This window comes from Dendrobates tinctorius, unplaced genomic scaffold (assembly GCF_039654945.1).
Source record: "Dendrobates tinctorius isolate UK_male_01 unplaced genomic scaffold, ASM3965494v1 ptg000010l, whole genome shotgun sequence".
NCBI classification, from domain to species: domain Eukaryota; kingdom Metazoa; phylum Chordata; class Amphibia; order Anura; family Dendrobatidae; genus Dendrobates; species Dendrobates tinctorius.
The window spans coordinates 5,087,288-5,159,376 of NW_027361678.1; the positions used below are offsets into that span (position 1 = coordinate 5,087,288).

Sequence of the window (72,089 nt, forward strand, 5' to 3'; positions counted from 1 at the left end):
AAATCTCAGGAAACTTCTTTCCCAGTCTTGTAATTAGAGGGCTGCTGGGGTTGATCCTGATGACTACGCCATATGTAACAAGGTGGCACGGGGTGGTAGTCATGACCAAGTCTATTAAAGCAACAGTCCATGAGCACCCCAGCCCCTTGAATATGAAAAGGACAGGTACGGTACCAATTCTACAACACAGTCAGTTACCTTCTTTCCACGCTCACTGCAGCCACTGGGGATGATGTTCCAGGAAAACACTACAGGCACAGTTCTGATCCAACAGGGAAAACTTTACTGCACATGAAACAATGCTTCCTGCTCTGTCCCTGAAGCTCCTTGAGGCCAGTCAGTATCAGTCTTTCTGATGATGGTCCCATGGTCCCAGAGTGTGTCTACACTGCCCAGCAGACTGTAGCAGCAGTCTGTGGCAGCTTAATCCTCTCGAGCAGGACACCTTCTGCTCCTGACTGTGGAGCGCGTCCTGCTACAGGAAAGCCTGCCCGGGCACTGACTGGGAAAGAGGAACTTAGTGTTCCTTTGAGGCTGCTGATCCAGCCTCCTCAGTTAACCTCTTACTAGCCCTAACCTAACATAGGCATCTTGTATATTACAATGCACAATAGTATACATTAAGACAATACCAGACATACAAACACAGCACATGAGTAACAGTAATACATCATATTAGCAGAGTAAAGCCCCCGTTACACACAGTGAGATCGCTAGCGATATTGCTAAAGTGACAACGATTTTGTGATGCAACAGCGGCATCGTTAGCGATCTCGCTAAATGTGACACGCGGCAACAACCGGCGCCCTGCTGCGATGTCGCTGATCGTGCTCGAATGTCCAGGATCATCTTTTGATCACTGGCGTCCCGCTGACCAGCATGCATCGCTGTGTTTGACGCCTTTTATCAACGACGAGCGACCTCGTTGGCGACTCAGGTAGCGCTGAAGGACGCCTATTCAAATTCTGAATCGTTAAAATAGACAGTGTGTGACAAGGTCCCAACGATCGCCGTGGTCGTTAGTAACATCGCTGATCGCTGATGCGTCGTTATGGAGATCGGCCTGTATGACTGCTTACTAGCGATGCACAAACGATCTTAGCCAAATCGTATCGTTGTCGGGATCGTTGGTGCTTTGCTATGTGTAACAGTACTCTAGTTTATAGCCAAACAGTCAGGGCACCACATGGGGCACACATGCCCGGCATATGGGAGAGAGGGAGCAACTGAGGGACACTGCCGTCTTCTTACAGTTGAAGCAATGATAAGTTCACCCCTGGGATCAGCACTGATCTGCAAAACAGGGAACTTTTATTCATGTTCAAATGGAGCAGCAATGCGCATGTCCAACCTGCACTATATTGATACCCTATAGGGCTGCTGAGCACTTGTTCTTCCTTTTCTGGCAGCCCCATAGGGAATGAATGGAGTGGCAGCTGGCATTCGACCTACGGCAAATCTTGTAGAAGGTTGCCCAGTTTGCCAATCGGAGCGGCTCCCAGCAGCGAGACACCAAAAATCAGCAAGCTACCACCTATCCTGTTGGTAGATGATAACTAGTTTTAAAAAAACAACCTCAAAAAGGAGCCAAAGAAGGTAAAAAAAATGCATGAACTCAATGTTGTAGAAGTGCCCTAATAAACCCATTTTCCTATATTTGGTTACCTGGAAAATAGATGCAAGGTGTATCCAAAAATGGACATGCTTTGTGAAAAAAATCTTACGTTTTGTACTTTCGAACATGAGCTCTTATTTTTTTTACTGATTTTTGGGCGCAATTGTGTGGAAGGGCAATTATTTCACACATTTGTTAATTCACTGGAAGCTTCCACAATATAAAAGAGAAAAAGAGCGGAAATTACAGCCTCTTTCACAATCATGCAGAAATTTGCCCATTCATTACTCCACAGACCTACTTCAAACCCAAGGTTCCAGCTCTCAGTTATTTCTTTTCTATTCACAACTCCGCACCATCAGTTTTATTTCTACATGAATATGCAGATTTTAGCTCGTGTTATGTCCTCTAATGAGCTTTCACTTAATCAATTTGACAGACGCCTTTCTTTCCTTTTCCATCTACAAACCAGACATCAAGAGGAATGCGAAAAATACTTCAAGAGCCCTCACCAGAATTAAATCACTGCACAGGAAAATTAACTTTCTACTCTACAAGAGGAGTTTGCAGAAAAACCTGGGCTCACATATAGGGCGTGATTAATATTTATGACCTCACCATATATCATACACTTGAATTGTATATCTAGATGTTCACACTAAGAAAATATTTATATTAAATATATAGAAAGACTTTTTTGAAGCCCTATTCTACGTCTGCAACACTAGACATTTCCATAGACTTCAAAATGGGACCAATGAAGGGGGTACAAGGTTGTAAATTCCTTTTTCTAGCCATGACTTGTTGCTAAGCTTTGCTTCACCTGGAGGAAAGATTTATCCATCTTCCTAAGCCCTGGGTATTGAACAGATTAGCCCTCCAATTACATTTTTTACCTATAAACAGGAAGGAGGATAAATGCATGACTGGTAGGGTCCAACTTCTGAGGATCAAGAGAATGGAGTACCTTGTCCAGTGTATAAATGAAACAATAGTGATCAAACATGATCACTGCTCCATTCAGTATGGGAGCAGAGGTCAAACATGTACGCTACCAATCCCATAGAAGAGAACGGAATGGTGGTCACACATTACATGCGCCCTGCCAAGCCATTCACATAGTGGTAGAGTGAATAAGTGATAGCTATTAGTGGAGATCCCCATACACATAAGTGGCCTGTCTACACATTCATCACTGACTTCTGATAAGTTCAATTTTGTGACATCCATGCCAACGCCTGTCCTCTCTATGATCACTTCAGACGTTGGATAACGCAGGGCAGTTTTATGGTAGCCCTGCTTTACTACTGGGACTTGTGATTCTGCCCATCCTGCTTGGAGGTTAATTCTTGGATAGGTAGTATTGCTTTGTAGGGTTACTTTCTATTTAAACTCCTGAGAGTCGATTTCCTGTGCCAGTTATAATGAATACTATTTCTGGTTAACTGCAGTATTAGCCCTTGTTCAGCCTGGATTATTCCTATTTTGACCTTGACTCATTTCCTAACCATTCTTCTATCTTTATATTTTGTACCTTGCATGCCCTGTATGGTTCTGACTCTGCGACCAGTCCATTCCTGCCAGCCTGCACTAACCGGTCAGCAAATATTCAGAGAACTCCAGGGCCATTATTTAAGTCCACATCATTGTACAGGGATCAAAGGGTAAAGGCCCGAGTTCCCTGGGACCTGATAGTCATTGCAGCCAGCGCAAAACCGATCCTTGATAGCCTTTCTTAAAGCTGCAGGTGACTATTGACAGAGCCCAGTAGCAAATATGAGGAAATATACTTGGCTCATGGGTTAACTATTTATTTCTGTTTTGGTTAGAAGTGTGCTTTGTCTTTCGCTCATTCAAAATTGCTATATAGTCGGTCTACGAGCTTTGGGTGATGATCTACATGTGATCAAAAATGCGCTGGTCTACATGAAATTATTATAAATGCCCAATAAGTTTTGGACTTGAAGGTTAATTTTTAATCATTATCCGTTGACTATCCAATTGGTGCATCATCTGAAACCTGGCTTAACGTTCTTTCTTTCCCTGCACCACATCTGAATTACTCTACCTCATCGGAGGACAAATGTTTGGAGCTGGACAGTGTGATGAGCTAATCTCCAAATTTTATGCCTTTTTTTTTGCTGCATGCATACTCGATCTCTACTTGTTTTTACAAATGAATCGTCTGTAAAAGACCCTTACAATCTAATTTCCTTTTCTTACACATACAAACAAGGACAATTTCATAGGATAATATTCTGGGAAATATCTCAATTGTTCTTTTCGTTTAAAGAAATCAGTTTATCCCCAATCCATAACATAGGGAATAATTTCTTGATCGCTAGGAGTCTGAACACTAGGACCCCCACTGATCTTGAGATAGGGGCGCTGTAGCCCCATCCTAAATGTAGTGGAGGTACGCAAGCTCGGTCTCCATTACATTCATTGTCTATAGCACAGCGCTCTGCTATTGCCCGTAGTTCCCATACACAGCAAATGGAACAGAAAAGGAGCATGCACATTGCCACTATATTCAGGATATGACTGAAATGAAGAGGAGGAATGTATAATTTAGAAAAAAAAGGAAAATCTGGCAGAAAACAGGAGTCTACAACAGGGGTGGTCTTCTCAAAGAGGTTTTTCTGATGTCCATTCACATCGAAAGAGGATGGATGGATGTACAAAAAAAGAAGGCTTGGTAGTTGCTTTGGAGGTCTGGCACCCATGCACATGGAGCTTGTCATTTCTAGTTTTTCTTTTGTGTATCAATGATTGGATGGATAGATAAGACGGATAGATAGATAAGATGGATAGATACTGTAGATAAGATGGATAGATAGATAGATAAGATGGATAGATAGATAAGATGGATGGATGGATGGATAGATAGATAGGATGGATAGGATCTCTTTGAGAAGGTCAACAAAAAGAGGTAAAGAAAAACATGGTCTATATTAGAAGTGCCTAAGGGTAAGGACAAAATAAACTAATCTTGTGGGTGGGGGGTGATTGTAGCAGCCCTATTGATTTACCCCTTCCCATTACTTGTTTACCCATTGAAAAGTTTATGAAAGTTTTAAGTATTTAGCTTTTCTTTAAACGTCTGCCGTCACCAATAGAGACCAACCAGACATTCACATTTACCAGTATAGCATGTACTCGGCCGATCCCAGTTAATCCCTTATTGCTTGCCATAGGTTACAGTGCCCTCCTGCCCATTGAATAGGACACTTCTATGGTTTGAAGCCTACATTCTCTGCTACTTAATCCGCAATTAATGAAGTTTTCAGCTCTTAACCCTCACGTTCATCCCTGAATTATCCACTTTTTTAATATATTTTATTTATTTCTCAATACAAGGCACTAAAGCTTCAATCGTAAAATACAATGTTAATATCATTGTCCTTTCTGTTTTCCCTCCTGTCATCAGTGTTTTGGCTATTTTAAGAATGTGGGATGGGGTTAGGGATTAGTGGCGGCATTTTTTATTCTTTCTTGGTATCAGAGCTGCTTAGTAGTAATTAATCAGGACGTTGGGTTTTGTACACTGGGCTCAGGTCATTTGCCTATGAGCACTCTGAGGCTTTCTACTAGACATAATGCATATGTTTTGGGGTACTTTTATACAAGAAGAAATAAATTAGGCAGATGAAAAATAATGGTCTGCTACAAGTGTTTTGCCGTAGGCTACGTTTTTTTTCTCTTCCTTCTACACACGTCCATTGCCTGGAGCTGCCACCCTTGGGCTGGAGGCGAGCGGAGTCACTCTGTCACATGACGGTGATGTAAGAGCAGCCTGTGTGTGTCAGACAAATCTGGATTTAAGGGAATTACAGCAGATGTTGCAAAATGGCAACAGTTTAGTGAGTTCTTTTTATCCCCCTATTGGGAGGCAGGTCCGCTAAGTGTACAAGACAGAAAGGAATGTTTTCTTTGATCCTTTTCACTCCAGGATAGAAAGAGACAGAAACACAGAGACAGAAAGAGAGAGAGCAAGAGAGACACAGAAAGAGAGAGAGCAAGAGAGAGAGACACCGAGAGAGAGGCAGATGTTATATTACCAATCTGCAAACACAATAAGGGGATAGGTGGCACAAACCTCTAGAAACGCTGTACTATCGCTGATCCAGGGGGACCAGCATCTGTCACTGTAAATTACATTGAACTATATACTTTACAACGTGGAGAAGAATCATTGAATTTGGCAAGAAGTAATTGTGGAAATGATTTATTAATGTGTTATACAAAGGATATTCCCTTCAGTTAGAAAATTTTTCACGATGGTGGATTTTTTAATCTATTGCAATAAGTGTCGTACTGCAACTATAATGATTAGGATGATAGAATGGCATCCAATAAATCACAGCTTAATAAAAAGAATTCATAGATTGACAGATAGGTAGGAGATAGATCGACATCTTTAATAAGGAAATAAATAACAGATGAGACAGTGATAGAGAGATAAACAAGATCGATAGATAATAAAAAGATAGATAATCGATAGCTATAGATAGATGAAAGATAAAGATAATAGATAAGATAGATCATAGATAAATAACACATAGAGAGATAATAGATAAATAGAGAGATAATCGATAGATAGTAGATATATACTGTAGATAGAGATAGATTATAGACACATAATAGAGATTAGAGAGACAGAGATATAGATAGATCTCTTTGAGATGATCAACAAAAAGATGTAAATAAAGAAAAATGTGGCTTATATTGGAAATGCCTAGATTGATAAAGACAGATAGAAATAAAAGCAGCACTTTTCTCATGCAAAGTACAAAGACCCCAAGGTTATCACCAAGACTTCTTGCATATAAAAACTCCAGAGATGAGAAAGGCTCTGCCATTTTCAACTGAAACGACACATGGGCTAATCTGTGTTTTTCTTCATCATCTGCCTTTAGAGTCCTGCCCACATTTCTGAGAGGATAGAAGGGAAGGGATCAAGAGGAGGAAACAAGGGGAGGATACAAGGAGAGGAAACAAGGAGAGGAAACAAAGAAACACCACAGCACTAAGGGTCCTTCCCAGCAAGGAATTTTCCAAATATAAAATAATTAAAAAAAAGCAGCACACCAGGCAACTGCAAGTGACAATCAACTTTATTAGTCTACTTACAAAGACAGATAATAATAATAATAATAATAATTTTTATTTATATAGCGCCAACATATTCCGCAGCACTTTACAATTAAGCGGGGACATGTACAGACAATAAATTCAATACAAGTTAAGACAATTCAAACAATGACATTAGGAGTGAGGTCCCTGCTCGCAAGCTTACAATCTACAAGGAAATGGGGGGACACAGTAGGTGAGAAATGCTTGTTAATTCAGGTCTGGCAATTATAATAGGGATTTTCATATAAAGCTGCATGATCCGGTCATCAGCCCGTGTGTTTAAGTGCAATAGACAAGTATCAAGTGCAGTTATGTGCATGAAGGGTGTGGAGACAGATGAATAGTAGGGTGCAGATTCAGAATAATATTTGGAAGGAGGGAACAGGGCAAAGTTAGCTTGCTGAGTAGTTGATGTGATAGGCTTCTTTGAAGAGATGGGTTTTCAAAGCGCGCTTGAATAGGTCAGGGCTAGGTATCAGTCTGATCGTCTGGGGAAGTGCATTCCAGAGAGCTGGAGCAGCACGAGAGAAGTCTTGGAGACGGAGGTGCGAGGTTCGGATTACGGGGGATGTTAGTCTTAGGTCATTTGTAGAACGGAGGGCACGTGTAGGGCGATAGACAGAGATGAGAGAGGAGATATAAGGCGGTGCAGAACAGTGGAGAGCTTTATGGGTGAGAGAGATGAGTTTAGATAGATAGATAGATAGATAGATAGATAGATAGATAGATCCAATGCAGCAGAGATGAAGTTGCATAAAAGTAAATCAGTTAATTAGATGACATATAGTTTACAAAAATATATTAAATTACCTACCATAATATTGGCAGGCAGGTGGACGATCCTAATGAGTGGGTAAAATTGCAAACATCGTTTCTGCACTGATATAATAATCTCACCCCATCTGGAGAAAAACATAGATAGATAGATTTACACTTCAAAATATGCAAATCTATACCTACATGCTAAATTTCATACATGTGTAGTAAATGAAAATTTACAGCAAACATGAGCTGAGAATATTGCAATCTGGAAAGTGGGAGATTTTCATAATTGAGTTCACCCCAAGCATATATCATACAGCATACCATGTACATAACGGAAATCTCTGCACCTTTATTGCCAGGGTAAATAAAGAAACTAGATACTGATTTGTAGAGGAAAATGGAATAATCCTTCCTACAAATAATGCATTCAGCGGGCTACCTCCAAGTGGGCTCCAGATTGCTCCACGTCATGCACCTGCAGAGATGACAATACAACATCCCTTTTTCTACAAGTATTAATACCTTATTTTATTAAACTGTCCTTCAAGCTAGTGTAAATTGTCTGCGCTGTTCCCAGAGCACCGTGTTAGCCAAAGGAAAAAACCTCACTAAATTGTGCCCCCAGGGCTTAAATGATGAAATATTTCCTGCGCTGTGGTCTGCCTCACATTGTCCAAAGTTTTTAATTTTAAGTCGCGCAAAATGACAGGAATTTGATGAAAACTATTTCCTCCGTTGTTTGGGTATAAAAAGCCTGTAAATGTCTCACGTGACCGATTTTCACTCTACGTTCTATTATACTCTTATCTACCCCCCCCCCCATTTATGGTCATATCCTGCTTCCTAAAGACTTGAGGTTATTGGCCCGGTCTCTGAAAAATTGGTACATTTTGTTCTCATAAAATGTTTAGGAATTTTAAGGGTTTTTTGGTTTCAATTTTATTTGCAAATGAAAGTAAAAAAGAAAATTAAAAAAAAAGGAAACAAAAAGTTCAATGCCCTTGAAATTTGCAAATAAAAAAAAATATTAATAGCAACAATAATAATAAATGTTTCACATTCACCTGGATCCTGAAACGATATTGAGAATTAATGGATAATCTTTACAGATAAAGTGATGAATATGTTCCCAACTACGGTGTAAATATTAAGATACCAGACGCAGACATGCGTGCCCAGTGGAATGTAGTCCACATAAGGAGGCAGCAATTTTAGGAATACACTTGGTAGGTGGGCAGCTTTAAGCTAGGCCTTTAGTGCCACCAATCCTTAAGGCCAGTTTATAAAAATAAATATTATTTATCTTACAGAACATTATGGCCATTTTAGAGCTTTTTTACTTTTTATATTAGCAGTGATTGGATCCTGAGAGTAGCAATTTGCACATATACCTTATGGACTGACACGTTAGATCTTCTGCACCTTTTTTATAGACAGCTGCTTTACTTTTTCTTTTCAGTAGGTTTTATAATCAGCTACTAGGGTTTGAGTCATATGTTATATAAAATAAAATCTACATGAGTGAATATTAAAAGGTTTAACTGGGAAAACTAAAAAAAAAATGACCCATTTAACCAAGGAATCAATTTAAAATAATATTTGTTCTAATATAATATTTATAATAAATTCTTCTAGCTGTGGTCATTATATATATCAATAATGTCTGTAAAGCGCTGTGGAATTAATGGCGCTATATAATTGAGTAAGATAAAATAAATCATAAATATATATTACTGATTGATTCCTTGGTTACATTGGTCATTTATTTTTTAGTTTTCCCATTTAACACACATTATTTTGCTTCCTCTCAATATTTTCTCAATCCAACCTATGGCCAGATCGAGAACGGAAATCCCATTGATCATGTATTTGATTAGAAACAATGGCCCATAGGACTTCTATTAATTTAGAATGATTATTACAATCAATGATGAAAAATAATAGAAAGGAGATGAAATTACATCAGTATAGAACAGCCATTGGACTTGTGCTTTGATTTCTAATGTATATTATTAAAATGGAGCCTGTGTGCAATTCCATACATCCTACAAGTGCAAATAATAATTGTATCAATGATAATAACGATAATAGCCATTATTAAAAAAGGTTCCTTTTTAATTATTTTGTTTTATTTATTTCATTTCCACTAAAGTTTGATGATGCAATATCTTAAGCAAGGAGCCATTTCGTACACTGCCAGATGCACATTTGTACAGATTTATTATAAAGCAATCTTTACATATAACCCAACCCAAAAAAAAATCATTGTATTAATTTTAAATGCATTTTTTTCAGTCTGAAGACTCATAGGTCAGTTGTTATTTTTGTTCTAGCAAATACTGTACATATGTGATTATTATATAAATATTCACTTACTGATTCTGCTACTTTTTGTGCAAAACCAATGAAAAAAAAAATAATCCTTAATATAAATATGAGCTTACGTGCAATACAATAGATGCAACCCCCCAAAAAATAGGTTTACACCTGCCGTATTTCCGATAAGAAACCATGTAGGTCACCATTATCCCATACTGGCAGATTATACATTATGACATAACAGCACATAAATGGGACAATACACATCTTATATATTTGCATTAGTTGGTCTCTATTATGATAGCTGAAAAGACCCCAAGGGACAAGAACAATCTAGAAAGAACATTCAAAAATTTATATATCTCATACCATGACCTCACATATACACAATACCATTGATTTCTATTGTCAGAAATATAGTGGACAAATAGTAGCATAAGGAATACCCTACATATCCATCACCTTGAATACAGAATATTATCACATTCCATGACACTTTAGAACTAAAAAATGTATTTTGGAGGCAAATAGAATAGAATGTTCCAATAATGGATTTGAATTGTGAGTGATTAAAAAAAATTATATAACATCGTACTAGTAGTGTTGCACAGTATATGTAATGTTTTTGGGATGGTTTGAATTAGTGAAAAGGGAATTTGCTCGGATAAGGTGCTATCCGTCATGGTTGTTTGCTAATCAAGAGCCTTCGGCGAGCTCGAACAATATATTTGAGTCATCTGCATGTCTCATGGCTGATTGACAGTCGCAACACATGCAGGGGTTGCCTGTTCGTTAGACAATCCCTGCATGTGTTGCGGCTGTGTAACAGCCGCGGGGACTTGAACATGATTTACGAGCACGTTGAAGTCACTCAGTTAGCAGCTGAGCATGCACTGATAGCACTTTATCCCAGCACATTCACTCATCACTAGTGTCTATTATTTGTACATATATTTTTGGAACAACCTTACAATGTTATGTTGCCATAATTGATGTTAGAACGTTGTCATAGACACAAGCCTTGGAATTTTGCAGCGAAATTTGTTGATTCACTTAAAACTACTCAGAGCAAAAATATTATTTTTACCAGTCGTATAATAGCTAGAGTCTCGGGGGCTCCTAGAAAGGAAACATGAGAATCTTGGGCCCATTGATCACTGATGGTCAAAGGCCATTTTTGAGCTGTAGGTAACTACAGCCAAGTTTCTCCGAAGAAATCCAACTGCCACCAAAGTCTTCTCCATATTTCTTAACCTCTTCAACTTTTTGATTTTGTCAATTTTCATTTTTCTGTTCGGTTTATGCAATACATGGAAATACATGTATTAAAATCTTTGGTTTTTGGCATCTTTTAAACAATGTATTAGCCATGGGATTTTCTTCCCTTCCCTCAATTTATCTTGACTTTCTCAACTGTTTACTTTTGTCAACATTCCTTTTTTTGACTTGGTATACGCATATTTTGGAATTATATACAGAGTGTCATGGCATCCAGTGATTTTATATAATGGTTTACATAATTTTTCCATAAAATTTTTGAACCCCAAAAATGTCCATTGACTTTTTTCTCAGGTAACTTAAAGAATAACAGTCATTTTAATTTTTAATTCATAGATCAATAGTACACATTAAAATAAGCATCTTTGTAATATATCTTATCAGAAAAATGTGCTTCTTTCTCCACCAGAACAGATCAGTCATTATCAAAATTCTCAATTCTAGAGGTAAAATCTGTATTAGATGAAGACAGACTCTTCCACTACTGAGATAGAATATGGCAGCTGTTACTGATAAGATTCTATCAAGACAGAAGGGGGGGAAGAGAGAGGAGCTCTGCTTTTAGCTCCTCCCTCTTGCCATCTACAAATAATTGTATTCCTAGCAGCTGCCATCTTCTATCTCAGTAATGGGAAAGTCTGTCTTCACTGAATACAAATTTTACCTCCAGAATTTAAAATTTTGAAAATTACTGATCAATTTTGGCTGAGAAAGAAGCCATTTTTTATAAGATATATTGCAAAAGTCTCTTATTTTCATGTGTACTATTGATTTATGAAGCAAAAAAAATTTTTGTTACGCTTTAGGCTAAGCCACCTAGGAAGTATCCAACAGCTTTCAAAGTCGCTTTTCTAACCTTAGCCCCTTTTTACTCATTCCACTAGTTAATCGCCCACATTTTCCTTCTTTTAAATTTTTATCAACCGTTTCAACTTTTTTTATTGTATCATAGTTCATTTTTGTTAGTCATCTATTACGTTTCATAGTAGCCTTGGGATTCATGTTTTGGTTATTACATTGCTTACAAAAAATTTTTGAAAAAACCGTCCATTGTATCCATTGAAAAGATGTGTTTTTGATACATGTAAGGTTCTTGGTATTCATTTGAACATTGCTGTAGTAATTGGAAATGCAACAATTGCCTAAAAGTTGTATTGTCCATGAAAAGATTTAGTGAGGGATAAAGAAATTTCTTGAACTTAAAGACATAATCTGGTGATCCAATTCTCCCCACTGTGTCCATTACTGTGAAACTTCATTTACTTTCTCCTATCCATCAGTAACTCCCCGCATCCCACCTAACCAATCCTCTAGGTTTCCCACATTGTTCCATCTTTTGTCTTCCCATTCTAAGCTGAAGAACAACAGATAGGGTTCTGAAGGCAGGGAGCATCAGGAGGAGCTGCAAGAGAATAGTTAAGAGATGAGGCTCATACGGCCTCCACCATTGCAAGCAGTTAGTAGGGTTTGTGCTGCCCGGTTGAACACTGTTCAAAGACATTGCGGAGCTTTGTTCCACTGTGTAAGGATTAGGTCTGGCGGTCTGAGAATTTGCCTTCTAATTAAAAAGGATAAAAGATAGAAGTAGCATTAGGCTAAAACGTAGCAGTGACACTTCACAGGCTGCTACTTAGTCACAAGACAACGTAAGATGTTATGTCAGGTTTTCCTACCACAACCACCAGAAATGCCTAAGTACGAGCAAAAATATGCAAACATACTTCTTGGTGGGAAGGGAGATGGAATCAGCCAGACGATAAAAACGAAAAATAATATAGATAGGGAACCTATATCAACATCGGATGATAATAATAATAATAAGTGACAAAATTTACAGTTGGTGGAGAAAGGTTGATAGACCTAGGTCTTTTTTCAACCTATGTAATAATATAATAGTTATTTATTAAAAATGACTGTCCTTATGTACAGCTATGAATACTACACAGATTTTCTTATACATTCCATTTTTAGGAAAAGAGAACCTTTGGATTTTCGTATTCCGAGCTTATAGTGAAGGGTAGAGATGAGCGACTTTGCCTTTTTTATGGTCGAGTCAGGTTTCATGAAACCCGACTTTCTCAAAAGTCGGGTTGAACGAAATCGGCCGAGTATAGGGAAAAGTTGGAGGCCGACTGAAACACGAAACCCAATGCAGGTCAATGGGGAAGCAAAGTCGGCAGGGAGTGGAGGACAGTAAACACACCTACAGTGTCCATTTCAATGCCAAAACCATCAATTCTTATTACTGAAGCTTGTCAAACTTAATCTACTTCATAATAATAGTTTCGCATTGAAAACTGGGGGTTGTTTGGCTAAAGTTGTGGGGGGGTAGGGCTGGCTCCAGGTTTTCATGTGCCCTGGGCCAAAGAGTGTCAGTGCCCCCCTTTATTACATACCACAACTCATGATGCTCTGATATACTGTAGGTATAGTACAGACAGAAATATAGGTATAGTACAATGACAAATACTTCACTGCTTACATGACATGACTGATCTATTTTAAATTGTACAATGGCTCAAAAAAAGGACAGCATATTACTCCATACAGTATTATGGCCACCACATTGTGCGCCATACAGAATAATGAGCCCAATATATTTCTCCATACAGAATAGTTGGCCACATATAATGTTCCATACAGTATATGATGAGCTCCACATAATGCTACAGTATATGATGGTCCCCATGGATGATGCTCCAGTGTGTTATGGGCCCAAATAATGCTCCACATATAATGGGCTCCATTTCTAATGCTCCAGTGTATAATGGGCCCCGTAAATGCTGCTCCAGTGTCTGATGTCCCCAATCTGGAATGCTCCAGTATATGATGGGCCTCATAGATGATGCTCCAGTGTCTTATGGGCCCTAATAATGCTCCATATATAATGGGCCCCATTTCTAATGCTCCAGTGTATCATGTGCCCCATAGATGCTGCTCCAGTGTCTGATCTGCCCCATTTAAAATGCTCCAGTATATGATGGGCCTCATGGATGATGCTCCAGTGTCAGATGTCCCCCATTTTGAACGCTCCAGTATATAAATGGGCCCCATTTTTAATTAACCCAGGCATGGTATGTGACAAGAGATCCATGGAGTAATCTGAAGTGTGTGCTGCCGCATCCTTCACTTTTGGTGTGGGTGGAGGGCACAAGGAAAGTGGTTGCTCCTGACCAGAAGCCCGTGCTTACGACTCAGTGCTTGCATTTTTTTAAACTTCAGAAGAGGAGGCGATAGAGCTGGAGGCTGTTTCAGGAATGTAAGCCAAAAACAGTTCCTGATGCTCCGGCTTTAAAAGCAGTCTACCTACTCCCAGAAAACAGAGCCTTACAGGCCTTCCAGAGCTACACCATGGCTCAACACCTCCAGCCTTAGCTGCTATTGTGTTTTTGGCACTACCAACAGATGCACCACCACCACCATCAGCACCAGGTGGCCCCCCACACTCATGTCCGTGTCCTCTTCCACCATACTTCCTCATGTTTTAGAAAATAGACCCAAAATACCAGCAGATATATGGTACTGTATCAGAAGCGTACAGCTCTATACAGTCTAGGGATAACAGTAAATCTCCGTATATATTTCATGAGTCTTACACAGATGCTCACAGGCTCAGTATGTATTACCCAATAAAGTAAAAAGGTGAAAAAGGGTACAGTATCACCAGATGCAAGGTATATATAGTATAGTGTAAACATTCTGAATCTCCGTATACATTTCAGGAGGCAGACACAAATGCTCTCAGGCCCAGTATGGATTACACAAGAATATGAAAAGCTGTAAATGGGTAATGTAACACAAGCATACAGCTGTATACAGTGTTGGCCAAATTTGAAATCTCGGTATATATTTCCACAGTCACCCTCAGACGCTCACTCAGTCTGGGTTTGACCATAATAAAAAATGTTGAAAAAAGGTACTGGATAGCAAGTATATATATTATAGGGTACAATAGAAATCTCTGTATACATAGTCCCGTTGTCAGTCTCAGACGCTTACTCAGTATGGATTTGACCGTAATACTAAATGTCGAACAAAGGTACTGTATAACAAGATACAAGCTGTATCGAGTATAGGGTAAAAATTGGTGTCTCCGATTCACTGTATATATAGAAGGCGTAAACCACACACGCTCACTCACAATGGATGATACCGTAATACAAAATTTTGAACAAAGGTACTGTATCAGCACATACCAGGTGTATCCAGTCTTGGGGTAATTTTAAATTTCCGTCTATACTTCCGGAGTCAGACACAGACACTCATAGGCTCAGTATGTATTACACCAGAATTTAACAAGTAGAAAAAGGGAAAGGTAGTCGAAGCGTACAAAAGTATAAGGTGTTGTGGTACTTTTAAATCTTCGTATATATTCCAGACTCTCCGCTACTGGAAACTACATGGATAAAAGTACAGACGGAAAGTCGAATGTTAGTAGAAATTTGGAAATTACTCATCTTGGGAAAAAATCCCGGTACATGTTGCAGAGGCGATGCAGACCCTCAATTACTGTGTTTGTGGAGACAGCGAAAACGGTTCTTTGTGAAGAAAGGATTGTTTTATCGCAGGAGCGTGGATCACATCACCGTTACTCGTCTCCATCAAACTGTGATCACAGGGAGAGATGTAGACAATGTCCTCACTGCCTATCATGATGTGTCTGGTCATTTTAGAGTGCAAAAGACAGAAGCCACAGACCGTAGGCGATTCTATTGGATTGGCATGAGAGGAGACATTGAAAAATGGTGGCAGGAATGTCACACGTCTGTGACTATCACAACTCTGAAAGGTGATCATAAAGCACCACTGCATCCGCTTGTAAGTTGACGTCCATTACAAATGGTAGCCATTGATCATCTGAAGGTAGAGGCCAGCAGGAAAGGCCATAGCTACATCTTACCCATCATCGATCAATAAACCAAATTTCTAGTGGCCGTCCCTGTGAAGGATTTAACTGCCCAGACTACACAGCGGTGGAGCAGGGAGAGGTAAGTATTGCAACTTGCAAGTGCTGTGGCCATGACCAAGCAGGGGGGGCACACTCGTGGTCGACGGTACTGGCACAGGGCCCCTCATAGTACGCTGGTGTGTCTGACGGTGAGTGGGCCCCCCCACCGTCAGAGACACTGTATTGTACTATGAGGGGCCCTGTGCCAGTGCCATCGGCCATCTGTGGGCCTATCCGCCTGTTCAGAGCAATGGCACTTGCCCGGGAGCGCCAGGTGTTGATCCGAGCCATTGGGTGGGGTGGGCAGCCCACTTAGGGAGTTTTAGAAAGTGGCATATGTTGATGTTGGACATTCAGCTGATGCAAAAGGCGAAATAGGTGAAGTCCCAGGAAGAGGTGGACCAAAGCAAGCCATTTTTCTGTCACCCTATGTGTCATCAGGGGAAGGTGGGACAAAATCCTTTGAAACCCATGAATGGTTCATTTTAATGAAGGTTAGATCATCAACATTTTGGGTAGACAGACGGGTCCTTTTTTCTGTCAGGATTGATCCAGCAGCACTGAAGACTCTTTCAGATAACACACTAGCAGCAGGACAAGCGCGCTCCTGTAAGGCATATTGTGCCAACTCAGGCCAAGCGTCCAGTTTAGAGGCACAATAGTCAAAGGGGAATGACCTGTGAGGGAGAACATCGATATGGAAGGAGAAGTAGTTTGTAACCATAGTTGACAACTGCTGTCTCCTGTCACTTTTAATCGATGCAGTATTAGCAGTCGTGTGAGCGGTACTTGAGAAATCATTCCACAACATGGTCATTAAACCCCTGTCTCCAATGCCACTTCGGCTGTGTGCAACACGAACACCTCTTCCATTGTGCCCACTACAGCTCATGGGAGAGCCAGCACAGCTGCTGTGTGCTGGGAAAGCCTCAAACAAACTGTTTACCAGAGTTGCTTGTTTGTTTGCCAATATTATCTCTGGGTTCTCCTGTGGCATGATGTTGTGTAATTTGCCTTTGTAGCGTGGATCGAGGATGCTGGCTAGCCAATAGCCGTCATCCCTCATCATTCTGGCAATGTGGGGGTCCCTTTTTAGGATCCGCAAGGCATAATCGCACTTGTGGGCCAATGTTCCAGGTGTCAATGATGCACTGCCAGTGGTGGGTGGAGGAGCACTTTCTGGCAAATCCACATCCCTACAGTCACGCACAAACACTGTATCTGACCTTGGAACGCCAACATTTTCTCTTGCCCCCTGAGAAGCATCCTCCTGCCCAAAATAATCATCCCCCTCATCCTCCTCCTCCTCCTATTCTTCCTCCACCTCGTCCAGGACAGTTCCCTGACCATACAATGGCTGACTATCATCAAGGCTTCCCTCCTCCTCCTCCGCTGCAGACGCCTGATCCTTAATGTGCGTCAAACTTTGCATGAGCAGATGCATAAGTGGGATGCTCATGCTTATGATGGCGTCGCCTGCACTTACCAGTCATGTGCATTCCTCAAAACATTAAAGGACTTTACAGAGGTCTTTCAGCTTTGACCACTGCACACCCGACAATTCCATGTATTCCCTCAAACTGCCTGCCCGTGTATGCTCCCACAAATGCATTACAGCCTGCCTCTGTTCGCACAGCCTCTCAACCATGTGCAGGGTGGAGTTCGACCTTGTTGCAGCGTCTATGATTAGGCGGTGCTTGGGGAGGTGGAGCAATCGCTGCAGCTTCTGCATACGAGTGGAGTGGACGTTTGAGCGACGGATGTGCGAGCATAGTCTTCGCACCTTATGGAGCAGGGATGTTAACTCCGGATAATTATTAAGGAAGCACTGCACCACCAGGTTCAAAGTGTAAGCCAGGCAAGGTATGTGTGTGAGTTTTGCATGGGCTATGGCTGCCACAAAATTACGGCGGTTATCACTGACTACCTTGCCTGGCTCAAAATGTAGACTGCCCAGCCATGACTCAGTTTGTCGCTGCAAGTAGTCGGCCAGTACCTCCGAGGTGTGTCTGTTGTCGCCCAAAGACATCATCTTTAATACAGCCTGCTGACGCTTACCACTAGTTGTTCGATAGTGGGACACCTCGTGTGCAACACTGCCAGCTGCGGATGGAGTACTTGTGCGACTGCGCTCTGTGGACGAGCTTTCGCTGATAGAGGAGGATCAAAAGCTTACAGCCAACTGTTTCCTATACTGTGGGCTAGGCAGCACTGTTCCACCGCCACTGTCCTCAATGGAGCCTGCATCCACCACATTAACCCAGTGCGCAGTGATGGACACGTAACGGCCCTGGCCATGCCTACTGGTCCATGCATCTGTTGTGAGGTGCACCTTTCCACTCACTGACTGTTTTAGTGCATGAGCAATGAGGTCTTTCACATGCCGGTGGAGGGCAGGGATGGCTTTTTGAGAAAAGAAGTGCAGACTGGGAAGGTCATAGCGTGGGACAGCGTAGGCCATGAGGTCGTGGAAAGCTTCGCTTTCAACCAAACGGTAGGGCTTCATCTCTAATGAGATTAGTTTGGCAAAGTAGGTGTTCAAACAAAGTGTACGCGGATGAGAGGATGAGTACTTTCTTGTCCTACTCAGAGTGTCTGGTAGGGTGAGCTGGACTGGAGAGCTGCATATGGGGGAAGTAGCGGTGGATTGGACGGAGTGAGAGGGGGTTGGTGATGGTATTGGTGGTCATGGCCTAGATTCAGTGTTGTTTTGCAAAACCATTGTGATTCCCTGAGTGCTTTGGCCTTGCAACGACACCTCCACATTTAGTGCTGGTGGTGTGCTTAACGGTGGCAGTGGTCTTACATTGGGGGAAGCAATGGAGCGTTGCTGGCTACCTTCAGTCAGAGCAGGTGCACATGTGGTACCTGAGGTTTTGTAGTCCGTCCACGCTTGCAAGTGCATGTTGATTAAATGTCTAAGCATGCAACTGGTATTCAAATTTCTGAGTTATTAACCTCGGCTAAAGGTCCTTCCGCACTTCTTACAGGTAATCTATGCCTCATCAGTAGGATTTTGGATAAAGAAGTGCCACACTGCACTCTTCCTACTATGGTATACGTTTTCTGGCCTTGCACGCTGTGCTAAGTTGACCGTCTGGCCAAGCTGTCCTGCAACTCTTTTAGTTTTTGCTCCACGTTTTTGGACAGCTATGGGCCTGGCAGATAACCGCTGCTGCGATGTCAATGCCTGCTGCGGATCCTTCTCCTTATTTGAACTATTGCCAGCGCCACCCACCTCCTCCAATGGATGCCAATCCGGGTCAAGAACTGGGTCATCCATCACCTCCTCTTCAAAGTCAACTGCACCTTCCTCTTTACCTTCCTCTGTGTCACCGTGTAAGGTGGTATAGTATGCGGGAAGGGGCACCTGAGTTTCATCAGGGTCAGATTCTAACACAGTACACTGCAAGGACAATGTAGTGCTCTGAGTGAATGTACCAGCAGATAAATCTAGCAGTGGCTGTGCATCAGTGCACTCCATGTCAGATTCATCTTGGACTGGGGAATTCTGGATTTGACTGGATAACCCAGGCATGGTATGTGGAAAGAGCTCCATAGAGTATTCTGAAGTGTGGGCTGCCGCATCCTTTACTTTTGGTGGGGATGAAGGACACAAGAAAAGGTGTTTTTCCTGACCAGAACCCTGCAGGTTTCGAACGTTCAGAAGAGTAGGCATAAGAGCTGGTGGCTGTTTCGGCAATGTTCACCAAAACCTGTTCCTGATGCTCCGGCTTTAAAAGCGGTTTTCCTACTCCAAGAAAAGGCAACCTTACAGGCCTTCTTGGGCCAGATGATGGCGCAGGCTCAACACCCTTAGCTGCTATTGTGCTTTTGCCAGAACCAGCCAATACACCACCACCATCAGTACCAGCTGCGCCCCCCTGCCCATGTCCGCGGACTCTTCCACCATACTTCCTCATGTTTGGGAAAATGTACCAAAAATACCAGCAGAGAGATGGTACTGTATGAGGAGTATCCAGCTGTGTAAGGTGTAATAAAAAAATTAAATCTACGTATAAATTTTGTTAGTCACAGACGCTCTCACAGTATGTATTGGACCGTAATCCAACCAGCAGATATACGGAACTGTATCGAAGTGTACAGCTGTATACGTTTTTGTGTAACTAACAATCTCCATATATGTATTTACGGAGTGTCACACACACGCTGACTCTGTATCGATGTGACTGTAATGCGAGCGGCAGATATACAATACTGTTTGAGAATCGGACAGCTCTATACGGTGTCTGTATGGAAAATTGTCAATCTCCGTCTATTTGTATACGGACTGACACATGCTGTCTCTGTCTAGTTTTGACCATAATCAAACAGCAGATATAGAAAACTGTTTGAAAAGCGGACAGCACTCTAAGATGTTGGTCTGGAAAAACGGAAAAACTCCTTGGCTTTTTCTTCCAGAGTCACACCCAGATAGCTTCTATTTGTCCATGATACCAGACGGTACACGGTAGTGTGTGAGGAGCGTACACCGCTATACGGTGTGTGAAAAAATGAATGCTCAGTAACTCACCAGGACAAAATAATAAAAGTTGGAGTCCTTTGAAAAAAGCAGTTTGAACAGCAGTGTGCACACAGCAATGCAGCTAGCAGGTAGCCTTAAAAGGTAGCCTAATCACCACCAGCGCTGCTGCACACAACAAAAATCCTCCCCTTTCACTGCACACTAACTGTACAGTGAAAAGCGCTATCAGCAGAAGCAGTTTTTTTTTCTTCTTCCCTGCCTAACGCTCTCCCTGTTCAGAATCAGCAGCAGCACCGCTCCCTATTCTAAGATTGGCAGAAGTAAGATGGCGGTCACAGCCTTTTATACCCACTGTGATGCCACACAAAGCCAGCCAATCGCTTCAATGCCCTTCTCTAAGATGGTGGTGGCCGCTGCCCATATCATCGCGTTGCCCACAGTGCGCATCCACCTTCATTGGCTGAGAAAAGGCGCTGGAAGCATTATTTGAAACACGACTTTGGCGCTCTGATCGGCGACCTCATGACCGACCTCACGCTATGGCCGGGTTTCGATCGGCGAAACCCGACTTTAGCTAAAGTCGGCTATTTTTGAATTTGACCAACCCGTTTCGCTCAACTCTAGTGAAGGGTAGTCCCATAATATACCTTTATGGCAGATCACCAGGATAGGCTGTAAATGCATAGTAATGAAAATGTTGATCCCATCAATAGGACCTCCTATTTTAAGAATGGGACTCTTTCTGGCACCACAGTCAGTGGAGAGGTGGTCAATTACGCATGGACATGTATGGGAATTCTGAACACCTCGCCACTGAACGTAGTACATAATGGGGCCAAGTTTCCAAAGATAGTTGTGTTATTAGTGGGACCCGAAGCTATCATAAATTTATGGCCTATCCTTTGGATAGGCCAGAAATTAACAAAATTGGAAAACCCCTTTAGGCTAGGACTAAACAGCGATTTTGACCACAACTTTGATCACTCAGCCAACGATCCCTTTGTGCCTCCGATAAGTTACAGCATTAGGCTATTTAATTAGGACACTTTACAACCTGCAAGATACTATGAGAAACAAGTCCTAAATAAAATCCAACTGGTTCTGACTTTTTTCAACTAGCTAGTCATGGTACCAATGGGTTCGCAATGCTAACCTATTAACCTGTATTCTGGGCCGACGTGGCAGCAGCATAGTGTGAACTATAGCCAAGCAACCGTGTAGCTCTAGCCTTAGCCTCATTCAGACATCCAATTTTTGCATACGAGTAATATTCATGGTTTTCACGGATACCACTTGTAGTCTATGGGGCCATTTACATGTCCGATTTTTTTTCTCCAACCAAGTGGTCCATGGAAAATAATCGGAGACATGTCCAATTTTGATCTGAAAGTCGGACCAAACTCCGCAATGCAAGTCAATCGGTCCGTGAAATAATCAGAGTGCACTCGAATGACTTTCAATTGCAGTCTGATTTTCATGGACTGTCAGAATGAAGAAGGTGGAGAAATATTTTTTAAATTATTCATGTACATTAAAAATAGGATGAGACGCATCAGTCTGATTTTCTCTTGCATGAAAATATTCTTTAACCCTGCTGTTCTGTTCCCATGTACTATACACTTGTATTGCTCCTGGGTCACTATGACCCGGTTTATTAAATCTTGATTTTAGATACTCTAACTCAATTATTTTTATACCTTTTGCTTACTAGACTGTATGGGAACATGTTTGGAAATAAAAAAAGAAAAATGAAATTGAAATCTTTATTTTTTTTTTTTTATTCAGAAAAAACTTAATAAGCAAAACGAAAAATAGCAAACTACACATATGTGGCAAAGAAACCAAACCAAAACAAGCAGATCAGACATTTTGTGAAAAAAAATTAAAGATAATAAACACTTCAATTTGAACATATTTACATGGTAATATTACTCTATGTATTCTTGCATGAAGAACAATAAACATGGGCTTTGCATAAGAATTTTTTGCATCCAGAACATGTAATACTTGTTTTATTATCACAAGAATAAGGGCAATAGCTGCACCGTTTTCTTTTTATTCTTGAAGCACCGCTGGTAGAGGCCATGGGGGTAGAAGTTCTTGTGGAGGTCATGGTTTCACTTTCCTGAGCATGTTGCTGGATGCTCTGTACAAGGCCTGCTGCTCCTTCCGTTCTGGGTGTTACCTTTCTTTCTTCAATATACGGCCTAACCAGTGATTTTCCAAGTTCTTCTATAAAGAGTCTTCGTTTATGGAGTTTGTTTGTATTCCAATTCGGGTTGATTTCCCTCCACAACACAAAAGCAATGTATGCCGACAAATCCAGAATGTTGTAAAACAGAATCATAGGCCACCGATTTGTTATTCTTTTGCAGGTATATGTCCTAATGAGCTGATCTAATGTGTCTACACCACCTTTGGTTGCATTAGAGTCCAAGATCATGTTAGGTTTTTTATCTTCCCGGGTACTTACTGCATTATCATGGTGGTTCATACTCATTAGCATTACTTGTTTATTTTTTTTTTGGAACATACGCAACAATTGTTGTATTTGCAGTAAAGTAGAACATGGAACTATGTACATTTCTTTTACTCAAGATACCTTGCGGTAGTTCAGGCTTGTTTTTTCGGATCGTACCCAACATGGTAAGTTGTCGCTTTTGTAACATTTGCCCTAGTTGGTAGGAAGTAAAAAAATTATCACATGTGACATTTTGAGGCCTTTAGAGCTCAGCTTTACAAAATAAGGCCCTCTTAGGCTGGTTTCACATTAGCGCTTTTGTGCGCAGCGCATCGGGCGCACCAGTGCGCATGCGCACTGCGCACCTATATTTTACATGATGTGCGCATGGTCTTGCGCATATTTGCGCTTTCGTGCGCATGCGTTTTTTTGTCTTTTGCGCCAGGCGCGTCAGACGCAACATGTTGCATTTTTGGTTCCGCCCTGTCTCGTTAAAACAACACATGCGCACGGAATGCGCACGGAATGCGCAAAAACACCACATTGGAGCCTATGGGAGCGCAATACTTGCGCATGGTCTTGCGTTTTTATGCGCATGCGTTTTTTACATAAACATGACTGAAATTTGGTCTAGACAGTAAAAAAAAAAAATTGAACCAAGGTGATAAAATGGTGTGGGCACTGGGATTCCACAATACTTTAAGGATTGCTCACTAGTGGACACACAGCACAAGCTGCACCAATGTAAGTATGAAAAACCTAATGTCTGGCTGAAATTTCAATACATTTCTATGTACTTATGTCTCTTTTTTTTTTTATTGCAGCATGTCTTCATCTGGTGAAGAATATGTCCCCGGGACAGGGCAAGAGGCAGAAGAAGTGAGTACTATGCTTCCGTATGGATTTGAAAAAATAAACACATGTGATTAATTTTTTTGGTTTAATTTTCAGAGCTCATCCTCCATCACGCCACCACCACCGGAGGAACGGCAGGAGCAGCAAGGCCAAGTGCGGGCGGGTAGACGTGATGTAAGTACAGACGGACTGTTTTTTTTTTTTTTTTTTACTTATTTTCTAGTCTGGTTTTTTTTTTTTTTTTTTTTTTGGTATTTTTTAATTTTTTTTTTTTAAATTTTCATGGTTGTTTTTTTCGATGTTTGTTGTTTTTTTCCATTTATTTCCATTTAAAACAAATAATTTTTTCATGGATTGTTTATCTAGGGCTCAAAGTGTGTATGTGTGTGTGTGTGTGTGTGTTTGTGTGTGTGTGTGTGTATGTTTGTTTGTTTGGGTATATGGGCACGGGACTATGGGATGGAGGATATATATGATGGGTATATGGGCATGGGATAGAGGATATGTATGATGGTATATGGGCACGGGACTATGGGATGGCGAACATGTATCATGTGTATATGGGCACAGGCATATGAGATGGCGAATATGTATGATGGGTATATGGGCACAGGACTATGGGATGGAGGATATGTATGATGGAATATGGGCACGGGACTATGGGATGGAGGATATATATGATGGGTATATGGGCATGGGATGGAGGATATGTATGATGGTATATGGGCACGGGACTATGGGATGGCGAATATGTATGATGGGTATATGGGCACAGGCATATGGGATGGCGAATATGTATGATGGGTACAGGACTATGGGATGGAGGATATGTATGATGGAATATGGGCACGGGACTATGGGATGGAGGATATATATGATGGGTATATGGGCATGGGATGGAGGATATGTATGATGGTATATGGGCACGGGACTATGGGATGGCGAATATGTATGATGGGTATATGGGCACAGGCATATGGGATGGCGAATATGTATGATGGGTACAGGACTATGGGATGGAGGATATGTATGATGGAATATGGGCACGGGACTATGGGATGGAGGATAATTTTAAATTTATATAACTAACCACAGTTAGTTACTATGCCCGGGCAGCGCCGGGCTCTTCAGCTAGTTATCGATATTTTTTTTTTTTAAATCTTTCAAAGATTAATGTTTGTCTTTCTTTTCTAGGCTCCACAGCGGGAGGAGGACCTCGCCCTGGACAACGACGAGCTCATCCGTCTAGTCCAGGAGCGAGTCCCGTTGTGGGACACCCGTCACCAACTGCACTCGGACAACGTGGTGATCCGGCGGCTCTGGAACGAGGTGGCCGCATCGCTGATGGATGGCTGGGACAATGCCTCTCCCCGGGTCCGCAAGGATTTTCGTAAGTATTTAAATGCAGTGTGATGCAGCAGTGATCTTGGCCGGGATCACCCAACTGTGTGTGATGCTATTAACTCCATGGAGTTTCTATCATCACACACAGTTGGATGATCACAGCCTCCAGTGCATAGTCTTACTTTTTTTCTTTTTTTTTTTTTTCCATCACAGTGAACAAAGTCAGAACCCGTTGGCGCTCGATGAAGGACCGCTTCAACAGGGATATCCGTCAGGAGAATAAGGTTCGCAGTGGTGCTGCGGCAAGGACCGGCACGAAGTACCGATACCATCGTGCCTTGGCATTTTTAAGACCGGTCCTTGCCTCCCGAACGTAAGTATTTTCTAGTTGTATTGTGTTTTATTCTGTGCTTTTCTATTCCACAGGAGTTGGCGATTGTTAATTTATGGTAGTAATTTCTTTCTTTTCTTTTCACAGCACCTGGAGCAGCACCCTGCAACCTGGTCCCGAAGCGGTCCTTCATCAAGCTGCCCCGGACCCCTCCCAGCCATCCATCAGCGAGGAAGCACCTTGCAGGTCTGCACCACAGTCATCTGGAGACCAGGAAGCTGGTCGCTCAGGTGTTCCCCTGTCCCAGGTCTCTGCCACTGGTTTTGCGGGCACTTCCCGCCAGCAGCGGCAGAGGACCTTGGACAGGCCTCTCATGCCCGAGTTCGTTGAATTGAGCTCGGTCTTTCAGAGTAGCCTCAAGGCACTCTCCGATAGACTTGAGAGTGGTTTCCTCCTTTTGGACCAACGCTACAAGTCTATCGAGGGTCGCCTTGAGCGCCTGGAAGTCGACCTCGCCAGACCAGCGCATCATTTTTATACCCAAATAGCTCGGGACACGGCGGAACACCTTACCCCTGACCTCCAGTTGACTGTCATGCAGGCCTGCAACAATGCTTTTATGCAGGCTATGCAGCAGAGTAGGATTATGCAGCAGTCAGTGGTGGCATTTCCACCGGTGCCACCACTGACTCGTTTTACAGCATTACCTACTTCTGCTGCATATCACTGCACAGCCACCACACTTCCAAGCCTCGCCGGACACCAATATACCGCCCCAAGTCCGAGTGCAGCTGGACACTTACCCGCCAACACCATGCCAAGCGCTGCTCCTGCCTGGCCCACCACTGCTGCCGCCACCACCACTGGATGGCCCGTCGTCACCACCCCTGCCTTGAGCGCCGCAACCACCACCACCAGCGGGAGGACCACCCCGGTATGGACCGCCACAGCCACCACGCCTGCATGGACCGCCACCACCACCACCACCACCACCACCTCGGAGCAGCATCAGCTGGGGGACCCGCATTCAATATTTACGGCCCCTGCCAGGACATCCACCACCTCCAGCATGCCACAGCTGGAACAAGATCCTGGCAGGCGGTCAACAAGTGCCAGGCGGTCCCCCAGCTCCAGCCAGTCCCCAGCCTCCAGGCGTTCCAGAGGCTCAAGGCAGTCCAGAGGCTCAAGGCGGTCCAGAGGCTCAAGGCGGTCCCCGGGGTCTAGCCAGTCCTCAGGCTCAAGCGAGGACAGCAGGAAGACGACGGGCCACCGTCCTAAAAAAACAAAGAGGAGGACTCTTACCCTCCCTCCTCCCTCACCTCCCACTTCACAACTTTCCTTGCCTCAGCTCCCTTCCCCCACTTCTTTGGTTCCTCCTTCCCCTAGAACCCCTTACTCCACCCAAAGCCGTTCCTCATCCCTCCACACCCCCCAGTTTCCAGAAACTAAAAAATAATTTAAATAAATGTTATATTTTTTTTTCAAAATAATGTTTGGTTATTGTGTCTTTCGCCGCCTGCACACACTGCGCCCTACACTATGGTTTGTTTTTCTTTACTTTACACCGGATGGTCAGCCATCCAACTCTGAAAGGGATACTATATTTCTTTTTTTTTATATATATATATATATATATATATATATATATATATAAATAAAACAAAAATGAAATATAGTATCCCTTTCAGAGTTGGATGGCTGACCATCCGGTAGAAAGTAAAGAAAGGGAAACCACCAAAAAAAAAAAAAATTTATATATATATATATATATATATATATATATATATATAAAAATAAATATATATATATATATATATATAAATATATATATATATATATATATAAATATATATATATAAATATATATATATATAAATATATATATATAAATATATAAATATATAATATATATTTATATATATATATTTATATAGATATATATTTATATAAATATATATATATATATATATATTTATATATATATATATATATATATATATATATATATATATATATATTTATATATATATAAATATATTTATATATATATATTTATATATATATAAATATATTTATATATATATATATATTTATATATATAAATATATTTATATATATATTTATATATATATATATTTATATATATATATATATATTTATATATATATGTATTTATATATATATATATATATATATAAATATATATATATATATATATATTTATATATATTTATATATATATATATATATATATATATATATATAAATATATATATATATATTTATATATTTTTTTTTTTTATGGTGGTTTCCCTTTCTTCAATTTAACCTGGGCAGATGAGTAGTGGAGTTTATTAAGACACAGTACACTGGGTACAGGTATAAAAGACCATGTATTTTATTTTTAACAAACAACAAAACTATTAAACCATTTGATCCTGCCATGCTACACGACCAACATCGGATAAAAAGTAGTCCGCAAATTGGTCCCTCATTTGGGCAACTTCGACTGAGGACCGAAGAGGGTGCTGAGTAAAATCTGGCAAAGGGTTGGCAGCAGGCTCATCCATGTCAAAGTTCGGCCGCTCCTTTGCCATAACAAAATTGTGGAGAACCACGCATGCCTTCACGACCTCATCAACTGTTTCCATTTTGAGATTGATGGCGGTGCTGAGAATTCGCCATCTGGACACTAGAATGCCAAAGGCGCACTCTACAGTCCTGCGAGCCCTCGTAAGCCTGTAGTTGAAAATTTTCTTGCGGTGGTCCAAGTCACGGCTGGAGTACGGCTTCAGCAGGTTTGGGCACATCTGAAATGCCTCATCCCCAACCACTACAAATGGCAGTGGTGGAGTTTGGGTTTGGGGAAGAGGCCGTGCCAGTGGAAAATTGAAATGGTTGCCGTACAACCTCCAGCCCATATCAGAGTTCTTAAAAGTCTGTGAATCGTTGCCCCGTCCGAATGCCCCTATGTCCACCGCCACAAACCGGCAGTCTGCATCCGCAATGGCCATTAGGACTGTTGAAAAGTACTTCTTGTAGTTGTAGTACTCGGAGCCACTTCTTGCGGGTTTTGTGATGCGGATGTGCTTCCCGTCCACCGCTCCTAGGCAGTTCGGGAAATTGCAGACTGCCCAGAATTTCTCCGATATTTGAAGCCACTTTTCGGCAGTGGGCAATGGCAGAAACTCCGGACACAGAACATCCCACAGAGCCCTGCAGGTGTCGGCAACAATCCCAGATAAAGTAGAGATTCCCAGCCGGTACTGGAAATGCAGGGATGAAAGACTCTCTCCAGTTGCCAGGAACCTGCCAAACATAAAAAGAAAAAATAATTATATTTCTGTCTTGGGTATTACTAAAAACACTGAAAATAAAAAATTACATGGCCTAACTATTTTGCATGTTTTTTTAATACAACATAGCAAAAAAACATTTTATAAAGGCTTGGGATTAGTACATGCCAGAAGAAAAACCATTATGCAAAAAAGCAATTTCACAAAAATAATGTTAAAAATCAATAGCCAAAAAAAACCTAATTTTTTGGACCAAAAAAAAAAAAAAATAAAAAGCCAAAAAAATTATGCAAACATAACAACATACATACCGTAAGGTGACAAGGAGCCTTTCTTCGGGAGGAATGGCACGCCGGAGCTGAGTGTCCCTTCTCCGGATGTTTCCTTCAACCATACCCAGCAAGTCAAGGAAGCTTTCCTGGGACATCCGTGTATAGTCAGCAAATTTCTCCGGGTTTTCCTGTAGCTCGCTGTACAGCGTGTGATATGCTCCACGGCTTGGCCGGAGTTCGATGATTGGATGCCTCCAAAACCTACGCCGCTGCCGTCTCTGCTGTCTCTCCCTCTCCCTTTCTTGCTGGCAACAAAAGACATACGCCTGAGACAGCGCAATGTCAAGATCCAGCTTGAAGCGGAAATTATCCAGACGCAAGTCCATCTTGACACCGGAAACAGCAGCAAAATCTGATGAATTCAGCAGTACAGGGTCTATAAAACATTCCAATGAAACACGCCCACTGGTGACCCATTGGTGGTCAAAGATTTTGCTATTGTGAAATGTCACACCTAAAAACGCATGCGCATAAAAAACGCAACCGCATGCAAAAACGCATGTAAAACGCAAGTAACACTGCGTTATTTTGACGCATCAGCGTGCGCATGAAGAAAAAAAAACGCACATTTGTTTTGCGTTTTTCTTTGCGTTTTTTATGCGCACGATGCGCTGCGCAAAAAAACGCTAATGTGAAACTAGCCTTACACAGCGCGTTCTGCGCAGTCCATTCTGCGCAGAATATACATGTGTAGTGCACACCTAGTGATCTCTCTGGATGCGCTCTACATTTTAGTATAGACTGCGCACCAAAAATAATCAATATAAAGCCATTTTTACGGTGCGCAGATCTCAATGCATACACCCGGCAGAGCGCGTGTACGACCCCATTGAAATAATTTAGGAAATAACTAAATTGATATACAATAGTAGATGCAATAAATAGACCCAACGGAGGTTATAACTCCTTTATTTCACTGAAATTATGGCCTCACAGCTGTAAAAAATGATGTCGGGTCACTATAACCCGAACACGACAAGTGTACAAATAGGCATGTAGCAAAAAGTAAACACAAAAAAAAAAAAAAATACTCATAGATAAGTGCCCCCAAATGAGGAAAAGTCAAGTAACCTCAAGTTTTAGAAACTTACAGAAAAATATCTACAGGGCCACACAAATTCTCTACGGCGTCACTATGTCCCAAACAGAACAGCAGGGTTAAGTAATTCAAGGGGTCCATAAACCTAAAATAGGTCCCGTTTGATAACTGGAAACACGGTCAAAGAGTTTCTCTCTGTAATTTGACAAGCGACGGTCACTCTCACTAGAGATGGGCTAGCACTAGATACTGATGGCACAACATGCATTTTCTGTCTCATGCAAGATATCTGCATAAGCAATTAATTTTAATAAAAGTATTTTGCTTATTTAAAAACCAGCATATAATAATAAATATCCATCATGCAAGATTTCCCTATTTAATATGTGGTTGTATGATCCGTTTATGCGATCATATAATTTAGCACATCAGTGCATCCAGTTCTTTCATATCCCGGCACTAATTCCTATACTATTGGCTCTGTTCACATTGCATTCAGCTCATATACGAGGGAAAATCTCTTATAACTTAATTTAATGCTTGAAAATGAGGCATGCTGACGCCAATCCACAAACAAATGGTATACACCAGGTATATGGGGCCCTATGAAGACATTAGACGTATAGTCAGTCATAAACTATGTAAACATATTATAATACCAATACTTTTGACCCCAATAAGATTAATCCCTATTCTCTTTTTTATGTAAAGTCATCTGGCTAAACTCTGCAGGGCTGGACTCACAGTATGATCACTTACATCAGTTCCAGCCCCAATAGGGCTCAAGTTCTAATCCGTCCATTTCAGGCTTACGTACATACACCAGGGAGAATTCCATAGGAAGCCAATTAAGCTATTACTATGTTTTGAAGTGTACATAGGCAGAAGACATCTTTGCTCTGTATCTAAAGCAGAATTGGCAAAAAATTTTCTGAGGAGCTTACCATTGATCTCAAGTTTTTCTTTCCGCTTCACAAACAAATCCACTCATTTGAAGGCCTCCATATACAAAAGTTGGTCAAACATGCCGATTTTGGCAAGATCAGTGAAGTAGCTCATCTAACATGAATGGCGACCTCCCAACTATCCCCCAACAGATTATATTGGGGGACATAAGATCGAGTGGTTGGAATTCAACAGGTCAATCCTTGATAAGACACTAGTGTTAATTCTGTCATAGAGAACAAAGGAACGAGCCAATTGAGCATTCCTGTTTATGGGGGGGAGTCAAGACTTTGGCCAAGAACGATCTACGATGTATTAGTTTTAGGGTTGCATGGAGGGGCAGCAAACATGCTGGATTCAAAGTCCTATTCACCACAGATAATACCTGGTAGGTGAAATAGGGGGACTTGCAACCCACAGATCAGTGGGCATTTCATTTGTGGGTCTCCAACTTAGCTGACAAATATAACTTAATCATTGGACAAATTATACATTTTAATGTGGAAAAAAAAACCTTTAATGAGTTTATCCCAACCACATTCATCATATACCCACAGGATAGATGAAAATTGTATGATCAGAGTATTTCGGGCTTTGGAGAACTTCATCAATCACAAAAATGGGGGTCTAGTATGTTCTGGATGAATGGAGCAGTAGTGCATGTGCAGGACTACCATGCCATTCCCTTTTTTATAAAAGCAGTGGTTACATAAGCACAGAGTCGCTATCATAACCTAAAAAATATCAAAAGTAATGGGCATTAGTCATGCATGTACACTACTGCTCCATTTATATGGAGAATGAAAGGACCCTCCTTCTCTGGATCAATGAGTCCCAGCAGTCGGACCACCATCAATCATACATTTATAGCCTGTCCTGTCTCCATTAATGTATATACATATGAAATTCGGCACTCAACTTAATAGAAGTAAAGATTAATTTTAATTTCTTCCAAAAAATATAGTGAACAGAAAAACGTTTCGGTCAGTATTGACCTTCATGAGTTACTACAATTAATAAAGAAATAAATTGCAAAAAGCAAGACACAATAATAACAAAAGTACATACAAATAGTAAGCATGGTCAATGTAGCAATATAGTAGGTACACGAGATCCAGTGACAACCTGGTCCAATCTAATAAATTGATAATAGAAATAAGCATAATAGTTGAAAGATATGAGGCCATATATCCCCATGGGTAAGTATACAGCGGACACCCTGTGATTAGACTGTTGAGCAAGTATTGGTATAATGTAGCCCAATTAAATGAGAATATTGGGAAAATTAGAAAAGAGTTGCTGTGAAAAAAATTCAAATGAGGGAATAAAGGGGTTAACACACATACCAGTTCACTGAATGGGTGATGTCATCTGGACACTAACTCCTTGTATCAAACGTCATGGAGATCTGTATATAAAGTTATTGTCTTTTAGGGCTAAGAGCCTAAATGTATTGTAACATAATAGCTCAAAAATCTGCCTACCCGAATAGTGTTACAGATGGGTTCATATGCTGTAATACCGTTAGTGGTATATGGATATCTACGGATCTAGGAGGAAGTGGCATAAATGAGAACTAAGAAAATGTAAAAAATGTAAAAGATTCTAGAGTAAGGGGAGATAGAACCAACCTGGTATCACATCTGGTAGAGTGCCCCACTGGATGCGGCATCCACCGCTTGTCGTCAGTGTGTGCCTGTGCTAATCCCTAGTTGTGGCCAATCAGCGAATCAGCATCCAGAAAAAAGGTCCGGATGTGATGTCACCAGAAAAAAATGGCCGTGCGTTGCAAGACAAGTTCAATTATGCATTCCACCATTGTTTTTGTGCGTGCCACTGTAGCTCCTCCGATGTCTAACATTGCGAAAAGTGACAGTAGTGAATAGAAAAGTGAGAGGAGTGAATAATATATCCGTAGTTATATTGAGAGATCCAGGGTGCAAGGTAAGTCATGGAGGTCAGGTGTTTTCTAAGAAGTCAATAGAGGCGGCTCTAGAGTGAGGGAAGAGAGAATATATATTAGTCATTTCAAAAAATTATTTATGGATACATAATATTCCGCATAAATAAAGAAATAATATTGGTGTCAGTTTCATAAGAGACATTGCAATAGTGGTTAAAAAGCCATAGTACATAGGTACAAATTCTAACATAATCGTGCTTAGTATGTCAAATAAAGGATAATAAATCATACTCCCTATTCAAATCTTTAGGAGTTAGGGTATCCAACGTGTGGATCCAATATGCTTCCCGCCTTTTCAGTAGACCTATACGATCACCACCCTGTCTAGGTGGCGATACCTGCTCCAAAACTTGAAATTTCAATTGGGTAATTCTATGTCCCTATGTAACAAAATGGTGGGGGATGGGTAACAGCAAGTTCTTACAACGAATGGTTGACTTGTGATTAGATATTCAGTCTTTTACTGGTTGTGTGCTCTCACCCATGTACAAAAGACGACAGGGACACTTTATAACATAAATTACAAAAGAAGTCTCACAGGTAAGAGAGCCATGGATTTTAAAAGGGGTGGTAAATTTCTAGTACAATTCAATTCCACTCCAATTTATCTTGAGTCCCTTTCTAATTAAGACAATTTTATAAATTTGTCCACCTATTAAAATTTCTTACCTATATGGCGCTATTCTTATGACATACTACACATTTGTACATATTCCTATAAATATTCTTGTGATACCCAAAACCACAGTTCAAATTTCTGTTTTTATTTTCTAATTTGCAGCATTTTCTGTAATCCGGTAGGTAATAATCGCCATCATCATGAACAGTTTTTTGCGCTTGCTTTTTTGTGAATTGGGCAGGATCCATACTTTGTGGACACCAAAGCATCTGTCATGTTCATCTCACTATATCATGATTCCTTAAGGTGGCTGTTATAATCCTCTCAGCTCTTGCACAAACAATCACTTTTTTTTTCCTTCCAGGCGAGGAAGGAGGTTGGTTCAGAAGACGATAGCAGAGCATTTAAAGCCTCTTTTAGCTCAAATTGCAGTCAAATATAAAGGAATGTCCTGTAGTTCCCACACATCTCCAGTTACTCAGCTATTTTTCTACTTCTTCCTATATATGTGTTTTATTCAAAGAGTGAAAATACCAGTATGTGGTACAGAAGCTTACATAGAAATCATGGAGAACAGTGGCAGAAGTTCTAATTGGGCCTCCCCAAACCAAAAAAATAACTAATAATATTTGGCGGGGATCACAGAAGAGCATATCTCACAACTTTGCAGTCTTTACACAATTCTTTTCCTCTTACTTGCCCTTTCATTGCTTCCATAAAGTATGATACCAACAAAAGTGCAACACAAATAATGTATGATGCCCCAACAGTGAATTCCTCCTCATGCATAGTATGATGACCCTACTGTACCCCACCTCAACTCCCTCGGCAAGGTATAGTGACCCCAATACAGTATGATCCTCCAACTGTGACCCTCTCCAGCTCTTCATGTAGTATAATGGGCCCACACCTCACCACACACAAACCTTCACACTGTATAATTGCTTGCATACAGTATACTGCACTCCCCATAGTCCTCCATACAGTATACTGCACTCCCCATAGTCCTCCATACAGTATACTGCACTCCCCATAGTCCTCCTTGCAGTATACTGCACCCCCCATAGTCCATACAGTATAATGCACTCCCCACAATCCACCATATAGTATTATCACCACCACAATGTATTCACTGATTTAAAAAAAAAACAAACAAATACTCATCTGTCCTCCTCATTCCCTGCTGCTCCGGTTTCTGAAGCACCTCACATCTCAGCACAGCAGGCGCCATGTAGTGACATCATTGCGCCTGCCGCGCTGAGATGTCAGACACCGAGGGATAACTTTCCCTACTTTCAACTGCATTGGCATCCAGGATGCCAATAAAGTTGAATGTGCAATGATGGGTGGGGGGCCTGGTGCCAGCCACGTCATGTCACCAGGCACCCCCCTGCTCACAGGCCCCATATCAGCTGTGTGGCCTGCTGCCATTACAGGTACGACACTGATGTGATATCAGTGCCATTATATATGTGTAATCATATGCAATAATATTAATGCAGTTAGATCAATATACTGCTGGTGTGCGAACCCTGTAAAAAGTCTGGATTTAAATAATGTGTACATACTCTGCCACTACTGTATACTAATACCCCTTCTCACGGGCAGATTAGTCGAGAGTAAAGAGTGACTGGGATCCCACCATTCAAGTGGTCAATGTGCATCCCAACCAGTGGACCCCCTATAAATAGGTGATAAAAATTTACTACTAGAATGTCCCTTTTAATTGGCATAAATTTTAGTTTAAGACCTAGTGTTCCCATATAGCCATAGACACACATAACTAAAGACGCAGCAAAAAAAATTTTTAAAACTAGACAAAAAAAAGCTAATTCAACATTGGAGGCTACATTTACCCATCCATTTGTACATGTCTGTGTGCATTTGTTTTTTTTTCTCAGATTGCATATGGACCCATAGAATGTCATAGATCCATACACAAGTCTGTGAAAAAAAATTGCCAAGTAGGAAGAATCTGCTGAAATTATTTGTTGTTTCCTGTGAAAAAAAAAAGATCCTATTGTCCAGATTGTTAGTCTATGATGATCCATTAAAAAGGGAAAACCAGTTTCATCTGATCCGTTGCTAAGAGTTAATGGATTAAAAAAAAAAAATAAGGTTCAGACACTTTATCTCCTTCAATCTTTTTTAAAAAAAGAACGAGAAAAAGAAAAAAGGATGGAACACAAAGGTAAAATGGATAGCACATGAAATAAGTTTTTCTTGGGTGTAAAAATGGAAATGGATGTGTGAATGTTGCCTTAGGAAAAATGTTCATTATTTTACCAACCGCCCTTAAATCCCTTCTTTTATCAAGGGCGAGTCTATACAAACATATGCCCTATTATCGAAACTGAAAACAAATTATACCCTTTGTGTAGTGTTAAGTAATAGACGTTAAAGTCTGGTTCTTTTAAGTACATGTAAACCTGTTAAACTGGCCATAGGCATTAAAGGATAGTTGTCTGCCTGAGATGAGATCAGTATTACTGACCAACCTGTCACTTGCCATAATTGTACCTACTTTAAATGCCGCTGCTCTCCTGAATTGGGAGTTTCAGTTTTTTTTCTCCTGTGCCTCTCCGTTCCTGAGATATGGCCCTCTCTTCTGTGTATGGAAGTCTGCCTAGTTTTTTTACACAAAGGGTCGGAATCTTTAACTTTTCTCTGTAGGTGTGTTATTGAGGATCACACCTACTTGGCTAACAAGACCAAATTTGCATTCAATGAAGAGGGAGCCATATCCAGGAAAGAACAGGCAAAGGGATCAAAAGCAAAATGTCAGCTTCAGAGAACAGCGGCATTTACACCAGAAAAAACAATGACAAATTATTCCCAACTGACAGGTTCTCCTAAAAATGGAATTTATTATACCAATAAAGAGTGATAGTTTAATGACTATTATGTAACTAATGTATTTGTCCTTCTCTTGACAGGATTCCTTAGATATGGCTCTCATATCAATCATCTTGTCAATTCTTTCCAGTTTATATTACATCTCCTAAAGGCCGCGTTACATTTAGCGATGCACCAGCGATCCCAACCACGATATGACCCGGTCAGGATCGCTGGTGCATCGCTAAATGGTCGCTAGTGAGCTGCCAAACAGGCAGATCTCAGCAGCGATGCAGCATCGCTCGGTGGTCGATACTTACCTGTCAGACACGGCGATGATGACTTCTTCCACCCGCGTCCATGGCTCGCTCGTCGGCGCCAGCAGGAAGCCGACGACGAGAAAACGGCCCAGGACATTCTCGCACAATCACCGATAACCAGCGGGGGAGCCGGTTGGAGGTGAGTGTCACATGTAGCGATATTGCTAGTGATATCGCTGCTGTGTCACAAAATCGGTGACGATATCGCTATGTGTAAAAGCCCTTAAGGCTAGAAAATCGGTCCAATTATGCAAATCACATTCTGATTGATCAAACTGTGATCAGAGTTGGGTCATAGCGTGATCATAGTGTGAGTCAGTTCACTCTGATAAGGAGAAAGATGGGGGGGAATTCTCCACCTTTTCCATTCTGTCACTTCGTGAAAATTGGATTGCACTCAGATGTCATCCAGTTGAAGTCCAATGTTTTCCTTGAGCTCATTGACTTGCATGGTCAACTGTAATCTGAATATCAGATCAAATTAGGCCATGCTGTAATTTTTTTCCCCTTGACCGGCTGTAAAATTGGACATGTGCATAGTCCCATAGGATAACATTGGTACGAGCATGATGTTTTGTTGGATCACACTTGGACCGATAATACAGTTATCTGTCTGAGCTCTTATAATAGGTTATAGAAGGTAGAAGAGTTCTTGGGTATGTGAAGTCATCACCCACATATCCATTAGTAACACTAAAGGAATATTGCAGTCAGAAACCTCTGTAGCGCTGGCATCTCTGCACTCCCTTCCCCTGCACAGACACCGACTCTCTGACTGCCACGGTCTCACACTTCTCCTGCTGCTGTGGCACCGGCATCTCTGCACTCTGCCTCCCTCCCCCAAGCAGAGATACCGACATAGTCACCCTCGCGGCCCCACACTGGTCCCTCACCCACTTGTTGCTGTTGTCCAGGGTCTGTGCATGGCTCGCAATCCCCAGGCACTGTGCTTAGGACGTGCACACAGTCCCGCCCTCTTAAAAGGGATAGCACACCATCCTAAAGTGTCATCAGCCAGTGGCTGGGAGACACTTATTATTTAAGGTACCTCCACCAGGTGGGAGGTGCCTGTGCAACATTGTATGCTGTGTCTAACACGCTTGCCAGTTCTCAGGTCCCATTGCTCGTTTTCCTGTATACCTGCCCACCTATCAGCCATGCCAGCCGGCAATAGGGATAGCGCTTGGTTCCCCGATCCATGATGCAGGGATACCGCCATTCAGGGAGGACGCTGATTATTCCTTCCTCTGCATCAACAGCCCCACTTTGTCCAGCATTTATCCCTGATACCGGATCACTTACCTAATAGACGCCTTCATTCAAAAAAAAAGCTCACATTACATCCAGTACAAAATCACGTTAACTGTGGAAAAACGGCTTACCACTATATGGATATAACAGCCATGGATCTTTTTTCTAGTTTCCACTAAAAGGAAAATTCTGATGAAGGTCCTGTGACGGACCGAAAACCCTTAATTTTTTTTTGTCTGGATGCATAATAAAAAGGAACTGAGAATTTCCGCATACTGAGTGCCAAGTTTATTTACTATTTCATTGGATGGGTTGGATACCCGACTTGAGCACCGACAGCAGCATAAATCTTGAGTGCCGTGTTATTTATATCTACTGTCCACATTACACATATACATACAGCGGTTGTCTTCTGCATAAGAATGGGGTAAGACAGTCACACTTGGATAGGCAATAAATGCTTGATTGACATCCAAAATGGAGGCTCTCCGCTCCACGAGAGCACAGTTAAGAGTTTGAATGGAGAGGTGGTCAAGCCTGAGCACTGCTGCTCCATTCAAAGTCCATGTCACCGATGGAAAGAGCCAAGCAGAGCACTGCAGACTGAAAACTGTTTCTTCATTCATTTTTAGGTCTAGAATTTCTATCATTTCCATGAGCACCAGCCAAGAGGAGTTTAATAACAAAAAAAGCACAGTGGGCACAAGATTTCTATAAACCCCATCCATTTTGCTGGAACTGTAAGACGCTGCATTTTTGTGCGGCTAAAATACGCAGCGTCACAAAAAAAATATATTGTAGGTGCACAGCCTAATGGTGAAAAAAGAAATACATTTATCCCTTATTCAAATATATTGAAGACAAGAAATAGAGCAGCACAAAAATACGTAAGAGAGTTCAGGTGCAAAGCTCCCAAAGGCATATACCAAAATATACAAAAATATAAAAAAAATGCAAAATATTATATATGTATATAGTCACAAAAATATATTGTAAAAATACGTACTGCTATAAAATACTATAGTAAAAAAATATTAATAATATATTATTCCCTATAACAGCAGTAATCTAAAAAAAATGTTGGGAAAAATACTATTTCTTTGTGATCAGCTCATTCATGGGTAAAAGTGAAAATTCTTCATTTTGTTGCAGGTAAAATGTGAAAAATTTCTAAGCTGTTAACCTCATTTAAGTCTCAGGATTACAAGTGACAATCCTCCGGGATTAAACGGATTCATAAGTGACCCCCAAGTTCAGTCGCCACTTGCATTCCAATTATCTATTTCTGATGAAGCTGAAGTTCTTACATTTCAAGTTTAATTTAGCCAGAATAATTCATAGTATTTATATTGGCTGTGACTAAACAAGGGGAATATGCGCCTGATCCCTCAGTTATCTGGGCACATACTTCTACCTTTTGCCTGAGCAGCTGTGTGAGTGGAGATCATTTCCCTGAACTAGTTAAATCCGCAGTCCCCTCCGACTCTTGCCAATTTGCGTTCAACGGCCATTGAGCCTTTCAGATATTTACTGCAGGCTCACATCAACTGAACAAGACCACCAGAAATCACAGACGTCTGGACTTCGACCAAGAGTGCGGATCACAGAGCCAATGATCTTTCTTTCATAGCAGAATACAGAGAACCAATTTGTAAATTGAAAACTATTTCCAACCCCAGCAAATAATTAGCGTAAATATATTGATCTGAGGGACTGTTTAGAATTTGGATGAAATTCATACATTTGATGGAATTTAGTCCTAAAAGCTGCTGTTGCATTAGAGACATTTTTTTATCCGTCATTGCTCAAAATACAGTATTTTGCGTGCTTATATAGTGCCATCATACTCTGCAGCACTTTAAAGACATCATCATTGTCCCCATTGGGGCTCACATTCTAGATTCAGAATGTCTTTGGAGTGTGGAATCTGATTTTGACATATTCGAGCCATATTCGAACACTTCGTGCCGAATGAATGTTTAACCCCTTTCTGACATTAGACGTACAATCCCGTCCACGGTACCCGGGCCCCTATGACCGGGGACGGGATAGTATGTCTAAGCGATCAGCGGTGCTCCCGGGGGGGGGCGCCGCTGATCGTGGCCGGATGTCAGCTGATTATCACAGCTGACACCCGGCACTTTGTGTCAGGGGCAGTCACGAACCGCCCTTGACACATTAACCCCTGGCACACTGTGATCAAACATGATCGCAGTGTACCGGTGGTTTAAGGAAGCATCGGCAGGGAAGAGACTCCCTCCGTGCTTCCCTGAGACCCCCACAGCAGCGCGATGTGCAGCGCTGCTGCGGGGGCCTCCTTACCTGCAGGTCCCCGGATCCAATATGGCCGCGGGGGCCTTCGGGGGCCTGCAGGGAGGCATCTTTCTCAGTGCCTGCAAAGAGCAGGCTCTGAAAAAGCCTCCAGCAGTGCCTGCAGATTGCCGATCTGACACACTGCTGTGCAAAGTGTCAGATCAGCGATCTGACAAATTACAATAATGTCCCCCCCCCCCCGGGACAATGTAATAAAGTTAAAAAAAATTGTAAAAATAATTAAAAAAAAAAAAAAACGCTAAATGGAAAAATATTCCCTAATAAATTCATTTTTCGGAAATTAAAAAAAACAATAAAAGTACACATATTTGGTATCGCCGCGTCTGTAACGACCCACTCTATAAAACTGTCCCTGTAGTTAACCCCTTTTGTGAAGTTAAAAATAAAAAACGAAGCAAAAAACAATGCTTTATCATCATATCGCCGAACAAAAAGTGCAATAACGCGCAATCAAAAAGACACATATAGATAACCATGGCACCGCTGAAAACATCATCTTGTCCCGCAAAAAATGAGCTGCCATACAGCATCATCAGCGAAAAAATAAAAAAGCTATCGCTTGCAGAATAAAGCGATACAAAAATATTTTTTTTTATATAAAATTGTTTTCATTGCATAAAAGCGCCAAAACATAAAAAAAGACATAAATTAGGTATCGCTGTAATCATACTGACCCGAAGAATAAAACCGTCTTATCAATTTTACCGCACGCAGAACGGTGTAAACGCACCCCCCAGAAGAAATTCATGAAATGCTGTTTTTTGTTCATTCTGCGTCACAAAAATCAGAATAAAAAGCGATCAAAAAATGTCACATGCCCGAAAATGGAACCAATAAAAACGTCAACTCGTGCCACAAAAAATAAGACCTCACATGACTCGGTGGGTCAAAATATGGAAAAATTATAGCTCTCAAAATGTAGTGATGCAAAAACTATTTTTACAATAAAAAGCGTATTTTAGCGTATGACAGCTGCCAAACATAAAAACCCGCTATAAATAGTAAATCAAACTCCCCTTTACCACCCCCTTAGTTAGGAAAAAATAATAAAATTTTAAAAAAGTATTTATTTCCATTTTCCCACAGGGTTAGGGTTAGGGCTAGGGCTGAGATTAGGGTTAGGGGTGTGTTGGGGTTAGGGTTGGAGTTAGAACTGGGGGGTTTCCACTGTTTAGGCACATCAGGTGCTCTCCAAATGCAACATGGCGTCTGATCTCAATTCCAGCCAATTCTGCATTGAAAAAGTCAAACGGTGCTCCTTCCCTTCCATGCTCTGCCATGCGCCCAAACAGTGGTATACCCCCACATATGGGGTATCAGCCTACTCAGGACAAATTGAAAAACAACTTTTGGGGTCCAATTTCTCCTGTTACCCTTGGGAAAATTAAAAATTGGGGGCAAAAATATCATTTTTGTAGAAAAAAAATATGATTTTTTTATTTTTATGACTCTACGGTATAAACTTCTGTGAAGCACTTGGGGGTTTAAAGTGCTCACCACACATCTAGATAAGTTCCTTGGGGGTCTAGTTTCCAAAATGGTGTCATTTGTGGGGGGTTTCCACTGTTTTTGCACAACAGGGGCTTTCCAAATGCGACATGGGGTCCGATCTCAATTCCAGCCAAAAAAGTCAAATGACGCTGCTTCCCTTCCGAGCTCCGCCATGTGCCCAAATAGTCATTTACCCCCACATATGGGGTATCAGCGTACTCAGGACAAATTTCACAATAACTTTTGGTGTCCTGGTACCCTTGGGAAAATAAAAATTTGGGGTGAAAAGATCATTTTTGTGGAAAAAATATGATTTTTTTAATTGTACGGCTGTATGTTATAAACTTCTGTGAAGCCCTTGGGGGTTCAAAGTTCTCACCACATATCTAGATAAGTTCCTTCGGGGTCTAGTTTCCAAAATGGGGTCACTTGTGGGGGGTTTCCATTGTTTAGGCACATCAGGGGGCTCTCCAAACGTGACATGGCATCCGATCTGAATTCCATCAATTTTGCATTGGAAAAGTCAAAAGGCGCTCATTCCCTTCCGAGCTCTGCCATGCGCCGAAACAGTGGCTCCCCCCCACATATCAGGTACCAGCGTACTCAGGACAAATTGCACAATAACTTTTGCAGTCCAATTTCTCCTGTTACCCTTGTAAAATAAAAAAAATTGGACCTGAAATAATTTTTTTGTGAAAAAAAGTTAAATGTTCATTTTTTTAAACATTCAAATAATTCCTGTGAAGCACCTGAAGGGTTAATAAACTTCTTGAATATGGTTTTGAGTACCTTGAGGGGTGCAGTTTTTATAATGGTGTCACTTTTGGGTATTTTCTATAATATAGACCCCTCAAAGTGACTTCAAATGTGATGTGCTCCCTAAAAATAAAATGGTGTTGTAAAAATGAGAAATTGCTGGTCAACTTTTAACCCTATAACTTCCTAACAAAAAAAAATTTTGGTTCCAAAATTGTGCTGGTGTAAAGTAAACATGTGGGAAATGTTAGTTATTAAGTTTTTTGTGTGCCATATCTCTGTGATTTAAGGGCATAAAAATTCAAAGTTGGAAAATTGCAAAACTTTCTAAATTTTCGCCAAATTTCCATTTTTTCACAAATAAACACAAGTTATATGAATGAAATTTTACCACTGACATGAAGTACAATATGTCATGAGAAAACAATGTCAGAATCACTGGGATCCATGGAAGCGTTCCAGAGTTATTACCTCATAAAGGGACAGTGGTCAGAATTGTAAAAATTGGCCAGGTCATGAACGTGCAAACCACACTTGGGGGTAAAGGGGTTAACGATAGGTTCCGAACATATTTGGTAATTTCTACTACCATTGACTCTAATGACGCTCCACTGTGTTCGAAGAATATTGCAAAAACAATATTCAATGCCGATCATATTAGGAACCAAATCCGAACAAATTCGCTCATCTCTAGTCAAGAGACCTGTAGCAATTCTGCACATCAAGGGCCATACTGGGAACATGGATGTTGGATGTGTGAAACCGGCTTAAGTCACAGTATAAAAATCTAAGGAAAATATCTATAGAAATACATTTTACATGTAAGAATGATACAGTTTGGCCTCATTTGTGCACAACTGGAGTGTTTGTTTATTGCTTAAAGAAAGATCATTTGGTAAAGATCTTAGAAAAGGTCCCTAAATTGCTCATAAAAAGGTAGCTCGATAGGTAAAAGCTGCAATTCTCCATGCAAAACTCTTGCATATAAAAACTTCACAAAATGGAGGCACCACTCCAAAGTCAAATGATGAAAAAACAAATTTCATTCAGACCATGCAACATTTCGACTCAGAATGAGAATAGACCTGCCATTTTGAGGCAAATCATCACATTGGCTACTTAAAATCTGAGTTTTCATCATCCGACTTTGGAGTGGTGCCTTCATTTTTTGGAGGCTTTTTAGGTAGATTGATAGATATTGGTAAAATGAGAGATAAGCTACATTTACAAACACATTATTGGGTCAATGTGCGCAATGAACTACGTCTGTGTTTTTTCCCCAAACTCAATACCTCTGCGGACGAAAAAAAAATAGCTGTTTTTAATCCAAGTCACGTATCACACTTGTCCATTCAAATGTAAAAAATAAAAAAAACAGATACCACATGGATGTTATCCGAGTGTCAGCTATGCGTCTCACTTTTATTTACTTGGATTTTTTTTTTCCGTAAGATAATTGGATGCTACATTAATGGTAAAATCACAGATGAAAATAGGATCCAGCGCACTGATAAAAAGTATCTAATTTGTCTTATATGCAAAATAATAAAAACCAAAAAAAATGATGTCTGAATGAAGCCTAAGTGTCAGTCAACTCCTGTCCAGCCAAGATTCATCTTTGGTTCTATGGAGAGAGAGGAGATCTAGAGAGATTGAGAGCGAGATAGTTAATTTGTTTTTCTTCATCTACCAACCATTTCCATATTTTGTCATCTAAATACGGCAGCCATTACAATGCAGAGTAATGCCCGACTCTGTTATGCACCGTCTCCTATGAAGTCGTTCTGAGTTTTCAAAGCTTGTCTGTAAAGATTTGTCAGTGTGCTGGAATTATGCTTGTTGAGAGATGCTAAGCTCTTTCAAGAACCACATTGAAAGAAGCAATCAATACAACACTGCCACTTGTGAACAGGGAATTTGTCCTACAAAGATTTGTCAGCAATTCATAACCATTTGGATTTTAATACTCCATCATGTCTCTGCAGTGAAAGACAAGCCTGAGCCCTGTGCACGTGCGGCTCTAACCTACGCTGACTTACAGACTCATTACCGCTCTTGTAATGTCTACAGGGCGACTATATAGAGAAGCATAATTTGCATATTGGAATATGGTCTATTATATACACCTCCTTCTAAGCATTTTAGACATCTACATATTAAAACTAATGAAGGAGTCACATGATGGTTGTCTTTGTAAACAACAGCATATTCCTAAAGGCTAAAGCCCACATTACACCTAGCGATATCGCTAGCAATATCGCTGTAACGTCACCAATTTTGTGACGTAGCAGCGATATCGCTAGCGATATCGCTATGTCTGATACTTACCTCCGACCGGCTCCCCCGCTGCTCATCGCTGGTCACGCGAGAACATCCTGGATCATTTCTCGTCGGGCGCTTCCTGCTGGGTTACCTGTGGCGCCGACGAGCGACGCGTGGACGCGGACGGGAGGAAGTCAGGATCGCCGCATCTGACAGGTAAGTAACGACCCCCAACCCCTGCTATGTCGCTGGTGAGATCTGCCTGTGTGGCAGCTCACTAGCGACCACTTAGCGATGCACCAGCGATCCATATCGTTGTCGGGATCGCTGGTGCATCGCTAAGTGTAACGGTACCCTAAGGAATGGAACCAGTTGCCAAATGGCAATTATCTTATTGTGTCACGATACTAGTGGATACAACTGGACACCAGTGGCTAGGTCAAAGAGACTACAGACACAGTGGGTTGCGCAAGCAATATTGTATTAATGATCTGAATGCAATATAGCATATAAGTCCAGATAAATGTTCAGTCAATATGATAGCAGAGCTGATACTCTGCGACACAGCATGCAAAGTCACTGAGCAATGCGGGCACAAGACACAGACTCTTGCAGAGCGGAGGAACACACTAGCTGGCTGGAGTTCTTACTTCACCGCAGGTGTAGTCAGGCAGAGGTTCCTGAAGTCAAGTGTTCAGCAATCACTCGGTCAGCAGGCAGGGATCCAGACGTGCAGGTTGGCAGAGGACTCCGCCGTTAAGAGAGGACCAACAGGGATAGTAAGTCCAGGCTTGGGACTGCAGAGGCACAAAGTCCAATACATAATACACAAGCAATGAATCAGAGCAGGTGCTGGCTTTATATACAGCTTTGGCAGGAAGCAAGATGGCCGACGTGGAAACATCAAGATCCATGTTAACTAAGGGCAAGTCTAAGGGCAAGAGAAACAGATTCCAGGACTAGATACTGACATTACTCCCACCTCAAGAACGGCCTCCGGACGACCCTAAACCAGGCTTACCAGGGTACCTTTGATGGAACTGCTCAATCAGTCGGGAGGCGTTAATATTATCCACGGGTTCCCAGGAATTCTCCTCTGAGGAATAGCCTTGCCATTTAATCAAATACTGCAGTCGATTTCTGTAGATTCTTGAATCCAGAATCCTCTCAATGATGAACTGCTCTTGACCATCCACAAGAACGGGATCGGGAGGAGGAGATGAACGTCCTGGAAAAGGATTTGGTACTACAGTCTTTAGTAGGGAAGTATGAAAGACAGGATGTATCTTCAGTGTTCTTGGGAGTTTTAAGCGACATGCAACAGCACCTACCAGACCACTGATCCTATAAGGACCAATGTACTTCTGTCCCAACTTAGGGGAAGGGATCTTCATCTTTAAATTCCTCGTAGATAACCAGACTAAATCTCCTACCTTAAATGTTGGTGTTGGTTTGCGAAATCTGTCAGCTGCATTCTTGTACCTCTCTTGTGCGGAACCCAAAGTCTCTTTCAGAAGTTCAAGGTTCTGTTGAAGTGAAGAGATCCTGTCGGCAACTGCTGGTAAAAATGTATCTACCGGTAATCTGGGAAGAATGCTAGGGTGATATCCCATGTTAGCGTAGAATGGAGACTGTTTGGTGGAGGCACTCTGGGAGTTGTTATAAGAGAATTCGGCCAAGGGGAGTAGCCTTACCCAATCATCTTGCAAATGGCAAACATAGCAGCGAAGGTATTGCTCTAGTGTTTGGTTGGTACGTTCTGTCTGCCCGTTGGACTGTGGGTGGAAAGCAGAAGATAAGTTAACTTCTATGCCTAATGCTGAACAAAAGCTTCGCCAAAACTTTGAAGTAAATTGAACTCCACGGTCAGAAACAACTTCATCCGGAACCCCGTGCAGGCGAAAGATGTTCTGGATAATTAGGTCAGCAGTGTCCTTCGCAGAGGGTAAACCGGAACAAGGGATGAAATGGGCCGCCTTGGTCAGGCGATCGACCACCACCAAAATCGTACTCTTTCCCTCAGAAAGGGGCAGTTCTACAATAAAGTCCATAGAAATGGATCCCCACGGGCGAGACGGCACCGGCAAAGGCTGTAACAGACCAGTAGGGGAGGCACGTGGAACCTTGAATTTGGCACATACCTCACAAGATGAAACGTACTTCTGGACATCCTTCCGAAAACCTGGCCACCAGAAGAAGCGAGATAAGAATTCTTGAGTCTTCTGAATTCCTCTGTGCCCTGCAACCTTGGAATCATGAACCAATCTCAACACTCTTAACCTCACGGCTTCAGGAATGTAGAGGCGCCGTTCCCGGGTCCAAACTCCATTCCTAAAAAGAAGACTTACCTCATCAGATGGCTGAGACAGGAAAAGATCAGAGTTGTAAGCTTCTTTGATGACCTGCAGCAAATCTTGATTCTGAATGACTCCTACAAAATTGCAATCAGAAAGTATGGTCTTAGGTGGAGCATCTGGAACAGCGTCAGTGGAGAACATCCGGGATAGAGCATCTGCTTTTCCATTGCGAGAACCTGGTCTATAAGAGATGGTAAAATTGAATTGATTAAGGAAAAGACTCCAGCGGGCCTGCCGTGGGGTCAGGCATCTTGCTGACCTGATGAACTCAAGGTTGCGGTGATCCGTGAGGACCACGATCGGCTGTGAGGCTCCTTGCAGAAGATGTCTCCACTCCTTGAAGGCGGCGATGATAGCCAGTAATTCTTTATTTCCTACATCGCAGTTCTTTTCGGCAGGAGACAGTCGCTTGGAAAGAAAAGCACAAGGATGAAGTAAATTCTTCTCACCTGTTCTTTGGGACAGTATAGCCCCGGTGGCACAGTTTGAGGCATCCACTTCAATAATGAAGGCGAGTTCCGGGTCAGGGTGGATCAGTACTGGTGCTGACGTGAACTTGGTCTTGAGCCGAGAGAATGCTTCTTGGGCTTGAAGGGACCAAATAAATGCTGTCTTCTTCTGTGTCAACCGGGTGATGGGCGAGACGATGTCAGAGAAGTTCTTGATGAAACGTCTGTAGAAGTTAGCAAACCCGATGAAACGTTGGACCTCCTTGACGTTCTTGGGGATTGGCCACTCCTGAATTGCCTTGATCTTGCTGTTATCCATACTCAGACCCTGTGGAGAAATTACATAACCTAAGAATTGAATCTCCGACTTGTGAAATTCGCATTTCCCCAGCTTGATGTACAGCTGGTGTTCCCTCAACCGCTGCAAGACAGTCTTGACATGTTGCTGATGTTCCTCCATGGAGCTAGAAAAAATCAGAATGTCATCCAAATAGATTACGACAAAAATATCAAGAATGTCTCTGAAAATATCATTTACGAGATGTTGGAACGTTGCTGGGGCATTGCAAAGTCCAAATGGCATGACCAAATACTCAAAGTGTCCATATCGAGACCTAAATGCTGTTTTCCATTCATCTCCAGGTCTTATACGGACTAGATTGTATGCCCCGCGTAGGTCCAATTTTGAAAAGACCTTGGCCTGACGAACTCTCTCGAGAAGCTCCGGAATTAATGGCAGGGGGTAGCGGTTCTTAATGGTTACCTTGTTAATTTCCCGGTAATCAACACAGGGTCTGAGGGATCCATCCTTCTTTTTAACGAAAAAGATGGGTGCACCGGCTGGAGAGGATGAGGGGCGTATAAACCCCTTAGACAGGTTCTCGTCGATATATTCTTTGAGAGTCTTGAGCTCAGGACCGGACAATGGATAAATATTACCAAAAGGAATGGTAGCAGCAGGCAGAAGCTCGATTGGGCAGTCATAAGAGCGGTGTGGTGGTAATTTATCTGCATTCTTTTTATCGCACACGTCCGAAAATTCTTTATAAACTGCCGGTAACTCTAGGTCCGATGATGGGTTGGCCGGAGATGGATCAGTCGATTTCTCAGAAGTTACCTCTTTAGCTGGGAAGCGCAATCTCTTAGTCTCCCAGTCAATGATGGGATTTTGAGCCTGCAACCAGGGTAAACCCAAGATAATAGGGAAATGTGGAGAGGAAATCAGAAGGAAGGGCAATTTCTCCTGGTGATCATCTCCCATGAGGACCTTCAGTGGTTCAGTCTGCTGGTCTACGGGCCCCGAGGTCAAAGGGGACCCATCCACAGTCTCCATCAGAATTGAAGACACTCTTCTCTGTGATCGGATTCCATATTCCCTAGCAAAAGAAGTGTCCATGAAGTTACCGCTAGCCCCAGAGTCTATCATGGCGGAACTGTTCACCCAACGGGAGTCAATCCAGATCTTGATAGGAAGGTAACAATGTGAATCTTTTTTCTTATTGCAAGGGTATGAAACTGCAGAAGATAGAATAACAGCATTAATGGGTAGTATCGTTTCGGATGTAACAGAGTTCATATCTGAAAAGTCATAATCAGGAGCGGTTGCTGCAATTTCGGGTGGCCCTGATTCGGAAGTCATGGAGTATGATTCAGAGAAGTCGCGTTCTATCACGGCTGCGGTTGTTCTGCGAGAACGATTGGGGCAGTTGATAATAAAATGTCCTGACTTCCCACAGTAAAAACATAAATTCTCCTTGAAGCGAAATTCCTTCCGTTCGTCACTTACTCGACTTCGTAGGGAATTTACCTGCATCGGCTCAGGTGTGGACTCCTGAGGACTTGGGTCCGGAATCTCCTTAGGAAGGAAAGGAAGAAGCGATTTATTGCTGCGGTTCATCTCAGACCACCTTTCTAGTTTTCGTTCGGAGATGCGAGCGTCTAGGCGAATACAGTGATTGATGAAATCACCTAGAGCAGTGGGAGCCTCCGCACGTGCAAGCTCGTCCTTGATGGAACTGGACAACCCCTTCTTAAATATAGAGTACTTCGCTGCACTATTCCAGGTGGTGTCCTGAGCCCACCTTCTAAAATCCATAGCATACTCAGTCACTGGGCGTTTACCTTGACGCAAATTCAGCAGGGCCGTCTCAGCTGTAAGGCCACGGTTCGGATCGTCAAACATCTGCCCCATGGCGGCGATAAACATATTGAAGTCATTCAGACATGCATCCTGTGATTCTATCAGAGGGTTTGCCCAGGCAAGGGCCTTATTAGTCAGCAACATGATGATAGTCAATACTTTGGATCGGTCTGTAGGAAACTGTGTGACATGTGCAGCAAAGTATAAACGACACTGGTTCAGAAACCCACGGTACTTGTCTCGGTCGCCACCAAACCTAAATGGCGGTAGTTTGGGGATGGTAGGAACAGAAGCCTGAGATTGTGCCTCCAGAGCCGCAACTCGGCCACGCAATTCCTGAAGGGTCTGACTGAGTACTTGTATATCATATTTAGTCTGCCCCTCTAGGCCTTCTATTCTGCTCTTCCATGTCTGCACTTCAGCGTGTACAGTGGCAGTGATATTATTTAGCTTCTTAACACGCACTTCTAAAGTCTCTGACCCAGCGGCATCCATTTTTAAGTCTTGTGTATCCTGTCACGATACTAGTGGATACAACTGGACACCAGTGGCTAGGTCAAAGAGACTACAGACACAGTGGGTTGCGCAAGCAATATTGTATTAATGATCTGAATGCAATATAGCATATAAGTCCAGATAAATGTTCAGTCAATATGATAGCAGAGCTGATACTCTGCGACACAGCATGCAAAGTCACTGAGCAATGCGGGCACAAGACACAGACTCTTGCAGAGCGGAGGAACACACTAGCTGGCTGGAGTTCTTACTTCACCGCAGGTGTAGTCAGGCAGAGGTTCCTGAAGTCAAGTGTTCAGCAATCACTCGGTCAGCAGGCAGGGATCCAGACGTGCAGGTTGGCAGAGGACTCCGCCGTTAAGAGAGGACCAACAGGGATAGTAAGTCCAGGCTTGGGACTGCAGAGGCACAAAGTCCATTACATAATACACAAGCAATGAATCAGAGCAGGTGCTGGCTTTATATACAGCTTTGGCAGGAAGCAAGATGGCCGACGTGGAAACATCAAGATCCATGTTAACTAAGGGCAAGTCTAAGGGCAAGAGAAACAGATTCCAGGACTAGATACTGACATTTTGATTGTGCTGTACGTAGTTTACGGCAAATGGCTCCATGATTTTGCCATATGCGATATATGCTAGATGAATACCTTGATCCGTGTGACATATGAACCTTACATCTGTTTAGGATTCTTAAGTGCAGATTAGTCTACGTTCACATGATGTTTGGCGCATGTAAGGATATGAGCATGCTGCCCATGTTTCCCTCTAGAAAATAAAAGTTCATTGTTGAAATATGTTCATGTGTAATGTATAGTAATATGGGTAATGTTGGTAATAAATTATGTAGGATGTAATGCATGATAGAGATAGGTGTTATAATGGTATCATAGAACTGTGTGAAAGATTAAGTCTACCCAGCAATAGACTGATGAGTCAAAAAGAGTTAATGTTGGGACTAGCCCACAGGGGTAGGGTTAGGTGTTGTGAGTTCATTCTCAGGTTCACCAGTTGTGATTTCTCCTTCCAGACTCCCTCTGGTGGTAACAGGAGGTAGTGAGACTGATTTGATCGGTGGAGATCTGCCACCTGAGAATGAGGATGACGATTGGACCTCAGGAATCTCAGATTGGATTTAAGACAGCCGACGCCCTATTCAGTTGCTGGTGATTCCTTCTGGCTTGTCAGCTCTTGGTTTTCAGCTCTGTTCCAGTCATCTAAAGCTAAGTTTTTCTGCTAATGTTCACACTTGATTTTGTTGGTCTATTCAGTTTTTTGTGTGGTCAGCCAGCCCCGGCTGGGGGCTGTGCTGAATTTCCACTCTTATTTATCAGTATTTTGCCAATTTTCTTTTTGTCCCTTACTAGTTTGGTCTCTTTTTACTCTGTCTCAGAATATTTCAGAGTGCTGATATAGTGGGAGAAGTCTAGTGACTTCAGGGTTAATTTTGCTATCACAAGTGTTGGACATTATTTTTGTAGGGTTTTTTGCAGGTTGCAGACAGTGTCTTTCCTTTCCTTTCTAGTTAGTTTGGGCCCCATTGTTTGCTCAGCCTATTTTCCTGCCTTTGTTTGTGCCTTCACCTTGTTTCACCGTCAATACATGTGTTTGGCTATCTATTCCTTTGGGGTCTGCTCTGGGGCAGTTAGTTTTCCCCTTTTCATGCTTCAGGCTTATTTAGTCCTCCGGCTGTGACAAAGCGTCTAGGAACATCGTAGGTATGCTCCACGGCTGCTGCTAGTTGTGTGGTAGGATCAGGGATCTGCAATCTGCATAGATACCAACCTCTCTGGTTTTCTGTGACTTAGCTTGTTTTGCTTTTTTCTCCTCGGTGACCCATTCATAACAGCTAGGGTTAAGGAAAGTAGCGGTGGCCTGTTAGGTAGTGAGTTCTAGTTTGGAGTGCTAAGTAAGCAGTGCTGCCATAGGGGTGATCCAGATTAAGAGACTTAGGGTATGTCTCCATGTTCCGCATATGCTGTGCTTTAGACGCAGCTCCGCCCAAAGCACTGCCGGCTTTTGTGCGCACGGGGATTCCGCATGTGTTCATTGAACACATGCGGAGTCACCCCATCCTATACATAAATTACACAGTCTATCTTGTGGAGACTGAGCATCTCCGCAAGATAACTAGACATGCTGTGGTCTATAAAGACTCGCCGCACGTGCGTATACGCAGGTCTGCCACCTGCGTCTTTGAACGCATAGTAGAGGTGGGATTTCATTAAATCCCCTCCACTAAGCTGTAACATCTGGACACTGCGGATTTGATGCTGCGGATGTACGCATCGTCCAATCCACAATTTTTCCTGACCATGGATACATACCCTTAAGGCCAGGGATAGCGAGATCCTGAGGAAAAGTGACTGGATAATCACAGTGGCCTTAAGGAGAAGATTCTGTGTAGAGGACGCCGAGTCACGAACCCCCGAGATTGCAACGTCAAAGGTAACGGGCCTAAACAGGACTGAATGTGTGGGACTCATGGGGGGAGTAGATCCAGGAAGTCAGTAGTGGACGAAATAGGATGCAGAACCGCTGAGAAAATAGAGGGACTTGCTCATCAGGCCTGTGGCATTCAGGCTGGCTTGTGGTGACGCAGAACGAAACAGCGTGTCTTCAAAGCCCTGGAATAGAACTACAGAGGAAGGATATGGTGTGAGAGAAAATGCTTTGTGCTGTAGAAGAAACGACCATAAAACTTTGTACACCCTATCCATTATATATAAATCTTTGCTAAGTTATGGTTCAGTTAAGACTGTTTGAACGACAGTCCCCTGTATTGAATTGTGGAACCTATAATCCTGGCCAGCCCACACCTCTGGCTACATGCAGCCTGCAGGGTTGTGATGCCCTCATAGTACAAGTCTACACACTCAGCCAGGACCCACATTTGTGTGTAGCACGCTGGGGCGTTAAAGGAGACAAGCGCCAAACCCGCCGTGCTAATCTTGCACAAAAAGAAAAAGTATCTTAGGGCAGAGACAGGCAGCCATATTTTCTCTCTTCCGAGAGAATCAGATCAATTATGCAAATTACAATCTCATCAGCGTGCGACCCAATTCTTAGGTGAGAAGATGGAGGAAAAACATTTCTCCATCTTCTCATTTATTTCAGTCTACAGAGTGCAGTCTGATGGTTTCCACACACACACACATTAACTTACATAGCCGAGTGCTGTCCGAATATCTGATCAAACTAGGCCATGCAGCGTTTTTTGACTGACAGTCTCTGTCCGAGGAAAGTATCATAAATGTGCACAGCCCCATTGATTAACATCGGTCCAAGTACAATCCGATGTTTCCTCCGATCGCACTTGGACCAAAAATGCCCTCGTCTGCACCTGCCCTTAAGTTCCAGCAAAGTGAAGGGGATTTATAGAAATCTCATGCCCACTGAGCTTTTATTTTTTTCCGCATTTTAAACTGACCTGCGGTGTATTCTTGAAATCCACAATGTCAGTTTTCCCTATAGATTTGAACAAGATAAGGAAAATCTGTAGGCAAAAAAACCCATACAGGAAGCAGAAAAATACTAAAGATGCATGTAATCCACACATGGCTTTATCAATAATGTTTTATCACAGCTAAGTAAACAGGAAAATTAAAAAGCAAAGCAGTTTTATTTAAAACACTAGCTGAAGAGCCCAGCGCTGCCCGGTCATAGTAAATAACTATGGTCAGTTACAACAAATTATTATATATACCTGAGTGTATAGCCCCACCCATTCCAAAGAGCCACATTCACTTTAATATCCCACATCATCCCATCAGCCAGAGCCACCGGACTACTACCACTAATATCCCACATCATTCTGTCAGCCAGATCCACCAGACTACTACCCCTAATATCTAACATCATCCCATCAGCCAGAGCCACCGGACTACTACCACTAATATCCCACATCATCCCGTCAGAGCCACCAGACTACTACCCCTAATATGCCACATCATCCCATCAGCCTGGGATCAGAACCAGAGCGCTGACTGTAACGGTCCTAACTTCCATACCGGGGATCCCTTTAAGAGAGGCCTGGGGTCAGAACCAGAGCGCAGAGTGGATTTGCCCCGAGTTCCATACCAATGATCCCTTTAATAGAAGTCTGGGGTCAGAATCAGAACGCTGAGGGATTTGCCCTAAGGCTGGAGTCACACTAACCTGCGCAAAATACGGTCAGTATTTTACATGCGTAATATGGATGACAGACCCCTAAACAGTGCTCCGCATGTCATCCGTAATCAAGGTGTGGTCGCGTATTTTGCGCATGTCAGCATCCGTATGTAATCCGTATGGTGAGATTTTCTCGCAGGCTTGCAAAATGGACATATAATGGAGCCCTATGACAGTTTTAATAAAGAAATGAAAGAATAGATATAGACACATAGAATGCATATATATATATATATATATATATATATATATATGTATCTATGTGTCTATATCTATTCTTTCATTTCTTTATTAAACCTGTCAGTGTGAGTTTACTGTATAGCGCACTGAATTGCCAGCTTTGCTAAAAGACACCTGGTGCGTATTTCTCGCAAGTCACACGTGTGGTCCGTGTGTAATCCGTATTTTTTGCGCACCCATAGACTTGCATTGGCGTATTACGGGCGTAGTACGCTGACAATCGCAACATGCTGCGAGTGGCACGGAGCGTAGGATACTGAGGAGAAATATACGCCTGGTGCGAGGGACCCCATAGAAAATCATTTGTCCGTGTCTAATGTGTGCTTTTTGCGCCTCTCACTCTCCCGTATTCCTCGTCAGTGTGACCCCGGCCTAACTTCCATACCGGAGATCCATTTAAGAGGGAAGATGTGCCTATGGAACAATTGCTTTTATTGTTTGGACCAGCCATAGTGTAAGAATTGGGTGTTCCTGTGATGCTGCCTGAACTGGTTAACAGTCTAAATATCAGTACAGACACAGAGGGCTATTAAATGCATAAAGCATGTGAGAACATGATGCGAGGAATCTGGTTATGGTAAAAAATTTTGAATGAGCCACACAGGGACAGTTAGGTTAATGCGTTGAGGCGATAGGCGATACATTGTGTGCACACACCCAAATACTGGTGAAAATTGGGTCAAAAATACTGCCAAAAATTCACACCATTTATTTATTTTTTTTTGCTTACATGAAAAAAAAAAATCAGACATCTGAATTAAGCATAAAACCAACAAAAACATTTACCATGGGGTATTTTTTTGCACTTTTGATTTCTACACTCAGCTATAGTGTGAGCTTTTTGACACTATTCCAATTAGATATAGCATTCCAGCATCAGGGCGTATCCTGCTGGAGAGACATCCACTCATGGGGAGCTGAGACATGGGAAAACCAGTGATAATGTAAAGTATTCCCCTACACTCCCTGTCGTGCCTCAGCGTTACTCCGGTCCTAACAAGGACAGGCCCCAAGGGGATCCTGTAGTGGACACCCCCACAAACTAGTGTGACTGTCCCTGTCACTACCAAGTGGACTCCACTTGGTAGTGACAGGGACAGTCACACTAGCTTGTTAGGCACCTCGCCACTGCAGGGCCTGTGGACTTAACGGATAACACTAATTCTATATATCCTTTCCTAATGCTTTATATCTATTTGACTCCCCTGATGAATCCCCACCATTGGGGAAGAAATGCGTAGGGAGCTTCTCTCTATTTTTCCCCTTATCAGTGGGGGTGTCCACTACAGGATCCACTTGGGGCCTGTACTTGTTAGGACCAGGAGTGTAGGGGAATACTTTACATTAACACTGGTTTTCCCATGTCTCGGCTCCCCATGAGCGGATCGTCTCTCCAGCAGGATACGCCCTGATACTGGAATGCTATATCTAATACCAATGGTGAGACCAAACCATTTTTTATTGAGCACTGGTTCACATGAGCACTTTTTTGTAATGTTTTTGTGTGTTATGTCCTTTTAATGGTTCATTAAAGGTTGTTTTAATTGACTTTATGTGGGATACCCTCTAGGCTGTGTGCAACACTTTTGATTTCTAACATGTCTTTTTAAGACTTTTTTTTTAGCTAATTTTGCAACGGATTTCACTTATGCACAAACAAAAACAAACAAAAAAAATGAATTAAAACCAAAATTGCAGCACAATATAAAAAAAAATTACTCATGGTAAAGTTTTTGTGATCAGTAATTTTATCATTTTGCCATTTATATTTGATCAGTAGATAACAACCCACAACTTTTTTTTTAACCCTTCAACGATCAAGATCTCCAAATTCCGCACTGTCTGGTACAGTGCATAAATGAAATACCATGAGGTTTTTAATATCAGCAGTGCCACATTTCAGCTTCCCCACTAACCTTTGCCAAAGTACAAGTGCCCTGCAAATTCTCTTCATCTATTTCATTGAGTCTGTGCAACAGCCAGCACATTCTTCAGCATTGCTTGCAGTAGACATGGTTACAGAATACTACTTGGTGATTGCAAGCCACCCTGACTCCTGTATGTGGCTGATGTTTAGTTTTCTTTTTTCAGAGGGTGCATGTGTACAAGTTATCAAGCCCATCAACATTATTTGCGTTAAATTGCTCCCTTAATTGAGGTAGTGGTGCATTGAATGAGCAGGGCATGTTCATCAAGCCTGTAATTCAGCACTGTTGCTGCAGGTAGCTCCAGGCTACTTTACTGATTGCTGTGTTGACTTTGCTTAATTGCAGGGGAGGAGCAAGGGAAGGATTGATGGGCAGCATTAAAAACAGTGGGTGGCTGGGGATTTTTTGGCATATGCACACAGATCAACAAACTGACTGTCGGTACATTGGCCATGTTAATAAATGACTTGTGCTTGCAATAAGGTTGCACAAAATAAAGCAGAAAGGTAATGTAAATGTTGCATATTTTTTTGTAAATGGGGTAGGTTTTTTTTATACATTTTGTAAATCCTGGTCATCGGTGTTTTGAATCAGTGTTTTTCCACTTTTCACATCCCTATACTTCACATCCCTATACCATCTATATGTCCGTTTTGCACTGCCATATGCCATCTACACACGTGGTCAAAATTGTCGGTACCCTTCATTTGATGACAGAAAAACCCACAATGGTCACGGAAATAACTTGAAGCTGACAAAAGTAATAATAAATCAAATATCTATGAAAATGATCAAATGAAAGTCAGACATTTTGATTTATTATTACTTTTGTCAGATTCAAGTTATTTCTGTCACCATTGTGGGTTTTTCTGTCATTAAACGAGGGGTACCAACAATTTTGACCATGTGTGTCTATGTCCGTTTTGCACATCCGTAAACCGTCTATATGTCCATTTTTCAAGTCCCTATGCCATCTATATGTCCGGTTTGCACTTCTGTATGCCATCTAAATGTCCATTTTACACATCCCTATGCCATCTATCGATCCTATTATTTCTAAACACTGTTTTTCAGTGATTCCTTTGTATCCCCATTCATATTGCACCCACACACAAATGATACACCATTTGAAAGGTAAACTTGCTCCCTTCAGCAAGAAAACAGCCAAACAAACCACACATTCACGATTTTATCACTAAATACAGTTTAAACATTAATTTTCATAAACCTGCAGAAAGACACAATGACCTGCAGGTGGCACCTCAACCGGAAAACATTTTTTGACCTCTACTTATCAAACCAATTTATTGTATTACCAATCTACATATATAAATACCTGTCTGTGTTCATCAGCTCATGAAATACATTTACATTTGACCAGCTTGCTTTTGCTGACATGGCCTGCGCCACCGACGACCAATGTGCGAAAATTTCGCACGGACCAAGGTAGTATGTCCAATTTGCAAATCCGTATACCATCTATATGTACGTTTTGCACATCCGTATGCCATCTATATGTTCGGTTTGCACATCTGTATCCCATCCATATGTCCATTTTGTATAAAGTAGAAAACTGCATTTGACCTTTCATTAACAAATTTTTCATATAAAAGACAGAGGCCACATGGGTGTACAAAATGGATATATGGATAGCATAGAGATATAAAAAACGGACACACTGAACACAATATGGATGTAAATATTTTCAGGGTGAAAACATATGATTTTGCAGACGCTCATCTGAACCCGGGCAAGTCTACGGGTCTGTGAAAATCACGGCAGGAATCGCTGTTCAATCCATGTGCTGTCCGTGATTAATACTGCAATGTGTTGGAGAAGCTTAACAGTTTTTTCTTTTCATTTGACCCTCTTCACATGTACGTTTTTCTGATGCGTGTGGTATACGTTTTTTTCACGTAGCACAGATGACAAGGGCCAATACAAGTCTATGGTTCAGTGTAAAACACGTAGTTTTATGTGTTTAACATTGCAAAGTAGAGGAGAAGCTTTGTAATTACTTTTACCATACAGGAAAAACACTGATGTCACACTAATAGCACAATGATGGCACACTAATGTTACACTGATGGCACACTAATGACATACTGATGGCACACTAATGACATACTGATGGCACACTAATGTCACACTGATGGCACACTAATGTGTTGTGAGTTCATTTTCCCCTTCGTCACTGAGGTCTGGTGAACTCCCTATTCTGGTAAAGGAAGGTAATGAGCCTGATTATCAGGCACCTGAGCTTAATGAGGATGACTGGCTGAGTGGAGTCACGGACTGGATATAAGGCTGCCGACGCCCTTCTGCCCTGCGGGTGACTTCTCTGTGGACTTCTAGGACACCAGTCTGATTCCTGCTCCTCTAAAGCTAAGTTTTCTGTTTTGCCTGTTTGCATTTTTGTTTTGTTTTTTGTTTTCCTTGCTTTTCTGTATTCTGCCATTCCCTGCTGGGGTGAGCTGAATCTCCTTTTGCCTGTAGCTCTGTCTTCAGAATATTCCTGAGTACTGACAGCTTTTTTGAAGCCTAGCGTCTTCAGGGCCTTTTTTACTGTCAGTCTGTTGGCTCTTATTTTCATAGGGTTTTTCACGGAATGCAGACAGCAGCCTTCCTGTCCTTTTCTATCTAGTTAGTTTGGGCCCCGTCTTTGCTCAGTCTATCTTTCTGTCTGTGTTAGTATTTTCATCTTGCTTCACCGTCATTAAATGTTGGGGGCTGCCTATTGCTTTGGGGTCTGCTCTGGGGCAGGTTAGATTTCCCCTTTCTTTCTTTAGGCCTATTTAATTCTCCGGCTGTGATCGAGGGGTCTGGGGCATTGTAGGAACCCCCCACGGCTACTGCTAGTTGTGTTGATAGGTTCAGGGGTCTGCAATCCGATAGCTGCCAACTTCTCTGGTTTTCTGGACTTAGCTAGCATTTCTGTTTTTGCCTCCTACGGTGACTCAATCATAACACTAATGGCATACTGATGGCACACTATTGACATACTGATGGCACACTAATAGCACACTGATGTCACACTGATGGCACACTAATAGCACACTGATGTCGCAATGATGGCATACTGATGGCACACTAATGGCACACCAATGGCACACTGTTCCAAAACACTGACATGGGCGCTGTTTTTTCCCGGTACCGGTCTTATGTGGACATGTGAAGGGGGCTTAAGTAATGTTAAAAAATAAAACACTGATGATACTCTGATCTAAAACAGTACGTTTGAGAAAAATCATGGACGTCTGAATGAGATTTTAGTGTCAGTCTGCACCTGTTCAGCCAGGACCCCTCATTTGGTTCAGTCAGGCCATGTTCCTGCATATTTCTCGCTGTATTTTTCCTGCAGGTGTCCTCATGAAAATACTCAATAACAATCTGTTCTTATTATTGTGTTTTTGCTGCTTTATCATGTGTAGGGGATTGAAGTAGAATACACCTTTAATGCCACCTCCCCTTTAAGGAGTACTAATATTATTATATTGTAAATGTTGTGCAGATATAATTTTGCTCGGTACTGCTACACTATTGTGTATTACCGCTGTTCTCATTGGTACTGCCACATTATATGTGTTACCATTCTGTATAGATTGTGTTGTATTATGTTTTGCATATTGATCTCTAAGTTTAGGGTAAGCCAGTGCATCCTTCAGGTTCAATAGTGGAGGGCACTATTAGTATAGAGTTCATAGATATGGGTAAGCATAGTTCTGTTGTGGTCCACTAGATGGGGGTATACTAGTGGGCCTTGTTAGGTTTAGTTGATAGGAAGTTCACATATAGGTTAACTGTAGGAGGAGCTGCTATGGGTTAAGTAAGTGTAGGCTATAGGAATAAGTCAGAAAGGCAAGTACGCCCGACAAGTCCATAAGGGCTCTAAGCCCAGGATGCCATAACAGTTACACAACGTTGTTTTAAGAAGAGAAGTACGGGCACAGTCAGATGGGTGCTGGATAAGACCGGAGCACCCGGGAAATTGTAGTTTATGACAGCAGCAGTAACGGAAAGGAAGAAGTGGTCCAAAAGTCGTGCAGGGTGCAGAGTGTTCACCATGTGGCAGATCTTAAATAGAGCTGAAGCTTGTACGTCCGGGGTGAAGCAGATGAACGGGATCCCCTATGTCTTGAGGTCCTACAGGAGTGAAGCTGCGGTTCTGCCAAGGGCACTACTACCCCGTAATGCGCGTGAAGATACAGAAAGCAAGAAAGGGAAAGTGCCGGGGGAATGATGTGTGGACTGTAATGTAAATGATGTGTCCAGGACCGTTGAAGAGAAAACTAAAATCGTTGAGTTGGCTTCTCAACCGGTATCTGTGTCCGTTATTTCAACCCTATACACTGGAAGCAAGTGTGCAGGAGCTGGGTCACACCACAGTGGAATCCCTTTCCGTGGACCAGTAATCCAAACAGGTACGCCGGTAGAAGCTGACCTGGCCGCCTCTTACACATGCATTTTTGTGCAGCTCATTTATGTTTTATGTGTAGGTATTTTTACATGCACATGTTTTTATGGTCTTTTTTTCCCAGTAAGATATGCCCACACAGTTTTTTTTCAAGTGGGTTTTGGAACAGATTCTCCTATTGGCTTCAAAAGGAAAATTACTTACAAATACAGATTTTTTTTTTTACAAAAAGGTTTTAAAAATCACATTAAAAAATGGAATGTTACTTATATGATCCAAAAATGATGCAACTACAGTAAAAAAAAAAACATTTCAAAAACTGCATATGACCATATGAACAACTATGTGGTTTTACAGTAGAAATGAATAAGATGATTTTTTTAGATAATTTTTCAGGGTTTTTTTTAAGTACCCTAAAAAAAGCCCCCCAAAAATACCAAATGTGTTGAAAGAAAGGTCACACATTAACATACTGTTTACAGTGTGTTTAGTACGTCTCTATTAACTTCCAGCTAATATTTGGCCAAAGTGTTTTTGCCCGAAAATATAATATTGTGGTACCATGTTAGACAGGAAAATCGATGTAAATACCTTTTATGTCCAAAAAATTACAAACAAATACACTCATTAATCAAATCTATGTAAAGAGAAAAAATTGTCTTTCTTGTCCATAGCAACCAATCAGAGCTGAGCTATCATTTCTTACACTGATCTGGTAAAGTTAAAGCCGTGCTGTGATTAGTTGCTATGGGCAACAAATACAGCTTTTCTTTTGGTTCTACAGTACATAGTGTTTAGAAGCCTGGCAAAATACTAAATGGTGTGTAATTTTTTCTTTCCCAGTATGGAAACATTAAATGGGTTTTCGGGGCTCAGTAAAGCCCAGAGGTCTGACCATGGGTGTATATGGCCCTGTATTCAGAATATGGCTGCGTGCATTTGGATTTAAGGAAATAACTAGAGAGTGACATTTTGTTTAAGGGATTTTGCAGGCTCAACTTGACTTTCTGCAGTCGCTCCAGATTGATGAATCTCAATAGTGTGCAACATGCCCACTGTCAGGATTCCCCTCTATTACCGCCTCGTAGATCATTGGGAGAAGCGGGTGAGAACATAGTTGACACGTGACTGCAGGTGTGCAAAATCACATACTTGCGGCCACAAGACTGATAATATATGGGAACCCTGACACCGTGCATGTTGCACACTGTCAGGATTTGGCAATCCACAGTCCTATAGAGTCGCTTCAGCCTAATCAGCCTTATGAATGATACAGTCATGTATGGATCCGTATTGTACCGACCTATTATGCACCACAAATGGCCTGTTATGGGCCCATATTTAACCAGCCCCATATTTGTACCATTTGGTTTTGAGACCTTTGAAGGCTCCCACTACTACCCTCCACATTGCTAGGCAGGATACCAGCTGTCATTCATGGATTATATACGGTAATATAATAATATCATCATATAGTTTCACACCACTTCAGAGCGGCCATCACTCCCATCCAGGAATTCTCCGATCCTGTCCAAAAACCCCAATTTATGAGCGGATCTTCACAAAAACCAATATGGATGCCACGTTTATGGAGCTGCTATTTATGCATTTCCCTAATATTATCTGTACAAATTACTGTAAAGTGCAGCGTAGCGCTCCAGCAGGGACATATTAACCCCCACGTGTCCTTTGCAATTTTTAGACGACTACACAATTACAGTTAATTGGAATTTGGTGTTTTGTTCGCTATAAAGGTTCCCATATTGAAATGTTGATTTTCAGGCAGCAGATCAACGCCGGCGGTATAAATGTACGCGCTGTGCGCTACGCTACAATGTGTTAGTAGTGATTGTTGATATCTGCCTTTGCATGTGATTTACCCTGCTGTGGGTATTTAATGGTTAACTCTTTGTTACTTGAGATGACGCCAACTTAAACCTATGCCTCCCTGGCAGCAGCTAAATGCGTTTTTGTTTTTTTTTTGCTTTTCTAGGTTTTGTCTATTGCAGCTGAAAACTCTCCAGTGATGACACCCTACTGGTTTTGTTTGCTCGCTGGGAACAATTGACTCACATACTGTAGTTTACCCCCGATTTTATCTGGAGGAGTCTCAGATGAAGGAGCCAGCAAATCGATACCCTACTGACCGTGTGCGTTCTGACGCCATTCCTCTGTGACTGTTCTCCCACTGCAGTGATTGAGCCTGGAATTAGGTTACATAGGTATTACAATGTTTCTTATGATCACTGGTGATTTATATCAGAGGTTCTGTAAATCCAGGGAGTCCGGGACTTTAGCCATAATACGGATATTAAAGGGGTTGTTAATGATCGGAAAACATAATCTATTTTTGCTTTATTTAATTTTTTTTTTATAGATCTTTGTCTTTATTTTACTTTTTACAGCGTTCATTGTGCTATATAAATGACTTGCCATCACAATTCTTCAGGTCAATGTGATTAGAGCAACATCAACAACAAACGTTTAAGGTTTTTTTTTTACTATTTTAGGGGTTAAAAAAATTCAGCACTCTATAGAAAAAAAAATTGTTTGTGTCACCATTTTCTGAGACCCTTAAAGGGATTGAATTTGCCTGAGGTTAAAGTCTGTACTCACTCTGTGAGACTGCAGACTTTTGAATCTTTATGGCTCGAATGATGGGATTAAGGCTACGTTCACATTAACGTTCGGGGGCTCTGCGGAGGGCCGCATACTTCCTCCTTTAAGCCCTGCCTACTTCCGCATACTTCTGCATGCATCCTGCATACCTATCTTTAACATTGGGTATGCAGGATATGCGGATGTATGCGGATGCATTGTTTTGACGTGCCCGCTGACCTCACAGGAACACAACAAGTTGCGTTTTGCGCAGACGGCGGGCATGTCAAAATGACGCATCCGCATTCATCCGCAAATATCCGCATGTCCTGCGTACCCAATGTTAAAGATAGGTATGCAGGACGCATACAGAAGTTTGCGGAAGTAGGCAGGGCTTAACAGAGGAAGTACGCAGCCCTCCACAGAGCCCCCAAACGCTAATGTGAACCCGGCACTTAGTGTTCACATCATCACAAGAATGTGATTTGGATACTTCCGGTCATGTTCCAACTAGACTTGCACAGCCTTACTCAAATCACTTGCCAGGGCCGGCCCAAACGTATAGGCAAACTAGGCGGCCGCCTAGGGCGCCGATCCAAAGGGGGCGCCAGAGAAAAAATAGAAAAAATTATAAAAAATCTTTTCAAAAGGCAAAAAGTTTTAGGGATGGAAAGAAAAGTGTACATATTTAAGGGCAAATATGACGCAAGAGAGGTTGGTTGGGTTGGCAACAATTTCGATAGAATCTGAAGTTGCTAAACAAATTAATCTCGGTGACTTAGTGTCATCCTTTTAAAAAAAAAAAAGGCAAGTAAACAAAAATTTTAATTACCTATGGTCGTTTTTGTTTTGTGTTATTGATTACTTTGTATATATTTGTCCTATACAACTTCTCAGAAGATTAAAGAGTTAGGAGAGAGTTAATTAATCATTGTTGTTGTGGTTTATTTTGCTCCTAAATTTGTATCCCAAGTTTTCATCTACTGCCAAGAATAGTAGGGGCGCAACAAAATAGTTTCGCCTAGGGCACCGTAATCTCTCGGGCCGGCTCTCTCATTTACATTGAGCAAGGCCCCGTATGTCTAGTGGGCATCTGACCGCATGTACACACGTGGTCAAAATGGTTGTTACTCCTCATTTAATGACAGAAAAGCCCACAATGGTCACAGAAATAACTTGAATCTGACAAAACTAATAATGAATCAAAAATCTATGAAAATGAACCAGTGAAAGTCAGACATTGCTTTTCAACCATGCTTCCACAGAATTTAAAAAAAATAAAACTCATGAAATAGGCCTGGACAGAAATGATGGTACCCTTAACTTAATATTTTGCTGCACAACCTTTTGAGGAAATCACTGCAATCAAACGATTCCTGTAACTGTCAATGAGACTTCTGCATCTCAACAGGTATTTTGGCCCACTCTTCAAGAACAAACTGCTCCAGTTGTCTCGTGTTTGAAGGTTGCCTTTTCCAGATGGCATGTTTCAGCTCTTTCCAAAGTTAATCAATAGGATTTAGGCAGGGTTCATAGAAGGCCACTTCAGAAGAGTCCAATGTTTTCCACTTAGCCATTCTTGGGTGTTTTAGCTGTGTGTTTTGGGTCATTATCCTGTTGCAAGACCCATGACACTTTCTGACATTTCTGTCTAGAATCCCTTGATAGTCTTGAGATTTCATTGTACCCTGCACAGATGCAGCAAAGCAGTCCAAGAACATAACAGAGTCTCCTTCATGTTTCACAGTAGGGACAGTGTTCTTTTCTTGATATGCTTCATTTTTCTGTCAGTGAACATAGAGCTGATGTGCCTTGCCAGAAAGTTCCATTTTTGTCTCATCTGTCCATAGGACATTCTCCCAGAAACTTTGTGACTTGTCAACATGTAGTTTTGCAAATTGCAGTCTGGCTTTTTTATGATTTTGTTTTCAACAATGGTGTCCTCCTTGGTTGTCTCTAAAGAAGTCCACTTTGGCTCATACAACAAAGGATGGTGCGATCTGACACTGGTGTTCCTTGAGCTTGAAATTCACCTTTAATCTGTTTAGAAGTTTTTCTGGGCTCTTTTGTTACCATTTGTATTATCCGTCTCTTTGATTTGTCATCAATTTTCCTCCTGCGGCCACGTCTGAGACAACTCTTTCCTTCTCTTCCTCTGGTCCATGTTGAGTGTGATACACACCATGTCATCAAACAGCACAGTGAGAATCTGTAGCCCTGTATACAGGCCCACTCACTGATTCCAAGATTGTAGACACCTGTGGTGCTAATTAGTGGACACACCTTTATTTAACATGTCCCTTTTATCACTTTACTTTCAGGGCTACCATCATTTCTGTCCAGAGCTATTTGTGGGTTTTTCTGTCATTAAGTGAGGGGTATCAACAATTTTGACCACGTGTGTATGCCAATAGCATACTTGCAGTCATGCAACCGCCTGCTTCCAGCACCGCAACATCCTCATAGCATGCAATGCAGACTTTAACCTTAAGGCCACATGAACACATCCAGTATTTGTTGAGTTTTTTACCCCAGAATTTGTAAGCCAAAACCAGGAGTGGGTGAAAAAGCAGAAGTGGTGCACATGTTTCTATTATGCTTTTCCTCTGACCGTTCCACTACTGGTTTTGGCTTACAAATACTGGGGTAAAAAACTCACGAAATACTCAAAGTGTGCACATGGCATTAGGCTGAAGTCACACTTACCGTATAAAAAATCGGTCCGATTTTGACGGCCGAGAATCGCGCACATGTTCCCTAAACAGTGATCCGTTTGAAATCCATTTGCAATGCGATGATGTAATTTCCTCGCATCTAGTAACAGTGTGACATCTGTATGGCATCCGTATGCAATGCGATTTTAACATGAGCTTTTACATACAGCAGTTCTCTCCATCTAAAAGCTCATGTTAAAATCGCATTGTGAAGCACAACTGTAAACATTGTTTTAATACCGAATAATCTTCAAAACATATATATATATATAGATAGATATCTATAAAAAAAAACCTGACCAGCACCTTCCAAGTGTGAATAGGTGCAAGCTGCAGTGACTACAAAACATATATGAAAAAGGCACAGCAGCACCCTGTGAATGCCAAGACATATGATGTCAATGGAAATAACAACTTCCAAACGCTCTGTCCCTCAGCAAGATGTACTTACAAAAGCGAAGGTTATTAGCGCATGATTTGGCCAATTCATGTGTGCCCGTCAACCGCGGCAAGGTGACACTTCTCTGACGGGTCCTGTCTAAACCCTTCCATATCCTACTGTATATGCCAAAGTACATCTTGACGAGGGACAGAGCTTTTGGAAGTTATTTCCATTGACATCATATGTCTTGGCATTCACAGGGTGCTGCTGTGCCTTTTTCATATTTGTTTTGTAGTCACTGCTGCTTGCACCTATTCACACTTGGAAGGTGCTGGTCAGGTTTTTTTGTATAGCTATTTATAGGGGGGGGGGTGACTCCCTCTGCCTGACACTTGCACTCCTCCCGTTAACCTGCAGGTGTTCTCAACCTGTTCTACTTGCCCATTCACTTGTAGGCTTGCAGCCCAGGAGAGACATGTTTGTCCATTATAGTAGGTTTTTTTAACCAGAAAGTGGCATATACAGTACGATATAGAAGGGTTTAGACAGGACCCGTCAGAGAAGTGTCACCTTGCCGCGGTTGACGGGCACACATGAATTGGCCAAATCATGCGCTAAGAACCTTCGCTTTTGTAAGTACATCTTGCTGAGGGACAGAGCGTTTGGAAGTTGTTAGTTCCATTGACATCATATGTCTTGGCATTCACAGGGTGCTGCTGTGCCTTTTTCATAGATAGATAGATAGATAGATAGACAGATTTAAAGCAGGCAAATGATCTGCCATGTACAGTATAGAATAGGTTAGAATAGAATAAATAGAATAGATATATACACGTAGAATAGATATATATATATATATATATATATATATACTGTTCAAAGAAATAAAGGGAACACAAACAGCCTGTTGCAAATGGAATAGTGTTCCCTTTATTTTTTGAGCGGTATATATACATATATATGTCAGTGACACACATATATCGTATATACTCGAGTATAAGCCGAGATTTTCAGTCCATTTTTTTAGGCTCTAAGTACCCCTCTCGGCTTATACTCAAGTCATTGTCCCGGGGGTCGACGGGGAGGGGGAGCATGGCTGTCAGGTAATACTCACCCCCTCCTGGCTTGGTCTCTGCAGTCTCTGTTTCTCAGATGGTCTCCGGCGCCACAGCTCTTCCTGCGTTCAGCAGTCACATGGTACCGCTCATTAAAGTAATGAATATGCGCAAATTCGTTACTTTAATGAGCGGTACCACGTGACCACTGAACACTGGAAGGAGCTGTGGCACCAGAGATGCAGGGACTACAGAGATCATGCCAGGAGGAGGTGAGTATGATGGGGAGGACGGGGGGAGCCATGCAATATTCACCTGTCCTTGTTCCACCGCTGCACGCCGCTCTGTCTTCCACCTCCTCTGGCTGTGACATTCAGGTTAGATGGCGCGATGATGTGTTTAGGCTGGGAGACTGCGCTGACATCACTGATGTTGACACCAGCAGCTTCTCATTCATTCCTCAGTGGTTTACAGCCGGGGCGGTAGCATTAGCACCGCTCCCAGTTGAAAACTATGTAACCCCCAGATATGCATTACGTCATGGGACTGTTCGTTGGACAGGTATGGTATAGTGTTGTTTTGTTTATTTTTTATTTATTACAGGAGATCGAGGGCATCGTTTTGATTAGCAGAATAAAGATGGCAAAACTGTGTATTCTTTCATTCCATTAAAATACTTTTTTTCTGCATGTGTGTGTTTATTTAACCCTTTACAAACTTTAGGATTTGTAATGTGTAGGTGTCTTATTGACACCTCTCCATTACTAAGCCAGGCTTAAGGTCACCTTACAATACAAAGGTGACATTAACCCCTTATTACAACATATGCCACAGCTACAGGGCAGTGGGAAGAGAAAGGCTAAGTGCCAGAATTGGCGCAACTTACAGATGCGCCTTTTCTGGGGTGGCTGGGGGCAGATTTTTTTTTAGCTTTTTTAGCTGGGGGGAATAACCATGGTCCCTTTTTAGGCTATTAATATCTGCCCTGAGTCACTGGCTTTCCTTCTCTGGCGCAGAATTTTGCGCGGAAGCCCACACCAGTGTTTTCTGTGAATACATTCTTTTACTACTAACAGTATTAGACACTGACATATATAAATCTAACTGTTATGCATGGGTTTACTGTATGTAAACCATGTCTCCTATCGGGTTCTGCTATGATTTTACAGAAGCCGACAAATGAATTATCGGCTATTCTGCTATCTATCTATGAAATATAAAGATATACATATATATGTGCGTGTGCGTCACTGACATATATATATATATATACACACACACCTATACTATGTGTATATTTTTATTCTATCTATTCTATTGTAAGCTATCCGTGTGATTTTAGTGTACACCGCACTGAATTGTTGGCTTTTCAAAGGACACGGGTGCATATTACTCGCAAGTCACACTGATAGTCCGTGTGGTGTGCGAGTTTTTCTCGCACCCATAGACTTGCATTGGCGAGTCTCGGCCGATATACGCAGCAAATCGCAGCATGCTGCCATTTCACTTGCACGTATAATACGGCCGAGAAAAAATACGTGATGGGAGCTGCCCCATAGATTAACAGTGGTCCGAGAGCTATGCGATTTTTTTCTTGCATAGCACTCGTCCGTATTCCACTCTAGTGTGACTCCAGCCTAAGCCTGAAGAATCCCATTTAACTTTTTTAAATTTCCATTGATGCAGTTGTATGAGGACTTGTTTACTTATCAAGCTAACATTGCTATTAATACCATTTTGAAGCATATAAGAGGTTTTGCATTCCTGGTGTTTTGAATTTTTTTTGTTTTAGCATTCATCATATGGAATTCATAGTTTTATATTTTATTAACTCAGGCAGTTATGCATGCAGCAATACCAAAGATTTTCTTTTTTTCTATTTTTTCATTTGGGGAAAATAAAAAAATTGGGAAAGTAATTCAAGGTTTATATTTTGGAGCATTTTTCACATTTTACTAAAATTGTTTACATTTTTAAATTCTTCTCTTAGTGAACTTCAATCAGGGATTGCTTGATTGCTTGTGCAATACATTACAATACAACAGTATTGCAGTGCATTGTGAAACGGACAGTCTCCTTTGAAGCCCAGACGCAGGCTGACGATCACCCGTTGAATGAGTAAAATGCTTCATCGGGTGAAATAATATTTTGCGTATCATAAAAGATCATCGTTATCGGAGGTGGCTTCCTTTCTCCTGTCCATGTAATGCAATTTCCATAGTTGACTGGAAAATCGTGATAGGCATATTTTAAGTCAGTTTAAAATGTTCAAATTAAAAGTACACAAAAAACATGACATTTCTTTCAATAAATCAGTTTTATTTAATCAAAGCGAAAACAAGTCAAAAATATTTAATATCCACAGATCTGGTCAACACACAACCTTATTTTTTTTTCTTTTTACTATACTGATCATTAAGTGCCTACAGTTTTTTTTATATATAAACTTAAGTTAGATACAGTTTATACAGTTTACATCTGCATTAATTTTATATGCAGAGCTATGGAAATGTATATTTGGAGTTTTCTAGTTTTTATTGTCACCCCATTTCCCTTCCCTTCCCTTTCCTCCCCCTTTCCTAATTGTACCCCCCTCCCCCTTTTCCTAAAACCTTACATTTCCCTCCTCTTCCCTCCTCACTCCTCCCCTTATTAAAACTTCAAAATCAACAAAAGCAGTTAAATACATCTCAATTAAAAAAAATATTTAATATCATACTCTTTACACTAATTTTTATGTTTTGTAAAAAAAAATTGTCAATTTTTCATTATGCAGAATAATGCACCATTAAATACTACTACTATATATTTACCCCAAAACAATACTTAAAAGTATAACTCGTACCCACAGAAACATGGACTGAAATAGTTACAGAACTAAAAAAAAACTTATAGCTGACAGAAGTTGAGGAGTCAAAAGCAAAAAAAATGTTGTAAAGATTAGTAGAATGAATGAATGAATGACATTAGAAAATTTCATGAATTTGATCCATACTATGCAGAAAGAATCTTATACCCAGACCATGTAGAACATCGCTAGTACTCAGTGTAGCAGATCACTGACCTGCCAACATTTTAAAAGGTTCAATTGTTCTATGAACAATTTCCAAGGAAAAACAAAGAATAATGATGACAGAGTTAATAATGTGTTTGCTAATGACATAGTGTAGTCCATCGGTAGTTAACACTTCTCGGTAGGGTCCCTCGTCTACTTATGAGGTCCCTGAATTATTGACAACTCTTTAAAAATTCAAATGGTAGCATGTAGGTGTGTAAGACAGCAAGCGGGAGGTATGAGCAAGCAGCTTTGATAATCATCTCCTTCTTTTTACAATATAGTTCGAGTGTCAAACGACACACAAACTTATGTATCAGTTTAACCTTCTGAATACAGGAAAAATCAAGCCAGGTCAGGGGAGAGTTTTATACGATTTTTGATCTTATCAATTATTGTGTCACACACAGTGTAGGACAGACTAAGAGCAACACAAAGGGATAAGCGGAAGGGGGGCCCAACACTACGGAAGCGGGGAGCAGAGACCACTAGGCAGATCTAACGTCACCCTGTATGCCCTGAGAGTCCCTAAATAGGTTCTGCACCTATCGCCAAGCAGGATACCTAATCCCTGACAGACCCTAGCAGTAAGCCCTGCTTTGGGAAGGAAGGGGTAAACACTGGTTAAACCCCACTAACCCTAAGCTAGGATAAACAAAACAAGGGAGACACTTAGCTTGAGTAGACTCAGGGAGAAACACCGATGCCCTCCCAACTCCAAAAGAGGACGGTAGCAGATTGCTACAGCTCCAAGCCTCAACGGAAAAGTGCAAATACCGGGTGAGTCATAAAGGACGGATGTATTTGAAGTGGCTATAACTCACCACCAGGTGGAGGTAGAGATGTGCGGGAGGCGGGGTTATGTTTGTGAGGTGAAAGCATTGTTTTTATTTTAGTTTCAGTTTAAGCTATGGTGCCGTGGACGATAGAACATCGCGTTTTTGCGTACGACAGTTTTGTCAAGAATAATGAGTGTATCACAGCCGTTCAGCGTGAGTTTCGGCGTCATTTCAATATTCACAGAAATCAAGCTGTTCCCGCTCGTAACACTATCCTACGTTGGGTTGAAGCACTCCGTACACGAGGTACAC

At 41.6% G+C, this 72,089-nt stretch overlaps 1 protein-coding gene and 1 long non-coding RNA gene across 3 annotated transcripts in view; both read left to right on the top strand.

Moving 5' to 3' along the window:
* The first annotated feature begins 24,889 nt into the window (after nt 1–24,889).
* On the top strand, nt 24,890–26,994 carry LOC141099760 (uncharacterized). The gene is made up of 2 exons (XM_073587795.1): nt 24,890–25,580; nt 25,686–26,994. The coding sequence occupies exons 1-2, from the start codon at nt 25,450–25,452 to the stop codon at nt 26,992–26,994; spliced, it is 1,440 nt and encodes a 479-aa protein (XP_073443896.1). The 5' UTR covers nt 24,890–25,449.
* Nucleotides 26,995–57,197: 30,203 nt separating this feature from the next.
* Nucleotides 57,198–72,089, top strand: part of LOC141097876 (uncharacterized) — a 63,377-nt gene continuing 48,485 nt past the window's right edge. Inside the window, exons 1-2 of one of the 2 annotated variants that reach the window (XR_012234071.1) lie at nt 57,198–57,286; nt 63,188–63,416. This is a non-coding gene — a long non-coding RNA (uncharacterized lncRNA). Of the gene's footprint in view, nt 57,287–63,187; nt 63,538–72,089 lie in introns of those variants that run through there. The other variant, XR_012234070.1, reaches the window with a different exon arrangement.

Coding starts and splice junctions, on each gene's coding strand:
- LOC141099760 (XM_073587795.1), top strand. CDS start 25,450: ATGAAGGACCGCTTCAACAGGGATATCCGTCAGGAGAATAAGGTTCGC. Junction 25,581..25,685: donor CCGGTCCTTGCCTCCCGAAC/GTAAGTATTTTC, acceptor TTCTTTTCACAG/CACCTGGAGCAGCACCCTGC.